At 40.7% G+C, this 51,760-nt stretch overlaps 3 protein-coding genes across 3 annotated transcripts; 2 read left to right on the forward strand and 1 right to left on the reverse strand.

Annotated features, from left to right (window-relative positions):
- Positions 1-2,126: 2,126 nt before the first annotated feature.
- On the reverse strand, positions 2,127-24,385 carry LOC141606160 (MLO-like protein 1). The gene is made up of 14 exons (XM_074425186.1): positions 24,180-24,385; positions 24,013-24,070; positions 23,698-23,921; positions 10,930-11,046; positions 10,769-10,838; positions 10,459-10,547; positions 10,005-10,079; positions 9,210-9,298; positions 8,810-8,859; positions 8,633-8,673; positions 8,317-8,529; positions 2,691-2,758; positions 2,545-2,605; positions 2,127-2,455 (listed from the first exon to the last, which is right to left on the reverse strand). Exons 1-14 carry the CDS (start codon positions 24,303-24,305, stop codon positions 2,159-2,161), a joined length of 1,578 nt encoding a protein of 525 aa, XP_074281287.1. The 5' UTR covers positions 24,306-24,385; the 3' UTR covers positions 2,127-2,158.
- Positions 24,386-27,922: 3,537 nt separating this feature from the next.
- LOC141606161 (tRNA (cytidine(32)/guanosine(34)-2'-O)-methyltransferase) lies at positions 27,923-35,552 on the forward strand. The gene is made up of 11 exons (XM_074425187.1): positions 27,923-28,193; positions 28,286-28,379; positions 28,489-28,538; positions 28,902-28,951; positions 30,570-30,678; positions 31,929-31,989; positions 32,160-32,212; positions 32,543-32,635; positions 33,618-33,681; positions 33,771-33,878; positions 35,084-35,552. Exons 1-11 carry the CDS (start codon positions 28,167-28,169, stop codon positions 35,323-35,325), a joined length of 951 nt encoding a protein of 316 aa, XP_074281288.1. The 5' UTR covers positions 27,923-28,166; the 3' UTR covers positions 35,326-35,552.
- A 4,610-nt stretch (positions 35,553-40,162) lies between these two features.
- On the forward strand, positions 40,163-44,665 carry LOC141606162 (argininosuccinate synthase, chloroplastic). Its single transcript, XM_074425188.1, has 8 exons — positions 40,163-40,495; positions 40,608-40,741; positions 40,824-40,868; positions 42,435-42,617; positions 42,897-42,971; positions 43,079-43,264; positions 43,355-43,443; positions 43,879-44,665. The coding sequence occupies exons 1-8, from the start codon at positions 40,327-40,329 to the stop codon at positions 44,456-44,458; spliced, it is 1,461 nt and encodes a 486-aa protein (XP_074281289.1). The 5' UTR covers positions 40,163-40,326; the 3' UTR covers positions 44,459-44,665.
- The last annotated feature ends 7,095 nt before the right edge of the window (positions 44,666-51,760 follow it).

Genomic DNA, 51,760 nt, shown 5'->3' on the forward strand with positions numbered 1-51,760 from the left:
CTCGAAGGTGTTTCAAAGGCCGCCGTGCGAACTCACTCTGAGTCTGTTCAAATAAAGGAAGGTATGGCTAGTTTGGTTAAATTTGGTGATGATCTTTTGCAATCTGGGAAGGAGATGAGGTCTGAGATGCAAACTATTTATGAAGCAGTTAAAGCAATGACTTTGAGGATTGGTAACTTCGATACTCGATTAACCGCTCAAGCTGCACTTCTCGACCATTGTCATGCGCGACTCGAGGACTTGGAGTACCGTACCCGTCCTAGGTCGAACCCACCGAGCCCTCGCTACCCTTGATCAATTTGCCCTAATCCATTCACCTTAGCCTTATCTTTTAAATCCTTGCTCACAATAAAAATCCATTCTTATGGATATTAGCTTTTTCAATTCCGCATTATTCCTTGTGTGATTTCAGTTTATATTATTATTATGCTAATTAAGAACTAGATTGCGTTTAATATAATATGATTTTCATGATTATTTCTTGTTTCATAATATATTATTCTGGTCGTTTTATGTTTGTTCTTATCTTTTCAATGATGCCAAGAGGGGGAATTGTTTTTATGATTTGCGACCGTCTCAAGGTAATTCTCTCATGGCGTTCTATAGTTATAACTTTGAAGAGATCATTAGTTTCTACGCTCAACTGTTCTATAATTTGGGAAGTATTATGTTGAGGGGGAACTAGACTTAGACACAAATCATAGGAGACTTGTCATCATCAAAAAGGGGGAATTTGTTGGACCTTTAGTCCTAATTAATTGTTTTGATAATGACAGTAATGATTTGTATGTGAACTTAATATATAAACATATGCGTGTAATTGTGTGCTTAAGTTTTAATTTAGAAAGGAACAATTACAAGACGCAAGCTTGAAGTTTGGACCAAGGAGGTACAACTTCAAATACACTTGATCGATGTATTCAAGCAAGATCAAGACCAAACAACAACCACGAGACTCAAGATGAGAGACTTGTGAAGAGACGATTCGTGTCTTGAAGATCTACCAAGATTAGATAGTATAGGTCGTCATTCGGTAATGGTTTTACTTTGTTTGATTTAAAGGTTAGTGAAGTTATGACCTAATAGACATAACTTCATTGCTAGACAAAAATGATGCGTTAATTTTTGGAAAATATATTTTTAATGGTTTTTAAAAATAAGAGAGTATTTATTTGGTTGGAATTAATTAATTAGAATTTAAGTTAAATAAACTATTGGTTTGTAACACGATATTTATATCGTCATGCAACCTAGGGCTTTAACTAAATTCTATCTCGATTTGTTGCGGGCTAAAGAAGCAAGTATTGGACCGATGGAGGCCTAGAGGCCGGCCAAACCCTAGAGGCCGAAACCCTAGGTGGGCCGAACCCCTAGGAGGCCGAAACCCTAGGGTGGCCGAATCCCTAGGGAGGCCAAACTCCTTCCTCTTGTTTCTTTCTTGTTCTTCAAGTCATTTGTTTCCAGAACATTCCTATGCCCTAATTCCAGAACATTCCAAACCCTAATCCTCTCTACTATAAATACTCTCATTCATTCAACATTAATTGTTGACACACACATCTACAAATTTCAAAGAGAGAAAAATATTTTTAAGCAAAAATCATTTGAGCTTTAATTCTTATTTTCATATTTGCTTATACAAAAATCACGCATCAAATTTGTCAATCACTCGAAGAAAAATCGTTATTGGATATTAAATACACAAGGATAGTATACTCACTCGCATAACGTGAGATTAGTATTTATCGTTGTATTTTTCTTATTAACGTAAGAGCAACCTAGAGTATTTAGCGATACTCAATCTGAGTTATAATCATATAGTTGATTATACGAGTGGATTGGTAATTTTTGTAATCCGGAGAAAGGTACTAAAAATTATTAATCGAGAATAGTGGACGTAGGTTTCGACTTGTGAAACTGAACCACTTCAAAATCCTGTGTGTCTCTCTTTCTCTCTCTCTTTATTATTGTTATTTCGATTTTGCATTTATTGTTAATAATTTAATTAGTTGATTTTAATTAATAAAATCAAGTAATTAATTTATATCATATATTTCGAAAAAGCGGTTATCGTTTTTAATACTCAATTCACCCCCCCTCTTTCGTATTCGATCAATAGACTCCACAACTAAAAAACAAGAGGCACGATCTATGGTGGTTATACTGGCTCGTGTTCAATTTCTCGTGTAATCGAGCTGTGATGACGATGTTCAATGTTTGCCATCTGATTCTCGAGTGGAAGACCTGACCCTTGGTTCGGAACTCCTGGTGGGGTCAACGATCCTTGACTCGACCCATTATCTTTCGATCTCAGAATAGGCATAGACCTTATTCTCTTAGCGAGGACTCTAACAGCGGGTGCAGTGGAAGTAGTTTTCTTTGCTTTATGAGCCCAGTCAATGAGCCCCTCTTGAATGTGGTCGTCAAAGATCGCTTTGTTGAAGCAACTTCCCATCTATCCATGCCGATGCCAATAATCGAACAAGTATTAGTATTAATCCTCGTATAACCCGGTACAATTGATTTTGTGATTCAAGGGTTTACCTGTGTAATAATTGCATACAGTGGCAATGTGCTATAACTGCATAAAAATTGAACAAATACCCTGTATATGCATATACACAATGGATTAATCACACATTCCATGATTAGTGAAGGCAAGAAAGAAATTCGGTCGAATTGATCTTTACGCTATAACGAGCCGTGGAATAGTGTAGCCAATTGAACCCATGATGCAAGAGTCGAAACCGTATTGTACCTAGAATAATCAACAATTTACAGATTTAGTATGAAAAAACATTATCAATTTATCGTGTCGAGTTAGTTTAATTATTTCTTTATTTTGACAATTTATTTTTGATACGGAGTAATTTTATTCGGTCAGTCAATGATAATAGGGCTGAGCAAAAAAATCCGATTATCTAAACTGATCCGATATCCGATTCGAATCTGATCCGAATTTTTGGATATCCGATCCGAAAGTTAAGTTTGGTTTGTGATGGGGCATATTCTGCACCCGCTGACCGAGTCAACATATTGAGCAAGGTCAAAGACAAAAGACAGCAAGTCAACGTATTAGACAGCTAACCGACCGGCCTTCCGGCCTGTCACTTGGGTCTCGGTCTCGGCAACTAGCCGGCTGAGAGACATAACCGCGTACTCATATCCAAGTCCCCTCGGCATGGAGTCAACCAGGCCCGCCGGCCTGCCATGGGTCCCTCGGCCGAGGGTAAGACAGTCTTTCCACCTGCTACGCCACATGGCCACCTGGCCAGCACGTGACAAAAGGTGAAAACCCATACATACTCCACTGAGATCAGTGGCCACTTTCCACCCACTATGCCACATGGCCACTTGGCCACTACGTGATAAAAGGTGAAAGTTTATAAATACTCATCAACCCTCATTGAGAAAAGGATCCACAATTCATCCTAAAACTCACTATTAATCTGGTATAAACTCCATTGTCTCTCTACAATATACTTTGCCAAGTAACACACAACTTAATCTCTTTAAGTTTACTGACTTGAGCGTCGGAGTGAGTACGCTCGGTACCAAGCCGAGCCCTCAGTTTGTTCATTGTTTCAGGAGAGGCCGAAAGGAAGAGTCAAGCAGAGACGTCATTCTACAAGCTTACGTGGTCACAAACTTGCTCTGGAAATTACACCCGGAACAGTTTGGATATCTGATCCGAAATCTTTGGTTTTGGTTTGGATATGGATATCAGAATTAAAATATTTGGATATCCGATCCGATCCGAAACTATATTTTTCTAGTATAATAACGTAAGAAGACAACTGAATGAAGGATTGTGATCAAAGCCCCGGCCAATCCGAGGGCAAATAAACAAACTTTATTAAACATGTTTACAGGTGATACAAAACGAAGTCGACGGCCGTCCCAATAAGGATAGCCTAAACTCAACCTACCAGAGTTTTACAAAAAAAAGAAGGAACAAAAAAAATTATCACATTGAGACAATGAAGCGCCAAAAGGATGGCAGGGAGAGAAGGCTCAAAAGTTGGCCCCCGAACAGCTGAAGCTATCCGAAGGGCCAGGTGAGTCTGGTGACGACCGCCCGTCTCCCTATGCTTGTTGCTGCTCGCCACCGGCAGCAGCAGCATCATCTTTGGTGGCCGGCCCAGAAGAAGGCTTGGCAGCTTCACGTGCCATTGCCCTCTCAGCCTCCTCTTTGGCCTCCTTCACCTTGGCATCCCGGGCCGCCCTCTCCGCAGCCTCCTCAGCGGCCTTCGCCGCTGAGGCCTTCTCCGCAGCCTCTGCCTCCGCAGCAACGGCCTTCTCATCCATAAGCCGGTCAAACTCTTGCCACGGGAAGTTGCCTTCCGGAAGGAGCTTTTTGATCACATCCCTGGTAGCATCTTCGGCCTGGTCCCGGTACTGGGCACACATGTTAGGGATAACGACGGTTTTAAGCGTCTCAATGTCCTTCTCCCTCTGGGCAAGGATAGCCTTTGTGTTCTTGTGCTCCTTCGCCTCAGCCGAATGAAGAGTCTTCCACCTCTCCTTTTGCCCAACCACGGCGTTATAACCGCCCTCCAGTTTGTTCAGCTCCTCCCGCAGCTTAGTGGCATCAGCCAATGCAGCCTCAACCTTGGCCCTCTCGGCTAGGACCGCCTTCTCAGCGTCCTCCCTAAGCTTTCGCTCAGCGAGGAAGTCATTTTTGGCGGCCTGGAAGTCTCCTTTCGACCTCTCGGCCTCTTGCTTAGAAGCAGCAAGCTCAAGCTTAAGCCGTTCGAGCGCAGGAGCTGCCTCAGCCATGAGCTTCTCTTGCTCCATAATGTGAGCGCCGGCTATGTCAGTCCACTTCGCCAGCATCTTGGACAACCTTTTGCCTTCCGCCGTAAGCTGAGCGGGGGAAGGCTTCAGGGATGAGGAGTCAGCGGTGACATTTTTATTGCCCGTCTGCACAGGCCGTTTCTCCAATTGCCGTTCAGTGGGACCGGCAGCCGGCGGCGGTTGATCTACAAAAAATTCAGACAAAGCATCCATGTCAACATTCATTGACATATCAGAGAGCCTGTCATCAGGAATGCCTAAAGAGCCCGCTAAATCCGAGCCCTGGGTTAGATCCGTACCGGTCCTGGCCTTCTTAGATAGAGGGCCGACTGGCCCCTTTTCTTTCCGGGCCTCGGTAACAGCAGTGGCGGCAGACGTTGCCTCTTTCCTCTTATTTGAAGGAAGAGCCTCCACAACGGTGACCTCCTCTTCAACATCGACGACGACCACCTGCTCCTTTTGGATTACGGGGATTGAAGATTGAGCTGGGGTTGACGCCGTTGCCGCCGTAGACGTTGACTTTGGTCTCCGGCGCGGCACGTTACCAGCAATCTGTGCCTGAGCCGCCGCCACATCCAGTGCCTTCAACTGCTGCTCCATAAGTTCGTGAGGGGCCGGTCTGCGATCACATGGTGCGGCCTTAGGATGCAGCTCAACAACTGACCCGTTCTCGTCAAGTCCCAACCTCTTAAGGACGGAGACAGGCAGTTCCGGGCCAAATCGGTCTGCAAAAGAAACGAAGCAGGAGTTAAGCAAAAGAAATAAACTAAGGTTCAAATACAGAAACATAAAAAGCAAAGATGGGCCTCACACCGACCCCACTCACCCTGGCTGAGGGCCGGTATGAGTCCAACGCGGCAGAGCAGCTCATCCTGAAGAATGATCTGCATCGGGGGCATCCATCCCTTCGGCGTGCCATCCTTCTCAGCCTCAAACAGCCTCATTGCCCGCTTTTCGTCCTCATTAAGGTAGACCTTCAAGGCGTCCATCTTAAGTTTACTACGGGAGACATATCGTTCACGCTCCCCCGACTCTCACACCGCAAATTAACGCGGCTCTGGAAGGACCGAGGGAGCAGATAGTCCTCCGGAACCTCGACGTATACCCACCGTCCCTTCCACTCTTTGCAAGATGTGAGCTTGGAAGCGGTGACATAACCCGCCTCTGTCTGTATCCTATACCATCCCGAACCGCCAATGGTAGCCTGACGAAGATGATGAAGCCGGCGGAACAGGTTAACCATTGGGGCCTCCCCCTTATAAAGACATAGCCACACGAAGCCAATAATCGTCCTGATGGCCAACGGATGCAGCTGTGCCACAGCGACGTTCATGGCTTTAATTATGGCAGCAACGTGTGCATTCAGAGGAAACCGGAGCCCATACTCCAGGTGTCTGATGTACACGCCGATACAGCCCTCGGGAGGGCAACAGACCGCCTGACCATCCTCAGGGATAACAATTTTATACTCCCTGCCGAAGGAGTAATGGTTTTCAAAAAGATCAGGACCGGAACAACTAGCGAACTTATTCGTCCAGGCACGATCAGGACTGATCGAACAGGCGTCGCCGTGATCCAAGAGATGCGGCCTCTCCTCATTAAAATCATCAATACCCTCCAAAAATTGATCATCAATTTCAGGAGAAGGCGACTTGGGACCCCCAAACCCTACCGGGGTGACAACCAGTGGCTCCTCTTCAACAGGATGCGACGGTTCGCCCCCCGGCGCAGAGGTACTGGGTCCAGCATCAGCAGAAGACATGACAACAAATACTTAACAATTAAAAGTTGGAAAAATTTGTTTGTTTACCTTGGAAATAAGTGTTACGCCGAGTAACGCTTCGGAAGTTAGAGAGAAATTTCATCGAAAAAACTAAGAGAGAAGAAATTTTTTGAGAAAATGAAGTTTGATGGCAAAAAACGGGGCACACTGCTCTATTTATAGAGAAAAGCCCACTCAGTGGACCAATCAGAGCAAAGCCGATGAAGCGTCCACCAATCAGCACCGAGCCACGTGTCAAGCATGCAGCCACGGGATGTCAATCGACATACAGTTACTAATCTTCTTCGACACGCTCCTTGGTATCTACTTGCTAACGGCCAGCTGATCAACCAAGCTTGGCAGCACCGGCCGGGGGCAATCAAAAGCACACGGCACTCTCAACCTTGGTCTCGGCCAGCGCCATTTTCTTTTCCACATCGGATGTCCATTACACATCCATGTGGAGGGGGGATATGGTACGGCTTGAACAGAACCAAGCCGAGGAAGAAGAAGCCGGGAAAGAAGTTCAACTTGCACAGAATACGCTCAACACTCATCGAAGGTCCATACCACGGCATAGACTACGCTGGGGGCAAATTGATTGGGCATATTCTGCACCCGCTGACCGAGTCAACATATTGAGCAAGGTCAAAGACAAAAGACAGCAAGTCAACGTATTAGACAGCTAACCGACCGGCCTTCCGGCCTGTCACTTGGGTCTCGGTCTCGGCAACTAGCCGGCCGAGAGACATAACCGCGTACTCATATCCAAGTCCCCTCGGCATGGAGTCAACCAGGCCCGCCGGCCTGCCATGGGTCCCTCGGCCGAGGGTAAGACAGTCTTTCCACCTGCTACGCCACATGGCCACCTGGCCACCACGTGACAAAAGGTGAAAACCCATACATACTCCACTGAGATCAGTGGCCACTTTCCACCCACTATGCCACATGGCCACTTGGCCACTACGTGACAAAATGTGAAAGTCTATAAATACTCCTCAACCCTCATTGAGAAAAGGATCCACAATTCATCCTAAAACTCACTATTAATCTGGTATAAACTCCCTTATCTCTCTACAATATACTTTGCCAAGTAACACACAACTTAATCTCTTTAAGTTTACTGACTTGAGCGTCGGAGTGAGTACGCTCGGTACCAAGCCGAGCCCTCAGTTTGTTCATTGTTTCAGGAGAGGCCGAAAGGAAGAGTCAAGGTAGACGTCATTCTACAAGCTTACGTGGTCACAAACTTGCTCTGGAAATTACACCCGGAACAGTTTGGATATCTGATTCGAAATCTTTGGTTTTGGTTTGGATATGGATATCAGAATTAAAATATTTGGATATCCGATCCGATCCGAAACTATATTTTTCTAGTATAATTTCGAGAAAATAAAATTTTATTTGATACAACAACTTAATTAATGTTTAAAATATTAGAGAAATAATTAAGTGATACTTAAATGTTATTTCGAGAACATTAGAGTAAGAATACTAAAGAAAATCATCATGTAAGACTATGAATATAATCGTGTTTCAAACTTAATTTTAAAGTAAATTCAAAAGTATGGATATCCGATGGATATCCGCATCCGATCCGATTATTTTGGATACCCGGACATTGGATATCCGAAACATTTGGTTTGGATATTGGATATCTAATTTCAGGATTTTTAATATGGATATCCGATTCGAACTAGCACTTTGAATCGGATACCTGATCCGTACTTTGCCCTAAATGATAATATATAACTTACCCAAATCCAAAAGAAAAAAGCGAGCTCAAACGAGTTTTGGAAGAGGATGATATGAATGAGCAAGAGTAGAATACGAGGTTTGTGGAACCAAAAATGATCATCCGATGGCTGAATTTCAATATTATTTCCAATAATCGCGGTATGTTTTTGGGCCATTTGCCTAGCGAGTTGGATTATGACGTGCTCTAGCTTCGTACCCACGCCTAGCAACAGCTGCATGCACCAAACCAAAATTGTGACACAATTGTACAAGTTTGAAACAAATGAGGTACGTACGTACTTTTGTCAATTGAAGAGAATTATTGGTAACACTTACTATTAAGGGTATGAAAGCGATCCAAAAATAAGCGTGATATCCTGCATTTCCAATTAAAACGAATAACTATGTAATGAAAATTCAGAAAATGTATGTTTGCGACAGACAAATAACCTTCACAAATAAACGATTGAGACGGGAGAGTATATAACAAGGGTAAAGTATGATGTAGCTTACCGTTGACGTTGAGAAACAAGAAGACCACCACAAATAACCAGAGAAACCAACTACAAAAGACAATTAATTTAACGTTTAGGAACAAGAACACAACAAATAATCATGGAAACAAATGCACGAGCCGTCAACCAAACAAATGCTCGTAGTTTCAAGGTTTAAGTGACCTAAGCGTCCTCGATGTATGAATCCTAAAATTCAGTTAGATCGTCTTGAACTTAGTTAAACCGGGTTTTAGCGCAGTTAAAGCACGAGCCAGGCTTAGCTTAGCCGAGCTTGTACCAAATTAAGCTGAGAAAATTAGTATATAAATGAAGAAAAGTGGAGTTAAAGTGACGTTTTGAAGACTGCAAAAAGTCAAATGAGAAGATTATTTTGGGATGGAGAGGATGAGGGGGGTAACCTTATCCCAACAACTTTCTTGAAATCTGATTCAAAAGCACGAACCATGTATTTGTGGAAGTTAAAATTGGGATTCGTCCTACAATGCGTCTGCAAAAAGTAAACCAATGCAACATAAGTTTACATTTTACTTCGTAACTTATTAATAATGGAAACTTTTTTCCAAAACGGGCATTTTTTACAAATTAATTATCAAAATGGGTCGATTTTCAAATTTTTGTTACCCAAAATGGGTCCACGTTATCGCTGAAGCTAGGTTCGGATCCAAGTCGCCAAGTCGGTCAGCGACTATACCCAAAGCTTTGCAAAATTCCATCCAAAACTCAAAACGCCATGTGAGTTGGCGATTTCAACATTTTTTTTTTAAAGTGGGAAAGGGGAAGGTGATTTCTGGATTATACAACGAAACAAGTCGCCAAGCGGGCTGACGATTTGCCTCCTCAGCCTAGGTTCGATAAATACGATCCTACGTGGACCCTTTTTCGGTAATAAATTTGAAAGTCGACTCATTTTGATAATTAATTTGTGGAAAATGTCTATTTTGGAAAAAAATTCTATTAATGGTCTGTATAGTCCTCAAAAACGGAAAATGTAAGCACAAATTATAAAATACGATGGTCTTATTAGTTAACCTTAACACGCTATGATCGGGCATCTTTAATTTTAAGTCATTAGGAGTACTAAAATAATACTCCCTCCGATCTGTCTCACTCATTTGTCTACCTTAGATTAAAATAACTCTTAAAATGATATAAAAATGAAAACAAATGACGGAGATGAAATAGATTTTACTTACCATGATGAAGCCCTTTCGCATTGTCAAATAATCAGATTCTGTTACCGAGCCATAAAATTGCTTGAAAAATGCTTGCTGTATGTACAAGATAATAATGAAGATATATCACAACCAATTCAAGTTATTATGAATTATTTATATATGATCAGCATTATTAAATGATTCACATACGGGAAATTAATGTTTATCAAAGTAATTTCAAAAATAAAATACTACGGAGTAATTGTTTTGTGCGACTAGATTAAATTTATCATCCAAAACATAAAATCATACATTACGTAACTGGAAAAGTCATGAGATGCGTTTTAAATGGAGAATTTAAACTAAGAAATAAAATACTCCGGTTTAATTTTCGAACTTTAATTATAGTAAGAAAGACGTACTAATTCTTGTCAATTATATTATATATGAAAAATAGTGAAATCAAGAGATATTATGATGGTTAATTACTCACCAACCAGCCTAAGGAAGTATGATGAATGGCTCCAGAACGATTCTTAACGAACTCATGAAGCTCGATCATTGTCACTTTAGTTTTGTCATCTGCGTCCAAAATGGTAACTAAAACATTAAAATTAAACTAGAGGTCCTACTAAATTACACCTACTGCTAAGAAAGACGTGAAAATATTTTGTAAATGATTTTACAATGTTTTATTATTAAAATTAATGGTTTTATAAGAGACATACTCTTCTTAAATATAGAATTTATAAACTCAACAATAATATATGATGGCATATATATGTGAAAAGTTAGTTAATTACCAGTTTGGAGATCACGCAAGTTTCCAATGTTTCCATTGATGGACTCTTCCCAACTTCGCCATTGCCTTATCTACACACATACATGATTCATGATCAATATATAGAATGAGATTTTTTTTGGATGACGAGGAAACCTGTAGGCGTGATCTTTAGTGACGTACCTTTAGGCCGCCAAAAAGAATAGTAAGGGCGCAGGTAGTAACGTGCACAGCGGCTAACACAAAGATGAAGATATGTAGATGATGCAAAGCTGTGATTGATAGCACTGGAACTTTACCCTGTCAATTTATTATTATAAGTGCAAAACAAAAATAAATATGTATGTCAATGTATGAGATCAAGCAATAATTAAGCACAATTGGTATTCCTTAAGATGGTCAGTCTTAACTTACGACCTCTCATAACCTTCGGTTATTTCCACCGTCTAGATTTGTTTGAAAGTTAAGATAAAGACTTTAATTAAGACAATGGCTTTTTGGATTTAAACTTTTCGAACGCAAATGAATTGAATTTATAAAACTGAATGAATTAGATTGAACTGAACTAAAATTTAATTCAAAAGAACTACACAACTTGCTCTTATTCAAAGTGATGGGGCATATTCTGCACCGCTGACCAAGTCAACACACTGAGCAAGGTCAAAGATATCCACAGCAAGTCAACGACTTAGATAGCCTAGCCGATGCATCCCATCGGCTCGCCACTGGTCTCGGCGTGACAACTCGCCAAAGGGGCACACATCCGCGTACTCATATCCAAGACCCCTCGGCGGCGAGTCAACATTGTCCGCCGGCCTGCCATAGGTCCCTCGGCCGAGGGGTAGATCAGTCTTTCCACCTGCTAGCCACTTGGCCACTTGGCCACTACGTGACAAAAGGTGAAAGTCTATAAATACTCCTCAACCTTCATTGAGGAAAGGATCTCACAATTATAACCTAAATACACTATTCATCTGGTAATATCTCCCTTATCTCTCTACAATACGCATCTAGCCAAGTAACACAGCTTAATCCTTTAAGTTTACTGACTTGAGCGTCGGAGTGAGTACGCTTGGCACACAGCCAAGCCCTCAGTTCGTTCATTGTTGCAGGAGAGGCCGCGAGGGACGATAGAAGCAAGAAGGATTCAACTCAAGACATCATACTACAAGCCACGGGTGGTAACTAATCACTGCTCTGGAATTATACCCGGAACAATTGGCGCCGTCTGTGGGAAAAGACACTAGAAGCTAGTCACATTCATTCCCAAAACAAAAAAAAAAAAACACAAAAACCCACCCAAAAAGCTAAGAAAATGTCGAAACAAAGAAGAGGTGTTCGTAATCAAGACGAGCCCCTCCACCCGGATGATACCTTCAACAATTCGGGAGCCGAGCGACCCTCCACCGGCGGAGTAATCCAACCGGAGTTCGGGATGCCGATAATACCAGATACGCCGCTGCCGACCAACCAGTCACCATCATGGGACATGTGGTTGACATAGCAAAACTGAAAATGGTCCTGGACCTAATTAGCAATGCGTCTGCTCACACTGTCACACCGACAAGAGCGGCGGAAACCGTCCAGGATAACAGGGCCCAAAACGTGACTCCGAGAAATCTGAACGGAGCACTAGGAGAAGTTGACCCAGTCAAGACGCCGGGGGAGCCCAAAGTGGGCGCGGTAGACCTAAGTCCTTCCCGCACTCGCGGAAGGACAGCGTCCCCGCCACACGAACGAGGCACACCCCAAAGGAGCCAGAGGAGTCCGACTCAGCAGAGTTGGAGAAGGAGTCATAGTCGAAGAAGGAGCCCCTCCCGCTGCGAGGGGAGAAGCCAAGATAGGGATGCGAGGAGCCGATCGCCACGTGTCATTCAACACGTGGTCAGGCAACCCCTCAACGCCTACGTCCTAGAAGTCCCGGTGCCACCCAAGCTCAAGTTGCCACCGATTTCATACAAAGGAGATAGTGATCCTTCCGACCACGCTGAGGCTTTCGAGTCTTACATGTCGGTATGGGAGCAGCCCGATGAGGTCTGGTGCCGAGTCTTCCCAACAACTTTGCATGGGATGGCTCAGAGCTGGTACAAAGGGCTTCCCGACGGCTCGGTGTACTACTTCGCCGACCTAAGGAACGCCTTTCTAGCCCAGTACTCTTGCAATAAGAGAAGGGTCGTGGAGACGTCGGACCTCCTAACTATCAAACAGGAGGGAGACGAGTCTCTGCGGAACTATGTGAAAAGGTTCGACGGAAAGGTCCAGCAAATTCGAGAAATCAATCCCGAACTGGCGGCCTTCGCACTAATGAAAGGCCTCCCGAAGGGAGATTTAAAAAATGAGCTCATCAAGTGCGGAGGCCTAGGTTTGGACGCCGCCAGAAAATTGGCCGACCAAGCCATCAAGGTAGAAGACTACCACAAGACCTGGGTAGGCCCCAACGAGGCTGAGCAATCAGAAAGGAAGAACCGCCGGGAGGTTAACCCGAATGAAAAACGCCGTGACAACAACGGGTCACGGTCTGACGAAAGACGCCGTGAGAGTAACAGGCCACGGCCAGAAAAGTCTGCCAGAAAACAAAGCTCGGCGGATGCCGGGAGGAGCTGGGGGACGTACTACAAAAAACGGTACGATTATCACACCCCCTAGTCGTGTCGGCACCGAGGTCTTCGCTTTGAGCAAGAACGAGGGCCAGAAATGGGAAAGACCCCCTAGGCCGAGGAGTGACGGTGACACGAGCCAGTACTGTAAGTACCACGGCCACACCGGACACTTAACCAACGATTGCCGACACCTGAAGGATGCCATTGAAGAGCTAATCCGGACGGGAAGCCTCGGCAAGTATGTTGCCAGGGGCCAAAAATCAGACGCCGGCGGATCGAATAGCAAGTCCGCCTCTGAGCGGATAGGAGTAGTCAATGTCGTCATCGGGGACAACGAGAGCGGCGGATCCGCTAATGAGCACAAACGGCCCCAGGATGAACCTTATCCGGCCATCAACTTTGTGCCCAACACAGCGACCCCCGCTCCCAGCATCCCAGACATGACCATCGGACAAGGGGACTACGAGGGAGTCGCCGCCCTTCATAGCGACCCCCTTACAGTCCGCCTAGACATAGCCAACCACCTGGTGAAGGGGTGCCTAATTGACACAGGCGCCTACACGAATGTTATGAACAGAGAATGCTTTCTCGGCCTCGGTCTGAGGATTGAAAATTTGAGCCCCTGCACCAACCCGTTATACAGCTTTTCTGGGGCCGGCCTGGTACCCCTGGGGTCAATCAGTTTGCCGGTGAGGTTCGGCAAGGGAGGTGCAGCCAAGAACGTTATGTCTAAATTCGTAGTCATCGACGGTACACCTGCCTACGACGTACTCATAGGCCGGATCACTTTGAGCGAGATCGACGCTGTAATATACATCCGGGCCCTGACATTGATGTATGTCTCGGACCGGGGGGAGGCACATAAGCTCATCTCGGAAAAAGAGGAAGATCCCGGTTTGTGGGAGATTCACGCTAACGGCCTCTCCGCGACAAATGGCTCGAGGGCCGACATCGTCATCATCAGCCCAAACGGGGACGTATCCGAGCACGCCTTGAAGCTTACCTCAGTGACCCCCAGGGAATCCAAGTACGAGGCGGTGATAACCGGAATTGAGCTAGCCAAAGCCGCCGGGGCAGAGCGCATCATGATAAGGACTGATTCGCTCCTCGTGACCAACCAGGTTAGAGGAGAGTGCAAAGCCCAGGACTACAAGACAATAAGGTATCTAGTAAGGGTGAGAGCTGTCGCTTCAGAACTAGAATCGTTCCGAATACAGTACACCCCCAGATCCGGGAACGACCGGACCATCGGCATGGTCGAAGGAGCAGAAACCGAGGAGGTAGAGATCGATCCGGGCCGCACCGTAACCATCGGTGTCAACCTGGAACCAGAATTCAGAGCCAACCTCCTGGGCCTGCTGAGAAAGAACAAAGACGTTTTCGCATACTCAGCGGCCGAGATGCCAGGCGTGAATCGAGAGGTGATTGTTCACAAGCTGAACGTGCTCCCCACCGCTCGCCCCGTCAAGCAGAGAATGAGGAACTCCTCGGTCGAGAAGGACGAGGCCATCAAAGCCGAAGTAGATAAATTACTAGCGGCAGGTTTCATCATGCCTTGTACTTACCCTGAGTGGCTAGCCAATGTTGTAATGGTGAAGAAGTCATCAGGGGCATGGAGAATGTGTGTAGACTTTACCAACCTTAATAAAGCATGCCCCAAAGATTGTTATCCCTTGCCTCGGATAGATAGTTTAATCGACGCCACGGCAGGCTACACCATGCTGAGCCTGCTGGACGCCTTCTCAGGGTATCACCAAGTGTTTATGGCCGAGGAAGACATGCCTAAATGCGCATTTATCACCGCCAACGGCACATACATGTACAAAATGATGCCGTTTGGTTTGAAGAACGCCGGAGCAACGTACACGAGGCTGGTAGACAAAGTGTTTCAAAACCAAAAAGGGCGAAACATTGAGGCATACGTCGACGATGCTATTGTAAAAAGCAAGTCCGACAGCGAGCATCTGGCCGATTTACACGAAACATTTTGTTCACTAAGGAAATACAAGATGAAGCTCAACCCAATGAAATGCAACTTCGGTGTTCGGGCAGGAAAATTCCTAGGAGTACTTGTCAGCGCCAGAGGCATAGATGCCAATCCAGACAAAATCCAAGCAATCCTAGACCTGCCGGAACCAAGGAATCGGAAAGAGGTTATGATACTGACCGGGAGAATGGCGGCTCTCGCCCGTTTCATCTCCCTCAGTCACCGACAAGAGCACCCCATTCTTCAAAGTGCTTTGAAAGGGAATAAAGACTTCACTGGGAGGAACAGAGCACGGCTTTCGAGCAACTGAAAGCTCATCTTCAGACTCTCCCAACACTATCCAGGCCGATACTGGGGGAGACGCTATACCTATACATAGCCGTAACCTCGGCCACGGTCAGTGCTGTGATCATCAGGGAAGAAGACAAACAGCAACACCCAATCTACTTTGTCAGCCACACACTGCTGCCCGCCGAAAGGAATTATCCGCTAATCGAAAAAGCAGCCTTCGCCGTCGTCGTCGCCACAAGGAAGTTAAAACCCTACTTCGACGCACACCCCGTGACGGTCCTAACCGATCAGCCGTTGGAGAAAGCTTTGGAAAAATTCGAGCAATCCGGCGGGCTCAATCAAATGGGCGATGGAACTCTCCGGTTTCGGCATTCAAGACAAACCAAGGCCTTCGATAAAGGGGCAAGCACTTGCGACTTCCCGCCGAATGCACGTATCGGGAAGAGCCAAACCCAGGCATATGGGAGGTCTACACCGACGGCTCCTCCACGGCGAATAGCTCGGGAGCCGCATCCTTATCATCAGCCCAAACGGGGATGAGTTTGAGTACGCCTTGAAATTCACCTTCTCGGCCTCGAACAATGAGTCCGAATACGAGGCGGTGATAACCGGAGTCGAGCTAGCCAGGGCTGCCGGAGCAGAACACATTGTGTTAAAAACTGACTCGCTATTGGTCACCAACCAAATCAGAGGAGAGTATGAGGCTCGGGACGACGGAATGGTAAGGTACCTAGAGAGGGTAAAAGCCGACGTAGCAAAATTAAAATCTTTCCGGATCCGGTCGTCCCCGGATCCGAGAACAACCGGGCCGACGCGCTCTCCAAACCGCCACTCAACTATCAAGAATGTCAGCCGAACCGTGCTGGTAGACATCAGGAACGCGAAAAGCATCACTGAGACCGTCGGCATGGTGGGTAACATAGAGACCGAGACAACGTGGATGACTCCGATAATGAGATACAAACTTACAGGTGAGTTGCCGGAGGGCCGCAATCCCTCGGCCAAAATAAAAAGGATCGCCGCCAGGTACCTGTTGTTCGAAGGAGAACTGTACAGAAGATCCGTAATAAGACCACTCTTGAAGTGTGTCGGTCCGGCCGACGCAGAGCTGATACTGACAGAAATCCACGAAGGCATCTGTGGACATCACATGGGGGCAAGAACACTAGCCCACAAAGCTCTCCGAGCTGGCTACTTCAGCCCACCATGCTTCAAGATTCCGGAACGAAGACCAAGAAGTGCACGAATCGTCAAATGCACGCCCCGGTGATACACGCTCCCTCCGGGGACTGCAACCGGTGCTTAGTCCCCTTCCCTTCGCACAATGGGGGATGGACATGCTAGGGCCATTCCCAACGGCCTCCGGGGGAAGGAAGTTCTTAATCGTCGCCGTTGACTACTTCACCAAATGGGTTGAGGCCGTAGCAGTACCAGCGAAGACCACAGCCGCCGTCAGAAAGGTAATCTGGGAAAACGTTATAACCCGCTTCGGATTACCCCAAGTTATGGTATTCGACCACGGCCGCGAGTTTTGGAGCGACCTGATAATGAACTGGTTAGAGGAGCTTGGCATCAAGTTTGCGTATTCCTCCGTCTGCCACCCGCAGAGTAACGGGCAGGCGGAGGCAGCCAATAAAACCATCCTCAACGGTTTGAAAAAGACGGTTGAAGATCTTAAGGGAAGGTGGGCCGATGAGCTACCCGGCGTCCTGTGGTCCCTTCGAACCACAGAGAAAGAAGCAACAGGATACACCCCCTTCCATCTAGTCTACGGCTCCGGCGGTCTTACCGATCGAAGCGGCACAGTGCCGACCTTCCGAACGGCCACTTTTGACCCAGCTGAAAACGAGGAAGGCCTTAGAGCTTCCCTTGACCTGGTCGAAGAAAGCCGAGACACGGCACGCCTCAACTTGGCCGTATATCAGAGCCGGATGAAGAGAGCCTACAACCGAAGAGTCCACAAAAGGGACTTAAAAGTAGGAGACCTAGTCCTAAGGAAGTCGGCCGCCACCAACAAAGGAAATATTCATGGCAAACTGACGGCCAACTGGGAAGGTCCCTACAAAGTGATCGAAGAAATAAGGCCGGGTACATACCGGCTGACAGACATGGGAGGTGTGCCTCTGATGAGCCATTGGAACACCGATAACTTGAGAAAATACTTTGTATAGCGGCGGAGGTGTCCGAACACATTGTGGACACCCCAACGCACGATCATGACAAGCAAATGAATCACCAAAGTTCTCCATCAAAGTGTCTGTCCCCTCAACGATTTGCCATTAGACGGAAGCTCGAAGGGAAGAAACGCTATCGATGCCGCAACCCCGATTACCTCGGCCAAAACCGAGAGCGACGGGGAACACGTCGGCCGATACGCTAAAAAGAAACGTATACTCAGTGCAATTGAGACGCCAATCTAGCGGTCAATATGCCTACACGATTCGATTGCTATCGAAGCCGCAACCCCGATTACCTCGGCCAAAACCGAGAGCGACGGGGAACACGTCGGCCGATACGCTGAAAAGAAACGTATACTCGGTGCAATTGAGACGCCAATCTAGCGGTCAATATGCCTACACGATTCTGCGATTGCTATCGAAGCCGCAACCCCGATTACCTCGGCCAAAACCGAGAGCGACGGGGAACACGTCGGCCGATACGCTAAAAAGAAACGTATACTCAGTGCAATTGAGACGCCAATCTAGCGGTCAATATGCCTACACAGTTGCGATTGCTATCGAAGCCGCAACCCCGATTACCTCGGCCAAAACCGAGAGCGACGGGGAACACGTCGGCCGATACGCTAAAAAGAAACGTATACACAGTGCAATTGAGACGCCAATCTAGCGGTCAACATGTCTACACGGTTAAGACATACATTCAAATCGCCTCAGTCAATGACACAAGAAGGCAAATAAAGGATCGTAATCAGAGTCCCGGCCAAGCCGAGGACCAAAAAGATAAAACCTTGTTAAAATGACTGCAAGAAGAGTACAAACGACGGCCGTCCCCATAAGGATTGCCTAAACTCTACCTACCAGAGCTTTACAAAAAGCAAGGAAACAGAAAAACAAAAGGTACAGACTTGGAAATTGAAGCGCCAAAAGGATGGCGGGGAGAGAGGCTCAATAATTGGCCCCGAACAGCTAAAGCTATCCGAGATGCCGGGTGAGTCCGGTGACGACCGCCCGTCTCCCTATGCTCGATGCTCCCCTGCGTCGGTAGCCCACAAGCATCATCGGTGGCGGCTTTGTTGAAGGTGAGCACCTTCAAGCGACTTGACCTCTCATCCTCCTTCACTTTCGCATCATAAGCGCCTTGGCCTCGGCTATCCGAGCCGCCTTCGCCGCCTCAGCCTTCTCCGTAGCCGCGGTCTCCTCAGCCTCAGCCATTTCATCCAAAAGAGTATCAAATTTATCCCATGGAAAGGAGCCCTCGGGGACGAGTCTTCTTATCGCCTCCCTGGTCGCCTCCTCGGCCCGGTCCCGAATCGGACGCACATTTTAGGAAGGACCTCATCCTGAAGCATCTCAATATCCTTCTCTTTCTGAGCAAGGATAGCCTGCGTGTCCCTGAGCACCTCCGCCTGCTTCTGGAACCGATCCTCCCACTCGTCCCTCTTGGCAACCACAGCGTCGTAGGCACCTTTATACCTATTTCGCTCCTCCATCATCTTGGCCGTGGCGCCATCAGCCTCCTCAACTTTGGCCCTTTCGGCCCTCAGCAGCTTCTCAGCTTCCTCTGCACGCCCCCTTGCAAAGAAGAAGATCCAACTTAGCCTTCCCGGCTTCCCCCCTCGCGGCAGAGAGATCAAGCTTGAGCCTTGTAATCAACGGCCCAGATTCGGCCGTCGCCTTTTCTTGCTCCACGATGAGGGAGGCGGCTTGACGGCTCCATCTCCCCAACCTCCTATATATTTCCTCACCCTCCGCCACGAGTTCGGTGGGGGTAACCTTCCGGGGTGAGGAGTCCACGATGACATTTCGGTCACCCACCTTCTCAGTCGCCTTCTCAGGCTGCTTCCCTGCTTGCCGTTCAGTGAGGACGGCGGCCTCCGACGATGGAACTGCAAAAAAATCACAGAGGGCATCCATGTCACCGTGCATTGCCACGTCAGAAAGCCTATCGTCAGGAACACCCAACGAGCCGGCTAAATCCGAACCACAAGTTAAATCCGTACCAGTTCGAACCCTCTTAGCTGAAGGGCTGGTGGAAGCAGGCCCTTCCACGGCAACGGCGGAAGCAGACGGTGGATCTTTCCTCTTCTTCGGAGAAGGGGCCTTAGCAACGGTCACCTCTCCCTCAGAAATGTTGATCACCTCCACACGGTCCTTCGCGACCACGGGGGTCGGAGAGGGAGTTGCCACTGATGCAGCCGCCGACTTGGACGCCGCCTTCTTTGATCTTCTCAGCACGTTGCCAAGAACCCGTGCTTGAGCCGTCTCCGGATCCAATGCCTTTGTCTGTCTTTCCATGACTTCGTTAGGAGACAGTCGGCGATCACGTGCTTCAGCCGTAGGATGGCGGATGAGAACCTTTCCGTCCTTATCAAGCCCAAGCCTCTCCAAGTCCTTCTCTGACAGGTCCTGACCAAATCGATCTGCAAAGAACCAAACAAGAGTTATATGAAAGAAGTAATAAAGCTCCAAACAGGAGCATAACAAGTAAAGGCGGGCCTCACACCGACCCTACTCACCACGGCTGAGGGCCGGTATGAGGCCGACGCGGCAGAGCATCTCGTCCTGAAGAATAATCTGAGTCGGGGGCAGCCATCCCTCCTCAGCATCAAACAGCTGCATTGCCCGCTTCTCATCCGCCGTAAGGGGGACAAAAGAAGCGTCCATCTTAACCTTGCTACCCCGGGAGACGTGTTTCTCATACTCTTCCCGGGTCTCACACCGCAAATGAACGGGGCCCTGGAAAGACCTCGGCAACGGGTAGTCCTCCGGCACCTGGACGTACACCCATCGCCCCAGCCAATCTTTGCAGGAAGTAAGTTTGTTTACGGAGACATATCCAGGCTCCGTCCGACGCCGTACCACCCCACCTTTCGGGAGATCGACGGCCGAAGACTATGAAGTCGGCGGAATAGGTTGACCGTAGGGACCTCCCCTTTAAAAAGGCAGAGCCACACAAAGCCGATTATCGTCCTCATGGCCAACGGATGTAGTTGGGCCACGGCAAGGTTCATAGCTTTGATGATGGCCACAACATGCTCGTTTAAAGGAAACCGGAGCCCGTACTCCAAATGCTTAAGGTACACGCCGATATGGCCCGGGGGAGGGCAACAGACCACTCGACCCTCCTCCGGGATAACAATTTTATATCCCTCACCGAAGAAGAAATGATCTCCGAACAGGGTCCCTCCGGAACTACTAGCGAATTTATTCGTCCAAACACGGTCGAGGCCAGTCGTGCAGGCCTCGCCATGACTCGGAACAGTCATCCTCCCACCATCGACGGGAGCCCCATCACCGTGATCAACATCAACATCATCCTCATCCTCCAACTCCCCCAGGAGGGGCAGGTCATCTACGGGAGAAGGAGGCCTAGGACCCCCTAACCTTAGCGGGATGGCCTCTAAAATCTCCTCCTCGTCAAGGCGCGACGGGGAACCCCCCGGCGCGGAAATGCTAGCCCCGGCATCAGTGGCAGACATGTTCACAACAAATTACTAGCAAAGAAAAGAAAAATTCGTTTGTTTACCTTCAAAGGAAAAAGTGCTAGCCGGATCAAAAACTCAAGATTGGAAGAAAAAAAAAGCCCTTCGATTTAGCAAGACGAAAATTTTGAAGAAAATTTGAGAAAATGAAATTAGTGACCAAAATCACGGAAAAACTGCCCTATTTATAGGAAAAAAGCCCACAATAAAGGGCCAATCAGAGCACAGCCCATGAAGCAACAGCCAATCAACGAGCAAACACGTGTCAAGCATGCAACCACGGAATGTCAATCGTCGCAACAGTTAAACGTCAATCAATGCAACAGTGACCAAGCGTCTTCAACACGCCCGTTCACATCCCTTCAACTATTCGTTTTCCTCAACAAATTCCTAGGTATCTGGTCTCCGCCGGCCACCCGATCAACCAAGCTAGGAAGCACGGCCGGGGCAATCAAAATCAACCTAAGCACTCTCGGCCTTGGTCACGGCCCGCGTCATATTCTTTTCCACATCGAGTGCCCTTTACGCATCCATGTGGAGGGGGGATATGGTATACGGCACGGCCTAGGATATGGTATACGGCACGGCCTAGCAAGAGCCGCGCCGATGCACAAGAAGAAGCCGATCTGAAAAATTTCTAAAAATTACTTGTGCAGAATACATGCTCAACGTACATCGGAGCCCATACCACGGCATAGACTACGCTGGGGCAAATTGATGGGGCATATTCTCGCACACCGACCAAGTCAACACACCGAGCAAGGTCAAAGATATCCACAAAGAAGTCAACGACTTAGATAGCCTAGCCGATGCATCCCATCGGCTCGCCACACGGGTCTCGGCGTGACAACCTCGCCCCGGGGCACACATCCGCGTACTCATATCCAAGACCCCTCGGCGGCGAGTCAACAGGGCCCGCCGGCCCGCCATAGGTCCCTCGGCCGAGGGGTAGATCGATCTTTCCACCGCTAGCCACTTGGCCACTTGGCCACTACGTGACAAAAGGTGAAAGTCTATAAATACTCCTCAACCTTCATTGAGGAAAGGATCTCACAATTATAACCTAAATACACTATTCATCCAGGTAATATCTCCCTTATCTCTCTACAATACGCATCTAGCCAAGTAACACAAACAATCCTTTAAGTTTACCGACTTGAGCGTCGGAGTGAGTACGCTGGCACACACCAAGCCCTCGCCTTCGTTCATTGTTGCAGGAGAGGCCGCGAGGGACGATAGAAGCAAGAAGGATTCAACTCAAGACATCATACTACAAGCCACGGGTGGTAACTAATCACTGCTCTGGAATTATACCCGGAACACAAAGAAAACTCTATAAATATCGTGAAAACTAACAGTTTATTACAGTAGTTGACGAGTTGAGATCCTCTTTATTGTCCATTTCCTTCACACAAAAATACTACCTACGTATATTGTTCTTCTCATTCCTTTTACTATTTTCCATTATTTTTCACGATAAAAATTAATATTAGATCGCCGTAAAATAAAATTTAGACGGTTCCTAAATCCTACTCCGTAATTGGCGTAGTCAGACGCACGTCTAACACTCGAAGGTATCTAATCCTTCATTACGCTTTGCTAACAAAAGCAAAAGATGGTTCATGTTTCTCCAATTTTTTGATCGAATAACTAACTTTATGATTATAAAATTCACAATTTTATCCCCCTTTGTTATTTAAAGACGTATTATTCTGTGTTTCCAATCACTTTTAAAAGGAGCATGCAATTACGTAAAAATCTACTCAAGCGCACAAGTTTCAGTGATTTTTATAATTTATCAGCTTAAGGTTTTGGTTGGAATGGTTAATCAATCATTTATCTTATCTTATAAGACCATTGTGAGACGTATTACGAGTTTAGCGACCTTATAATAAATTTTATATCGGACTACCTTGTTTAATTTAATTTAACTTACGAGTCGAAAAAGGAAAATGAAAAAAGGTTATAAAGTAGATGGACATACAAATTATTAACAACTAAATTTGATCATTGATGTTTCTTAATTAGTAAGCTATCCTACTCAAATTAAATAGTAGTCCTATCCATCATTGGAATTTAATTAATTCACAATGACCTGATCCGATAATAGGAAAGTCGATATGAAATAAAAGGTATGATCCAAACGACTCAAAATAATTGCTTCGAGACAAATATAAGTTTAGATTTACGATATAAACATGCATACTCATAATTGCTTAATTAAACTACCGACCCAATTTAAAAATGACTCAGACAAATTTGCAAGAGCGAGTTATGAATCATGGCCAGTAATTTAAAATATTTGAGTTTTTACCATTCACATCAATCAAACTTGGTTTTGACAAAAGTAAAAACGTAAAGAACCTATTGAATGAGATGAAGTAATGATCACGGAGTACTTGTTACAGTACCTTCTTATGGCAAAAAGTGGAGTCCGTACCCCCGGAAAGAAGGCGATGCCAAGTCTTGTGAACCCAATGAATTGTTGAATAGTAATTAGTATGATGGGAAGCAACACTATCTTGCTTTTGACAAGGAAGCCATTTGCTGGCTAACTCCTCGGAAATGCACAATCTCCCTATTTTGCCTTGAAATACCGTCAACAACAGTGATATAAACCCTACCAACATCAACTCTGTACAATTGTTTCCGCATCGTGTAAGACGGTTGTATACTTGTATGCATATAAATAACTCGAATTGAGAATTGAGAGAGTATGTTTTTACCTTCTTTGATCTTTTGCAATGCTTGGTACAACGGCTTCTTGTTTGTCCTCTTCAGATACTGAAAACACGAGATTATTTAAATTATTTTCTGGTTCCGCCACCAATTACACATCGAGAATGTCTTAAAACATGAATTAACATAGAGAAGAGTTTAATTTGGTCTATACCTTGCCAATGAAATGAATGAGCCTTTCCGCGGCCAAAGAAATGAGAACAATAAGAGTGCATACTATCGACACCACCCACGTTGGTGTCGACTCCAAGTTTGCTTCCTCTGCTCCACCCCCAGACATTGATGTAATAGCAAACAAACTTAAGACAAGAGAGTAGTGAAAGTGGTCATTTGCTGCTCATTTATATGTACAAGAATATATACGGAGTATATTATATGCATAATGTGCAATCTATGCATCATAATATAAACAATATACATAATGTTTTGAGCAAAAAGCATGCACTTGGAAAATGAAGCTCTGACTTGCTTTTGCAACATCTTTTTATTATAAAATTGTCGCATTTATCTCGTAGTAACTTAGAAACGTTACAGATGAAAATTTGTGTTGGAATCCCATTTGCACAAGTGAAATTAGACCATTTTGTATATTCCCTCCATCATGTACTCACGGTTATTTGTTTACTTAATTTCTTTTAGGGAGTTTCACTTACTCCATACTAGTTTACAGAGGCGAGGCCAGGATTTCGATTCGGTATAGCAAAATATATACTCAAGGTAAAGTGTATAGATAATTAGCGTGAAAACAATAAATATTAGGATAGCAAATCACGAAATTCTAACCGAATTTTTCGCTTATGTTGTAGCGACGGCTACACCAAAACCTATAGTCGCCTCGCCTCTGCTAGTTTACCTTTGTATTTTAAGAATGTACAGTTAATATCTAGCTCAATGAGAGAACTAGAACGACATATATATAATAAAATGCAAATTTTTGTTTAAGACAGTAATATCCATTTTAATGATAAACGGGTCTAAATAGGTAATAGCAAAAAAATTGTCTTATTGTCATTAAGGTGGTAATAATTGTCATTTGAATCTGTTTTATCATTAAAACAGATACCGTTTTAAGCGAGACTAGCTAACAATGAAAATAATAAACATTCAAAAAGAATATATGTTGCTAAAGCTAAAGTACAAAGGGTCTCCTTCATATCTATGTATAATACTTCTATATACTATATCAATCAATGATCAGTGACTGATAAAGATCTACATTTTTTTTCTCCGGAGCTTTTACTTTATATTTGATTCCAAAGTTTGACAGCAAATGCTAAAATAATCACAGAAAAAAGAGGTTAAAAAGGCCGGAGTGATGGGTTGTTGACATTTTCGATTATTTTATTCTAGGTGTCTAGGTTGGACACGAAATGGAGAAGATCTAAATTGTGGAAAAACCTATTTGGTGGTCGACTGGTCATGCTGGTGGTCTCCCACGACGGGGTTGTAGTGCGCCGGTACAGATGGAAGTGGACATGTAGGTCATTGGACCAGTATATTTCCCATTTTGACATGACACGGAATTAACATGAAACGGTATAAACTGTGTGCCACGCAAAGAGCAATCAATACTATATATTAAATCCAAAAATCAAGGGACTTCAAAGTAATTAAAGAAAGTTATACAAATTAATTATACTATATAGTTTTAAATCACTAGCACCGTGTAATGGACCTGATTAAGGGATCTCAATGCAAATATTATATAGTTTGGGTTAAAACTAAATTATGAAGCTTGGTAATTTTCCTAAACATTTGTAAGAGACTAAAACATGGTCAATTTTCTTAAAATAAAATAATTAATTAAGATGGTTAATTTTCTTAAAATAAAATAATTAATTAAGATGGTCAATTTCAAGGAGACCAAAAGAAAGAAGATGCTTGGTTATTTTCCTAAATATTTATAAAAGACTAGAAGAAGGTCAATTTTCTTAAAATAAAATAATTACTTAGTATAAACATGCACACTTATCTTATTAATTATTATCATCATAAAACTATATTAAATTTAAAATCTATGCAATTTTATTAAACTTTATAGTTTATTAGATGTATAGAGATGTTAATTATTTATCAAACAAAAATATAATATAAGTAGGTTATAAATAATTCAAGTTAGATTTCATAATATAAAATATTGACAATTCTTTCGATTTGATTTAATGCATATATGTAATATATTTATATAAATATATAATCCTCTTAAAATCGCATGCCTAAATTGTAAAAGTAATTTCATCAGTAAAGAAAAGAATTGTAGTAACATTGGATATAGGTATATGATAGTAATCAGTCATTTGAATAGTAAAAGTAACAATATTATCAGCGAGATTAGTGAAAGTGGTAGAAACAACAACGGGAGTAGTGAATTAATCAATATTAATGCGGCAATAGTGAAAGTAACAATAATTACGGCGGGAGTAGTGAAATTATCAATATTAATGCGACAGTAGTGACAGTAACAATAATTACGGCGGGAGTAGTGAAAGTAACAATGATTACGAGCATGTAGTGAAATGTTATTACTATTATTTCATTAATAAGAGTAAAATATTAATAGCGGGAGTAGTAAATTTGTCTCAAAATTTATTTCATTTTAATTTTAGAATATGTCATAGAAAAATATATTAATGATAAATTTATAGGTTATGCAACTTTAAGTAATTTTATTTAATGAAAAAAAATTAATGGTAAGTAGAGGTAACCCGGGCGAAACCGGGCACCAATACTAGTGTTTATATAAAAAGTATGTGCCTAGGCCCGACACGGCATGACTGTTATGTGTCCGGCCCATGGGTTGGCACAGTGGGCTTCCCCACTGGCACTCTCCTATAACATGTAAAAAAGATAGTAGTGTTTGCTTGGTGGGCAAGCGCGCCCCATAGTCCTACTCTCAACCTGCTAAGTGTTGGGTTGGCACGTCCCAAATATGCTTACCCACGCCCACACACTTTCCATTCTCTAATATTTTACATTACTGATAGCATGTCATAACTCACAAAGAAAAATAAAAATAAAAATTTAGGACACACTCGACTGACATTTAATGGCTCAAGCACGTCACAACACAACTCAACGTGCTTGGGTCGTGCCAAGGCTAACTCTTAGAATTCGACGGCATGACACATTTTCCATCTACACGTGCCCATGCCGTGCGATTTTGAGGTTGTGACACGGTGGGCCGGCACGAAGCATGATCCACTTCCATTTCTCTCAATTATGTGTGGATGGGGTGAACCATTGTAGTGTTTGGATGGTGGTGGGGTTGCGGTTGGGGTTGGGAAAGAGGTTGGAGGGAAGAGTTCGAGGCGAAATGAGAGGGCCACAACGATCAAAGTATACTGCGATGAGAGAAATGCACACCATTTTAATTCTTCTCTCAAAAATCCATCTTTGCTTTCCGCTTATATCTAAAAAATCCCTCTCCAAACCTACACTAGTTTGTTTTACAAAAACAAGAGTAACCTGTAGTCTAGGGACGTAACCAGGTCGATTTTAACTTTGTTGGGCTAGAGATCGTCTTAGAATTTTGAGCTCGAGCTCAGATTCAGCTCGGAGCTCGTCGAGCCCAAAAATTGAAGCTTGAGCGAGGTCAACTGAAGCTCGAATCGAGCCCCATTTGTCATCACTTTCCATTTTTCTACCTAATCTAACTAAAAATATATAAAATTAGATAATATACGGATTACAAAATATTGATTATCGTATAAATATAGATACCAAAATAGCATATAATCTAAAAACAAGTAGTGTGATAAAATTATAATTAAAAAATGAACTTAATTAAGCTTTCAATTCGAGCGTAGAATCATTTAATTAAGCTATAATTGGGTTAGGTTCGAATTTGGTCAAACTCAGCGTAGAATCGCTTTAACCGAGCTGAGTCCGAGGCTCAACAAACTGTCTCTCATCGTTTCCACCCCGCACAGACCAGTGTCTCTGCGTTGCGAGTTCTCAAACACCTCCTAAAATCCCAAATCATTTTCCCCAATTGAAAAGGGTTTAACTAGGGTTTTGGCAAAACTTCAAAACTTTCAAATTCCCAAAGAACCCAATTACTAATTCCTTGCCATTACTTCAATTGTTTAACTAATTTCAGTTTCCCAACATTTGATCCTTCTCTAATCAACAATAAACCCAGATGGGTAAAGCTTCAAGGGACAAAAGGGTTCGTTCCTTAATCCCAACAGTTGCTAAAGATTTAAGCTTTTTTGTTCAAGTTTTGATCTTTATTTAATTTGGGTGTTCTTTATTTTGCAGGATATCTACTACAGGAAAGCTAAGGAAGAAGGATGGCGGGCTCGAAGCGCCTTCAAACTCCTTCAAATTGATGAGGAGTTCAATATTTTTCAAGGTATAATAATCAATAAGTTGCCTCTTTAATGAAAATTAGGGTTCATAAACGTAAGCTATTGGTTTGATTATTCATTAGGGAAATTGGGTGTTGTTGGTGTAATTTGCAGGGGTTAGAAAGGTGGTGGATCTTTGTGCAGCACCTGGTAGTTGGAGTCAGGTAGTATTCTATATGCTCAACTTTGTATTAGTTATTTTCGCGTAATCTATTTATCGATTGCACTGGAAAATGCACCTCTCTAGGTAATAATTAGGGATCGCTTGGGATGGGAGCAATTATCGGGGAGTAACAGAGCTTAAAATGCGCAGAAAGAGGAGGAAATTAGTGGTTAGTGGTGGTAGTCTAGGGTGGAAAGAGGAGGCCGGGGGGGAGCAATTATCACCAATTGGGAAAGTGTTCTTTTCGTAAGCTATATCGATGTGCTGATGTGCAAACCTGGAGCTATATTGATCAGTACTTATGTACAACAAGACTATTATATCTTTGTGCTAAAAGTATTGTGAATTGGATCTTATTTTGCAGGTTTTGAGCCGACAGTTATATCTCCCAGCAAAGCTTTCACCTGATTCTAGGTTCGTTTTATGATTTAGGTTTGGTTGTGATATAGAGGCGTGTTTCCGTGTGTTTGTATGACGTGTTAATTCTTACACTCAAGGCTATGGGGAGATTACCTAAGCATCAGTTTATTCACATGTTTGGTTATCACATAATGTGTATATGTTGATCGGTGAACAATCGAAAAGATCTTCGTAATGTTGAGTCAAGGAATGCTAGGTTTTTATAGAAAGAGTTTATGTTAAGACTACAGTCTTTTCATTGCTAGATAATTAAAAATATCATCTATCTATCTAGACAATGTTGAAAGCTTTTCCTATTTCAGGCCCACTCGCCAAAAATATTCCTTTAGTCTGATGAGTTTTTTAACCTCTTACTTTTAAATAAATAAAAGTAATGATTTTTTTAATAGAACAGTTGAATGAGGTCGTTTCACTATAAGACTTGTGAAATTATGATGATGGTAGACTTGTGTCACTAACTCACTACAACAAATGGCAAGCTCCACTTCACTAGAAGAAATGCTCAATAGAAAGTATTATGCATTAAACATCGTAGGGTAATCTAAGTGTTCCTCTTTCAGCTTAATGCTCAATTCCAAATAGGCTCATACTGAAGTTGTGCGAATTATTCTAAGCTCGTTCAAAATGTATTGCGACAGACCTTTTTACCAAAAGAGTGCTAGCCTGCTAGGATAATAGTTCAAGTATTGCGTGGGACCGTGAGATGGATCTCATAAAACCTTCCGTTCGAGGTCAGCATTTGAGCTTCATAAACTTTGGTTTGTGCTGTTCATTGCCTGTGGCAATTTCAGATAAGAGAACTGTTTCTCTAGGCATGTAACAAGATTTTTAAAACCTTTTCACATCTTGATTCAGTGAACGCAATATGACACGTTCCCTACCTTTCAGATGTCCTAATATGATTAAGTTTCACTCCCTATTATCCAAGTTACCTCTCTTTTTACCCCTGGTTTTAAAAAGCGTGGCTGGAATGAGCCTAAGGCACGCCTTGGATGAGGCACTAGGCAAAATGCCTGAGTGCATTTTTGGTTCGCCTTCTAGATAAGTTCAGCTAACGAGCTCATTACTGCGTACTTGCCATATAGTTTAATTCTAGATCTTCAATTATGCCTTGTTTTCATGTTTTGTCCCCAGTATTCCTAACCTGTACTCCTTTACATTTGGGCCAACTTTAAAATCTTTAAAGAGGGTATAGTTGCCCAAATTTGTACTTGAAAAATACAAATTAATTGCCAAAAATGGTGTGCCTCGCATCTAAAAGGCACATGCCATCGTCTTGCGCCTCGTTGCTTCGGCCCTGTAGCCCCTTGGTTCGACTTGGGCCGCTTCAGACTAAGTTTTTATCTCCAAATCTCCAATGCGTGCCTTTGATCGTGACTTTGTTTAACCTGTTAGTACACCACATTCGTGATATAGTATCACCTTTTAAGAAATTACAATAATTTAAATAATATATTATAAATGTTACTATATTGTAGTCTAACTATATATTTAGGAATAATTTGCAGTCGAAGGCTGATACAAAAAATAAAAAGCAACAAGTAGTCAGCAGAGGCAGTGACTATGTCCTTCTATGCCACAGCTTATGATTTGTATGTGTACTGCTCTGCAGGGATTCTGAACCACCTCTTATAGTGGCTGTTGATTTGCAGCCGATGGCTCCAATTGAAGGAGTGATTCAAGTGCAAGGTGACATAACAAACGCACGAACTGCGGAAGTGGTAGGTTGAACTTTGCTCCAGCTTATAGTTTTTTCTAAGTACAATCCTTAGATATATGATTTACATATTGTTTTAAGTAATAGAGGACAGAGTTGTGACCTTACTGGGGAGGCTTTGCAACATCGTGCCAAGGGGTAGTTCCTTTCTCGACTTTCTGACAATCATTAAGTTTCTCATGTAATGATGAAGCTGTCATATTATGTTGTACCTCAGTGGTGCTTTTTTCTTGCAGTTTTTATCCAGTTTAATTATTTTTGGTAGAGAGATCATAAGCATCTCCATTTCCAATGGAGGCAATAACTCATCGTTCTTTGGTTCTAGATTATGACAAAATAAAGCAAAATAAGCCACTGCAGCTGTTGCGCTTTCTTTAATTGTTAAATGACAGTTATTTTATGCAATTTTTGGTGCATTTTGTCTTCGGATCATATAGAGACAACCTCTATGTGTTGCTATCACGTGGATAAGGCTGCGTGCATCCGACGTTTCCTTACCGCAAGTCGTGAGAGCCTTAAGGCTTTAGGCTAATGTTGTAACTTAGGGCAAGCCAAAAATGCTTTTTGTAGGGTTTGAACTCCAGTCGTTTGCTAGGAATATGAGGTTAGAAGTTAGAACCAACTCCTCCACTTTATTATGTTGATAATTTAGTTATAAAATGTTATTAAGTTGGGATCTTAAGGCCCCATTATTATACGTAAAGTGGCATAGTGGCTATGCCCTATGCCACTGAAACCCAGACTAAGTTTTTTGTTAGATTATTTTATTATAAATTAAATGTAAAGTAAGCTCGTTTAAAGAAAATTGTAAAAAAGCAAATTATAGTAATAAAGAAATATCGAGCTTTTCGCGAGCTTTTCGAGTCGAGCTTGGCCTTGCTTAGCTTGATTCATAAAGGACCCGAGCCGAGCTTGGTTGCCCGAGCCAAGCTTTGACGGAGCTGGTCTCGCGTTGCTTGCGAGTTGTTTTTACTCTTGTCTCAATATCACCCCTACTTATAACGGTAGAGAAGGTAAGTCACATATAGACAGGTGTCAAACAAGTTGAGGTAAGTTCAAAATACAATAACCTTGCCCCAATACCTTATAGAGGCTTCCGCAAATTATGGGGCATGTCAAATCGGATGTACACAGCCTTAACCCTGGTACACAACATAAAGAGGTTGTTTGTGGATGACCCAATATTGGAAGTAGATGTTTCTTTTTGTGCTTTATCATAATCTGCGTTTTTATTTAATTTTGCGCTATCTTCAGGTCATTAGACATTTTGATGGATGTAAAGCAGACTTGGTTGTATGTGATGGTGCACCTGATGGTTAGATTGCAATCTCATTTCAGCTGAAATAATTTGTTGCAGTACTTCCACACTAATACCCAATATTATGCTATTACTGTAATTTGAAACCCCTTGGCCCTTACTATTAAGTCTGAAACCACCACTTTGTTGAACATTTATGCCTATTCTTTTATCTCCTTGATGGACAGTTACTGGACTCCATGACATGGATGAGTTTGTTCAATCTCAGCTCATACTGGCGGTGAGTTTCAACGGCTGGAAATTTGTCTTGACAATGTCTGATTTTTCTATGCCGTATTTACCTGAGCCATCTTTGAATAAGTGTTTCTTCATGAATTTACGATTAATGGGGACAATCTTTCAGAAATAATTCTACTTTTATGGCCTATGTGAATTGTTGGCCTGTTGTAATATCTTCAGTTTAATTTCATTTTTGATGTTTGAGGCTCTCGGATCATGTATGGACAGATGGTATATGTTTATTATGCTTTTGAAATTTGATGGTTATGTTTTAATTTGGTTTTAATATACGTCTCTATGACAGTCACTTCCTGCAAAACATGTTTTCTAGGGATTGACGATTGTGACTCATGTCTTGAGGAAGGGAGGAAAATTTATAGCAAAGATATTCCGGGGCAAAGATACAAGTCTCCTCTACTGTCAGGTGGATACTAAAAACAATTGAAGATTTAATATTTTGTATTACACGTGGTGGTCCATGCAAGCTGCAGTTCTTTTACATATGTTCTTGATTCCTTGAGTTTTGTTACATTTGTACATTTGCATATTTTCATTTTTGATTAATTTGCAAAATTATGGGTTGTCGCAAACTCATTTTCTTACTTGTTTCCCACCCCTTTTGAACTTAGTTTTAGTCTTTGCCAGCTAAAGTATTTCACTAAATGTGGATGCGTCGTTCAAACAATTGTATTGACTTGCTATTTTTATCTGCCCGATGGTTCCTGATCTATTGCTAGCTCTTTGTTTGCTACCATAAGGCGTAAATAGCCGTTTTTTTTTGAAGTTTTGTGACTAAGTTGTCACTCACAAATACTTGAACCTGAGCTTCTGGGTTTTTATGAACTAGAGACTTTGTCATTTGCACCATGCTTTTCTGTTAACAATTTCATGTTGAGCTTCTGGGTTTTATCTTTTTTTAATCGATCATGCTTAAGAGCCAACTGTGGCCTGTTTGTTTACTGTGAAATTTCGTAAACATAATAGAAGCGTTATTTTTTTAGCTGCCAAAAGTAACATTGGTTTTAGAGTTCCATCTTCAAGATTACTCTCTTCCTTTCCTTCTCGACCCTTTGTTTGGATGGAGGGATTTGTAGGTGGGAATAAATTAAGCTATGAATTCCTTTGTTTGGTTAAAGTTGTAGGGGAGGGAAATGGTGGGATTCTTTTTCGCCCCTCCAAGACAAATTAAAAAATTCTCGACTTTTGAAATATTTGAAGGCAAACAGCTTATCTCCGTTCCCCCACCCTTTCCTTTTATCTACCTTCCCTTCTGCCTCCTAATTTTGTGTCTAAACAAGGCGTTAATGTCACTATTTCGATGTTATGCTTACTGTAATGTTTCTTGTTGAATTATTTTGTAATCAGTCTGACATGGGATTTCCCTTCTATTTTTCTTCTTGCTGCAGCTGAAACTATTTTTCCCCAAGGTGACATTTGCAAAACCTAAAAGTAGTCGTAATTCTAGTATTGGTAAGGAACATATGCAATTCCTAATATTTAATTATTCGGTTTAACTTTGTTTAAGACATGCTTCATTTTCTTCAAATGGTTGTTTTCAGAGGCATTTGCAGTTTGTGAGGATTACTCTCCTCCTGAAGGGTTCAGTGAGAAAGATTTGTATCGCCTCCTGAAGGAGGTCGGGAGCCCCTCTGGAGCTGATGATTTGGGTGAGCATGTTCTGTTTCAAATTTTTCGAAGCCATTCATATGCCTTCGTCCAAATTTTTTTAACATTAGCGTGTAGCCTACACGTATAAACCCTTCCCAGTTCCCACACGCACTCTGTTTCAATGTATGGCACATGAACCCAGAAATACACAATGTGGGATCATAACATGAGAATCCATTGAATCCTAAATAATGGAGTAGCTAATGCATTCGGGTACATGTTAGTTGATATGCATGAACTTGGGTGGTACATGCATGAATCGTATGATGTATATTGGAGATGATTAATGACATACATGTATAGAGAGAATATACTAGATGTTGCACCTCGAGAATATTCTAGAGTAAGTTAATTGTCGTGGTATATTAGTAAGTTCAATGTGATAACCAACTAATTAACCATGCATTATTTGAGAGGTCCCTGCCTAAAATCGATTGAATGAGAAGTCGGTTCTGCTCTAGGTTAATCCTGCTTATTGAATGAGATCTATCAAGTTCGCCCAAAACTTCAACTCTTTTGACTATCTATGTAGTCAAGTTGTGTCATGATGTCGGATAACCATTCCAAATTGTTGTTTTGCATTTTCACTCTTTCTATGGCTACTAGTGACTAAATACTTGTTTTTGTTGTCCTATCATTTTGTCGCAAAATTAGATTGATTGGCTGTGTGCTAAGAGACAAATATTTCGTTTAACTTGGGAAGATCTGTGATAGTATCACATCCAAGTGGAAAATATTTTGAGTCGCATTTAAAGAAATTTATCATTTATGACTTGGGTGATTCGTTTCCTTGTCTATGCAATTTTATGCTTCTTTGACATAGCATTGAACGGAATCTTGTGCATATACATTGAGACAATAATCTTGTACAATTTTATGTCCATGTATATATTGCCATATGTTATCATTTATTTGTATAAGTTAGTCGCGACCATACAATATTGCCAAATGTTCATTATTAGTGATGAATCTGGGAAATGATTTCCCATCAGGGTTTCTCTTACAAAGGCCGTGTTGAGAAGCAACTTCTGCTATTTTGTCGGGAAGTGGAATTTAGGGGAATTTCGTCACTCGTATTACATCATGATTTTAGCAAACGAATCATTGTACCCTCTTAGCTATTCATCGGTATTATTAATTCCTATTATTGGAGTATCCTTGTTTACATTAAATGTTGCTCATGCTTTGCTCCATTCATGTATAGATTGTCGCAGTGGCTGGTTAGAGGGTCCGAACAAGGTATACATTCCATTTTTGGCTTGTGGAGATCTTAACGGATATGACTCAGATCGGTCATATCCATTACCTCAAGTTTCCGGAGGGACTTATGCAAGCTTGGACCCTGTACAACCTCCTATCGCCCCTCCTTACAAAAGGGCTCTTGAACTCAAGAAGGCTTCAAATCAAGGCATTCAACAACTCGAGAATCTCTCAATCGATCCCTAATTCCCAAGAGTATCGTCTTCATGTCTATTTTTGTTCTTTTTCTATCGTGAAAACGACACATTAATTCTGTTAGTTATCCGTGATTTACGCTGAAAAATCACTGACTGTATTGTTCAATTCACATCAGTTAGTTATGTAGCAATTCATGTACCATTCGCGGCGTCCGTTTACTTGTTTGGGTAGCTATTGAAGTAAAGGGGAGATGTTACTCATGTTAGAGTTTAGACGTATGCGACTCCAAGAGCAAATTTTAGACGTACTAATCAGGTTACATGTCACATGTGACATGTTATACGTGACCTTTTGCCGTATTTTGTACAAACATTTAACTAAATCGGGTTTTATTTCCTTCGTCGACATGTATTTAGCGACACGTTTACGTTCTTGTTTCATGTTATTTAACGTAATACGTAGAATGTAGAATAGGCTACGACCAAATTTTTAGAAATTGCAAGGAGTATCTATGGGTATCTATCATTTATATTTTTTTTGGAAAGTCGGTCCATGTCATTTTCATCAATAATATTATGCACCTTATTATGGGGTTTGCTCGTAAGGTTGAGTTTAGTGATTAAAACTTGGATGAAATTCTAGAATACTTAGGTTTAAGCCTCTCCAAGAACAAAATCTTGTGGAATATTCTTGGTCTGAGTTTATGCCTTATAAACTCTGATCCTGTCACACTCGGATGGCTTACATAGTATATGAGGTTTGCAGGCTATCATATATATTCGAAAGTTTACCCGGTACACACAGAAAGTAGCGGCTACGACTTTCCTCGTCACCCAAAAGCAAAAATAAATAGGGGTCGTGTGGATTACACGTCTACTCTTTTTCTCCTTGTCTTTTTTGTCTCCATATAAAATGGGATCTGTTATATCACACCCTCTGTTTTACTTGTTACGCCCCCTATTTTTTCATTTATTCCTAATTTGCCTTGAGTATTCAATTTAAATTTAGTAAAATTTAATATCGCTTTATCGAATATGTGTTACGGAGACGATTTTTATAATAACTAATTATCGTTTTACCGTAACGAAAAAAAAGGAACTAACGAACTATTCTTGTATATATATTATGAAGGACAATTAAAAAAAAAAAGAAAATAATAATAATAATAATAATAATAATAATAATAATAATAATAATAACGATTTTAAATTTGTTATTTTTTGAAAACTTAAAACTTCAAACGACCATAAAAATTGGGAGAAAAAAACTGATGATTATAAACAGAAAAAAAAATTTAACATGACCATAACTTTGCGCTTGGGTGTCCGATTTCGATGATTTTTTTTTCTTTTTCAAATCGCATATCTACTCAACGAGACCCGATTAGAAGTGTAATTAAATTGATTATAAATAGAATGAATTTTAGACGTGAATATATTGAATTGTGTGATAAATTAGGGTTAAGGTCTAAGAAATGGTGTCATTAAATACACCAACAAGATGGAGTTCAACTTATAAAATACTTATTGATGCTATTAGATATAAAAATATTATCACACCTTTGTATAATGAACATGAGGGTAATAAAGACGATGTCAACTTAATTGATGAATCTATGTCGGCACTTGCCCAATATGTATGTGAATTGGTAAAAGCTTTTAAAGATGTTACAACTGTTTTTTCACAAGTTTATAACTTTATATATAACCCTACATTGTGTTATTTGGCAATGTTGCTCAATTGTTGATGCTATGAAACAATGTGAAATCGTACCATGCTTAATACCGGTTGTTGCAAAAAATGAAGGAAAAATGGTTAGAATATTTTATTACATTTCCCATTATTTATTATGTTGGCCTGATTCGATATTTGATCCATGTGTTAAAGCAAATGATTATACATATAATACCCAACTTTAGGTTATACATATAATACCCAAACCGATGTTAATTATGCTCTAAATATTGCATCAATTATATGCTATTTATGAAAATAGACTTGTCGGGGAATGTGGACCTAGTTCTAAGAAGTCTAAAATACCGACTAACACTATTTTTTATCACCCAGTTGCTAACAAAATCTCTAAAAAAACACAATCATCTACTTCTTCTTCTAAAACCTTCCACTGCTTATATTATAAACGAATATTTATACTTTGACCACCGTTCCGGTGGTGGGCCACAACCCGACACTCTAACATGGTGGAAAAATCACTCCGCCCAATTTTCCGTATTATCCAAAGTTACTAGTGATGTATTAGTAGTACCCGCTTCTACCATTGCGTATGAGTCTGCTTTTAGTGTAGGTAGAAGGGTTCTAGATGAAAAAAGATCAAGCTTGGATAAAAAAAAACCGTCAAAATGTGTGTGTGCAAAAAAGATTGGGATCAAGCGAAAAAATACGTTAAAGGAATAAGGATGAAAACGAGGATAGTGATACAGATGAACTATTGACATAGGATCCTACATCCTGTTGTACAATAGCATTGTACAACAGGCCCATATATTATATATATCTATTTAAGCCCAATAAAAATAAAAATAAATTCTACGCATCTCTTTTTCCCTAATCCTGATTTCTCTTCAGTCGACAAACCCTCTTCTTTTTCTTCTCTAAATTTCTCTTAAACGACAGTCGACAAATCTCTCTTCTCCATAATTTTGATTCTAAAATGGTGAAAGGAAAGCCATTTACATCATCATCAAGGAGGAAAAACGCATCTAACAATATTTCGTGAACGAGAAGCAATTTATATCATCATCAGGAAGGAAAAATGCATCTAACAATACTTTGAGGTAAATTTCTACCCCAATCATACGAACTATTATTAAAAGAATACGAACTAAAAAATACGAGCACCTAAGAATACGAGATATTAAGATAAGAATATGAGCTAATGTAGAAAGAATACGAGCTTAAAAGGATCACGAACTTAAAAAACGAGCACATAAGCATACGAGCTATTAAGATAAGAATACGAGCTAAAGTAAAAAAGAACACGAGCTTAAAAGGATCACGAGCTTAAAAATACGAGCACATAAGAATACGAGCTAATGTAAAAAGAATACGAGCTTAAAATGATCATGAGCTTTAAAATACGAGCACATAAGAATACGAGATATTCAGATAAGAATACGAGCTAATGTAAAAATAATACGAGCTTCAACTATTTTCATGCATTATAAATTTTGGATAAAAAAATTCCTTCAAGATGATGCTCAGCTCCGCATAGTCAATTAATTATAATAATTTAAGGGAGAAGGTGAATCATTAACTGGATGATGGAGGAAGATGAAGAGAAGGTAGAAAAATATGAAAATTGTCAGAGAGAAAATGAGGATTAGATTGAAAATTGAATTACGTTACCTTTTTTTTTTGCAAAAAAATTTGAAAAATGACTAAAATAACCTTGGATGTACAATGCTCATTGTACATCCAGTTGTATAGTCTTGGAACTGGACTACCAGTGCTTCTTCCGTTGCCGAAACTCTCGACGAAGGTTATTGATCACCGCCCAACACCCCCAATCCGCAATAGAGGTACGTAAGGTAAGTGAAAAACTACGTGGGTTTTGATCTTTTCGAGATACGTAGGCATCCTAATTAATGTAATTTGATAAATAATTAAAAATATTTGATCCCCCCCTAACACTAAATAATTTTACCTTAATTTAAAAAAAAAGAACTAATACCGTTAATTTACAAATAACAATAATACAAATTTACAACTAATACCGCGATAGTATACAAAAAATTGTTAGTCTATTAGAGCAAGTCCAATGGTTTGGCTTAGAGACTTACAAGAAAGTGGGTAAACCATTGGACAAGTACATCTAGAATAACTTAAACCAAGCAACACGTTTCATTAAGCTATTAGCTTAAATGACCCTTCCACAAAATACAACCAATAGAAATTATTTTGATTAATTAACATATGAGTCACGCTACTTAAAATTTAGGCTAAACCTTGAAATGAATTGATAGCTCAAAAATTAACTAGTCTAAAATATAATGTGGTAACTAGCTTACCATTTGACTTTTTTTTTTTTTTTTTTTTTTTTTTTTGATTAGGTAAGAAAACTAGGTTGATCCTCTAGGGTAGGACCAACCTATCTCATCCTTTCGAATGAGAGAGGTAAGTTGAAGCCACCGGCTATCAAACCACCTCGAAAGAGTTGGACATGAATGTCCAACTGAAGCCATGAAGTCAGCAACCTTGTTGGCTTCACGAAAGCAATGTTTAATTTTCACTTCATCGAAAAAATGAAGGTCTAATTTCACATCCTTGATAATACTAGAAATTTCCCACGGAATTTGCCAAGTACCTCGAATCGAGTTAATAACACATAAGTTATCACCCTCCACAATTAACTTTGAGATTCCTAAGTATTTAGCTGCTAAAATACCTTCTTTTAAAGCAAGTGCTTACCATTTGACTTACTCACTCTATTACAATTATTTACAAGTTCAGAAAATCGCATTTTAGCCGCACATTATCCGTCTAAAGTTGTAGACGGGTCAAATATGTCACCTTAATAAGACAAACAAGTGAGAATGTGGAGATTGTCTTATTATAAAAGTGGTGACATACTTAATCCGTCTACATTTTTAGACGGATATACCCACCTACAACGAAACTAATCGTTACTAACACTTTAAAAACAAAAAAAATTTAAAGAAAAAAAAAAAAATTGTCAGGCACGCTTTAGGGCGAGTCATCATTAGCCCGGCTCGTGTTTAGCCCGCATACTCACAGCCCGGTGTTATGGGCTTGGGCTACCCTCTCCCTAACCCTGCGTCCCTGCCGGGTTCCACCCCTGTCCGACCCGTGATGGCCCAGCCCACAGTCCAAGTCTAACGGTCGCTATTCCCATTTCCCACACTATCTTTAAAAAAAAAAAAAAAAAAAAACCCTAATTTTGGTACCCATTTACAGCAGCCGCAATACACTTGTCTATCTCCCTCCCTTTTTCCTCAAACACCTGTTGCAACTCTTCCTCTCACTCAACACATGTTAAAAATCCCATAAAAATTCAAGATCAAGGTGAATATGATGTCTCAATCATCGTTGTCGTGTCAGTATCGCGTCGTCGGAAATCAGCGTATCCACTACGTATCTGCTATCGTATCCCGTATCGGAATACGCCAGTCATCTCACGTGTCGATGTATCGTACTCCTATCGGCGTTAATCATTCCCTTCAAACTCAGAATAAACAAGGCAAGCCTCTTCCTTCCTTTCCGTCCCCGTCATTTATTTACCTATTCGACTTTCTTTTAGTCAATTATTTACCTTTGTATTTTAAGAATGGGCAATTTGATGTTGAATACAGTTACGAGGGCAATTCTTTCAAGTGAGAAAGAAGTAGAAACTAATGGGAGGGGATTACGTGGCAAACTGAATAAGGTTGTTCTAGCTTATAGCGGTGGTTTGGATACTTCTGTCATTGTACCATGGCTAAGGCATGTTTATCAACATCTATTCATAATTAATGTTTATTGTTATGTGCATTGATAATTAATTAATTAATGTTTATTGTTACAGGGAGAATTATGGCTGCGAAGTCGTTTGCTTTACTGCTGATGTTGGTCAGGTATGTCATTGCCTGTCACTACTGATTTTTGTTCATCAAACAACCGTGTAGTCCACTCGTACTGCCTTAAAAACCTCTTGCATATGCTAGGCTAAGGTAAGGGTATGGGTGGATCGTATGTACGGAATAGAGAGGTTTTTCCCCCACACAAATTCTCATTATAGACGGACACTATCCGTCTATACGTATAGACGGATACCATTTCCCCTCACAAAATACCCATTTGCCATAAAGTGGGAAGCACATGGGGGTGCCCCACCTTGTCCCCCTACCCATTTTATTAGAGGTCTTTACCCGTATGTTCGCCCACCCGTCTATACCAAGACCTATTGTTCCCCCCAATGGCTCCTAATAAAAGTTGCCTGATTAGTTTACAATCGAAGGAGCATACACAATGTAACAAATCGATGTGCTTTGTTCCGTCATTTTCAGAGCTCAAGGATAGCGAGTTTTTTACCCAATTGAATCTGAAAAACATTGAGTTCTGTTCAATGAGCTGTATTTTAAAATATAACACGTCTGGAATAGTGTAGCGACTTTAACATTTGTAGGTACTTTTACCTTGACAGTATTTAATATATCCGAGAAATTGTCATATTTTCATGTATTACTCTTAATCTGTTTTCAACCTACCGACATCAATGCAAAATCATTTTTCACCATCTTTGTTTTATTTTCGTAGCTGGTACCTACAACCCTATGTTCTCTTGCCATTCTTTCTATGTGGAAGATAAGGGCCAGTCGTGAAGCAAAACTTAAGGGAAAAAACCAGAACATTGTTGCTGACTTTTGCTATAACCATCGAAGACTAAACTAGGTGTCCTTTTTCCCGCTTAATAAATAAGCCTTTCTTACGTGATTGTAATACCACCTGATTTTCACCCTTCTTTTCTGCAGTGAATGGTTTTCCTTGTTCAGATACTACAGTAATTTTGCGACCTTAACCATACCAACGAAAATAGAAAATATTTGTCATAGTTCTTGAGTCTTGCTGCATTCTTTTCTGGTCATTATATTCTTTTTTAACTTGATAAGAGGACGTGCATACTTGAGATGGGGTAATGTTGTACTCCCTCTGTCCCGGTCATTTGTTGTCCTTTTCCATTTTTGGGTGTCTCAGTCATTTGTTGTCCTTTCTATTTTAAGAATGATCTTGATGAGTAATTTGATCATTCTCATTCACTTTGTTCCACTTGTCATTTGGTTATTGGCCTTCTCCTCTTTCCTTGGTCTTTGTGCCAAAACCAAAGGACAACAATTGACCGGGACGGAGGGAGTAGCTTGGTGTGGTATACAAGATATGCTTTCATGATTTCATGTCAAGTTCAGACCTGAGTGCCACTCTGCCATATTGCCGTCTGTGTGTATTATCAACATTATCTCATTGCGTCAATGGCTTTGCCAATGGTGGGATAAGGGGGGCTTAGAAATATGTGACCTTAACCCTGAATATCAAGGTCTTTTGTATAATTTACCTATTAAAGAATACTGTTTTAGCGGGTTTCTTTTGTTTCTCATGCAAGCTTATCTTTTGATACTTTACTATTTTTTTTTTTCCATATACAGGGGTTACAAGAGCTGGAGGGCTTGGAAGAGAAGGCAAAGGCAAGTGGTGCTTGTCAATTGGTGGTGAAGGATTTGAAGGAGGAGTTTGTAAAAGATTTCATCTATCCTTGCTTGCGTGCGGGTGCTGTCTATGAGAGGAAGTATTTGTTGGGAACGTCAATGGCTCGGCCTGTTATAGCGAAGGTTTGGTGACTAAAATCTTGGTCTATGAAAAATAAAAGTCCTTATTAGGTTGTCATCATCACTAAGAGATATCCTAATCAACAACAGTATTACCCCAATTCCTAAGACTCCTGCGAACGGCAAGATTATGGGGTCGTATGTATTCTTCCCTATACGTAAAGGCTGTACCCAATTTGCTTTACTCCATCATTGTCCATAACCAGAAAATAGCGAGTTGTTCGGTCCACTGGAAATACAAATAACATGTATCTTAATGCCTATCCTAATTTTATTGTCCAGGCCATGGTAGATGTTGCTAAAGAGGTGGGAGCTGATGCTGTATGTCATGGATGCACGGGAAAAGGAAACGACCAGGTTTGACCTCCGATCACCCTTGTCTCCTTACAACAAACAGAATATGTTTCATTCTACACATTTGAATGGTGTGATAACTTCATTTCATTCCTGTTGTATTTTTCCAGGTTCGTTTTGAACTCACATTCTTTGCACTTAATCCTGACCTCAATGTGATTGCTCCATGGAGGGAATGGGACATCACAGGAAGAGAAGATGCTATTGAGTACGCTCAAAAGCATAATGTGCCTGTTCCTGTAACAAAGAAGTCAATTTATAGTAGAGACAGGAATTTGTGGCACCTTAGCCATGAGGTATTACTCGACTTTTGTTCTTTTCGTAGGAGTTCAGCTTGGAGATTCAAAACCTACATTATTGCTGAAATTTGAACTATTGTATTGAAGGGTGACATTTTAGAAGACCCAGCTAATGAGCCAAACAAGGACATGTATATGTTGTCTGTTGACCCAGAAGATGCACCCAACACCCCCGAGTATGTTTTTTCTCTTTCCTTCTTTGGATTTCCCCCAAGTATGTTTTCAATCGATGGCATGTTTAGCAAAACCAATTCTTTCAGTAGATCTCATTTGGTTTTTTTGTGAAGTTCATATTTCCATTTGCAATTGGACCAAATACTTGTTAGGCTTTGGAATGTGATTGATACAATAAAACAAAAACGACTCATTAAAACTCTCTATGGTTCTTGAATTGTAAATTAGTCGGCGCAGTATAGGCTGCTATATCCGTCATGAGTTGATTGGATGTAGCGTACTAGCGTATGTGTATTTTCTTAACACATGGTTCAGGTTCCATGCGATTTATCAGACCCCCTTTGCGCTACCACAGGTGGGAGTGCCATTGAGGCACAACGACAATGGTGTTCTGTTGTTAATTTCATAATTCATCACCAATTTTATAATGAGTGCAGGTACATTGAAATCGGCATTGTTTCTGGACTTCCCGTATCCCTCAATGGAAAAGAACTTTCTCCTGCAACCTTGTTATCTGAGCTTAACGAAATAGGAGGAAGACACGGCATTGGGCGGATAGACATGGTTGAAAACCGTCTCGTTGGGATGAAGAGTCGTGGGGTCTACGAGACTCCTGGTGGAACAATCCTTTTTGCTGCTGCCCGTGAGCTCGAGTCTCTGACCCTTGACCGGGAGACAATCCAGTTTAAGGACGGGGTTGCCCTCAAATATGCAGAACTCGTATATGCAGGTCGTTGGTTTGATCCATTGCGAGAGTCCATGGATGCTTTTATGGAGCGTATATCAGAAACAACTACTGGATCGGTAACACTGAAGCTGTACAAGGGGTCGGTCAACGTCACCAGTCGGAAAAGTCCATACAGTTTGTATAGAGAGGATATCTCATCATTTGAGAATGGGGAGATTTATAATCAGGCCGATGCAGGTGGATTTATCAGGCTATATGGTTTACCGATCAGAGTCAGAGCAATGCTTAAAAAGTGTTTTGCCGACTTAGAAGACCGATCTCGTGATTGAACAACTCTAGATCAATTTAATCAAGTATCTTGAAATGTACGCCGTAATATTTTTTTTTCAGTGACAATTTAGATTTCCAGTTTAGCTAATGAATAATGTTTGTGGTTATACTTCCTGAGGTAAGGTGCTCAGCTCTGGGATTTGACTAACTTGCCCTTTCAATTCGACTAGTCATGTTACTTTTAATTCCATGCTGAAATTCTGTTATTATTGGTGTTGATGTGAGTTTTCTAACATTTTTGACTTCAAATCAAGGCATACATATAGGAGCCAAAATTCTCTCCATTTCCTAAAAAGAAATGGAGAGGCAAGTTCCTATTAACGGTCCGGATCGCATGTGCACAACATCTAACGGTTCTAAATTTACGCATAAAGATAAAGGAAAATGAAGGTGAAAAGGGAAATTGTTATTTTAAAGAGATTGTGAGAGGAAATGGAGAGAAAGGAAATGGAGAGGATCCATTTCCTACATATAGGGGATTGATAATGCCACAACCCTTTTTGTTAATGCCACACCAATTTATTGCACGGGGTCTTGAACTCAAGAAGGCTTCAAATCAAGGCATTCAACAACTCGAGAATCTCTCAGTCGATCCCTAATCCCCAAGAATATCGTCTCCATGTCTATTTTTGTCCTTTTCCTATCGTTTAAACGACATAAATTCTGTTATTTATCCGTGATTTACGCTGAAAAATCACGATTTATGATGTATTGTTCAATTCACATCAGTTAGTTACGTAGCCATTCTTGTACGTTGTACCATTCGCGGCGCCCATGTAACGAAGTTGCTTGTTTGGGTAGCTATTGAAGTGAAGGAGAGATGTTTTTAGAGTTTAGACGTATGTGACTCAAAGAGCAAATTTTAGACGTACTAATCAGGTTACATGTCACATGTGACATGTTATACGTGACCATTTGCCGTATTTTATACATACATTTAACTAAATCGGGTCTTATTTCCTTCGTCGGCATGGATTTAACGACACGTTTACGTTGTTATATCATGTTATTTAACTTAATACAGAGAATGTAGAATTGTAGGCTACGAACAAATTTCAGAATTGCAAGGAGTTAATCTATGGGTATCTATCATTTATATTTTTTTTGGAAAGTCGGTCCATGTCATTTTCATCAATAATATGATGCACCAAATTAGGGGGCTTCTGGATTATTATGATGATAGACGTCTACTGTTTACTTTGACCTTGAGTATACAATTCAATAATTTTGGTTTAGTCTTTGTCTCTTTGTCTTTTTGTCTATTAAAATTTAGAATGTCTCATACGTGTGACCATCAGTCCATCACAAACTTATAACGTCTCATAACCCTTCTTTCACTTGTAGCTTGTAAGAGGTCACAGGCTTGTGACAAAAAGTGCCCGTTACAAATGAAAATTCGTAATTAAAAAAACACAAAAATATTATTTATCTCAATTCTCGACGATATTGTCCAACAAATACGATAAAGAATTCCCTCAAAATATATTTACCACTTCCAAATGTTCGAATCAAATCTAAGGGTAATAGCTTCTTTAAATCGACCCAAAATCGAAAATACTTTTCGGCAAACGATAAAAGCATATTTGTAATAGCGGATAACAGCAGATGACGTTTAACAGATTTTAGTAGCAAGTTTAACTACATTATATTATATTAGCAAAATCAAGATAAGAAGTTTAGTAATTAGATTATTTCCATGTATAAATTGGACATGTTATTAGAATATGCGGCTGACATTTGGGATTTTATAAGAATAATATTTTTTTTTTACTCCCACCACCTCATTTATGTTGGCTTTGCTTGGTAAACGACATATTTTAGGCAAAATAAGGAGATATCGACCTAAATAATAGATTGACCAATCAATTCACCATTTTTATGCGTTTGATAAATGACATAGTGTGATGACATATTGTTCAGAATCTACTATTTTTCAATATGCACTTTTCCACCATTCTTATCACCACACCACCACCGGCCACTGCAACCTCAGAACGCCATCAACTTAGTTCACCAAATCATCACCTTGATTCGACCAACTCAAACCATAGGCCTACTTTTACCATTTTAAACCACCACATCAATCGTAGGCCAAATCGTCACTTATTTGATTTTTAAATCCCAATGTATTCAATTTTTAAATCCATTGCATAATGTTTTTATTTAACCAATGTAACACTAACCGGTTTTTTTGACTTAATTTTACTGAATTGAACGAAACTGGACTAAAATGAGTTGAACTTATAGAAAAATGGGTATAGGTTGAATTAAACTTTTCTTAACTCAACTGAATTTAACTTATACGAGCTAAATTAAACTTTAAATGAGTAACTTTATGTCCAAATAAGGTTATTTTTAACCATTTTAACAATTTGATCTCTTCTTGTCTCACAATTAGTCTTGCTGAAGACGGGTCGGAGCAAGTGACGGATAATGTCACTCGCAAAACGGATAGGGGGACAAGGTGGGGGCACCCCCATGTGCTTCCCTCTCTCCTCTATTTGGGTCATTTGTGAAGGAAAATGGTATCCGTCACTCCAAAGTGACGAATACGTGCCGTCACAAATTAGATTTTGTGTTTGTCCCAACATTGGACTTAAAGTGTCCCAAATCACGATTGCAAAAGGATAAAATACTTCGTATAAAGCAAAGACCAAATGCATAGGACCTCACCCAGTCACCCGGTCCGTTTTTCTTAAGACCATTGCTTTTGGTCTGAAATAAGACGAATAACATGTCATCATTTTACAATAAAATGTTACCATTATTGTTCACATCATTTTCAAGGTGAAAAATGACACCTCTAGTCATAACATTTTGTGAATTAATTGGTTACATTTTCTTAAAAAATGGCAACATTTTATCCGTCTGACAAATAAGACCAAAAGTGTCCGTCTAAAATAAGAATTTGTGGAGTCACCCATGTGATACCTTCTTAATTAGATGCGGTACCTTTGCCATTTTGAAAGCAACGCTTTTGTACGTTGTAAAAACGACTTATTTATCGACCATTGAAGTACACGAATTCGAATTCTCATTCTCATTCATTCTCATTTAAGACGGACATATTTGTCGTAAGTTTGCGACTGTTAAGTATTACCGATGTTACTATGTAAATAGATAATATAAAAGCATAATGTTTAAGGAATAACATTTTATTTTGTCTTATCTACCCATACAAGTAATACTTAATACTATGTCGCAAGTTTATAACGGATGTGCCCGTCAGAAGGGACACTTGCTGATTGATGTATGCTTATCCATTTCTCAATCTTATCCCTCCATGGCTGATGGGCGTCATGGCTCCATAAATGTCACTATCCATCAACTTTCTTCAAGCAAATTATTAAGATTCTTAATCCTTTCGTCCCGATAAATTGTTATTTATTTTATTTTATATAAAAACGAAAGAAAAAATGTGTTGAAATAGACCAACAAAAAAAAAAAAATGCTCATTAGAGCCACTGCCCACTTGATGTCCGTTTGATTTGAGTGTATTATGAATTTATGATATAACTACTCCGTATTAATGAGTTTCACAAGTCAACTATCAGCTAGTATTATGTAAATTTTTTGATTTGATTGAGATGATATTTTCACATGATGCGTAACAAATCTTACCAAATAATCAAATTGGTGAAAAAAGTGAAGGGTATTGGTCAGATTGGTAAAAAACTATGACTTGTGACGAATTGGTAAAAAAAAATGAAGAATTGTGACGAATTGGCAAAAAAAGTTACATTTTGCTTAATTTTTCATTATTCCAAATAGATTTGACAAAACTACCCTTGCGCAAGTAGTCCGATTCAAAAAAATTGATCTGAGACTCGTCCTTAGCAACTCAACTAAGATCCCAAATTTGAAATAATCCAACCTTATCCAAACTCGATCGAAATCAGATACCTCTCCATTCTCTTATCCTTATAAGTTATAAATTGACCCCAAAAATGATGAAATCCAAAATGGCCTTTATTCAATTGACGCATAGCCAAATAATTGATTATGACAAAAATGACTCGTACTTAGACCTAGTAAAAATGACTCGAAACCCGAGTTGTCCGACCCAATATAATCGACCCAAATGCTTATTGTTATAAACTGATTATTATTCATAAATAACTTGATAATAGCTTATCCGAAAATGACCCGAATTTGAATGACAAGACCCGAATTCTTGCAAACCCGAAATCGACACGGTTCGAACTGACTCGTCCTTAGTTGGGTCATTAATTTGACAAGAGTAGTTTGGATTATATCGGAACTGAGTTGTCTCAAATTGCCATATTTGCCAAGATTTCGATTAGTGTTTTTAATTGGGTCATTACTTTGGGCAAGAGTAGTTTGGTCAAATTTAGTTATAAGAACACAAATTCTTATTATAGACGGACACTATCCGTCTATAGCTATAGACGGATAGTGTCCCTCTCACAAATTAAAGTGGGTAGTGCAAGTGGGTGGAAAATGGATACCCCCACTTGCACTACCCACTTTAATTTGTGAGAGGGACATTATCCGTCTATAGCTATAGACGGATAGTGTCCGTCTATAATAAGACGGACTGTTATAAGAATAGTAAACAAAACATGGTTATAACTTTTTTGGCCAATTTGTCACAATTCCACATTGTTTTTACCAATTCGTCATAAACCATAGTCTTTTTACCCGATTTGTAAATATCGTCGACATTTTAGTAAATATCGTCGACGTTTTCATTCCAAAAGACGATAATGCCCTTTGCATAATTACACTATTTTCTCTCTCTAAACAATTTTCTCTCAAATTCTACTAAAAACCAACTACATTTCGTTCTCCCATCGCATTAAACCAATTAAAAGATGTTAGAAATTAACGCACATCGACTAGAAAATTTAAATAAATTTAAAAAATCGGCAAATAAACGTATTAAACACGATTTTAAAAAAAAAAATGAACTAGCTCATGGACTAAATGTTGAGATTCAACAATCGACCATGGACCAAACGTTGAAAACCAACGTTTGCCGTGGTCCAAACATGGGAAACCAACGTTGGCCGTGGTCCAAACATTGGAATCCCACGTTTGGACCACGGCCAACGCTGGTTTCCCATGTTTGGACCACGAAACGTTGGTTTTCAACGTTTGGTCCATGGTCAAACGTTAGATCTCAAAATTTGGTCCATGGTTCAACTTTGGGGTACAAATTTGATTCTGTTGAAAAATTGCAATGTTTGTTATTACTAAGTCAATACGTGACGTAAATCAATTATCGAATGGATTTAACGGTGCGCAAAAAAAAAAAAATTAACCAAATAATGAAGCGATTAAGTTGTTTAAGTACCGGTGATTCGAGATCCGTCGTGTTGTTAATTGTTGTTGGTTTTTTTTTTTTTTTTTTTTTTTTTTTTTTTAATTTAGTTGAAGTTGAGAGGAAATTTTTTAGAGAGAGAAAGGGCTGGATGAGTGGAAGGGTAGTTATCGTCTTTTTTATGAAAAACGTCGTCGATATTTACTAAAACGTCGTCGATATAAATCAGCCCTCTTTTTTTACCAATTCGGTGAATACCCTCCACTTTTTTACCAGTTTGGTTGTTTGGCCCAAATCTTACACCATACCATTAGTTTTTCACAAATTCTCATTGAAGACATGACATATCCGTCACAAGCTGAAAACGGATACCATTTTACCTCACAATGTACCCACTTTTTCTCTCTCTGCAACACTATTCATGTGGTCCCCTTTCTCCACTAACCCATTTTGTTACCATTTTATCTCACAAAATATCCGTCACAAATGGTAACCCGTCACAAGGGAGACCAATTGTTAGTTTTTAGTAATAATTAAAAAAGAAAATAGCAAGACTATTTTGAGAATTGAGATGAATTAAAACCAAATTCATGAAGCTAGTTTTAAGATCAAAAGAATTATTTTTCTCTCTAGATCAATAGTTATCTATTTTATTTTCAGAGTGTATTAACCAATAATTATCTAACTGGTAAACTGTTACTTGTAAATTGACTTAAATACCGTATTTTGTGAAAAATTATACTTTGTAAGACATAAGGACGGTGTCCATAACAAGTCTCCTCACACAACATACTCGATAGCAAAGCTAGTTGGTGTACAATAAGAAATATCGTTTTTTAAATAAGTGATTAGGGATTCGATTTATTTCTCTTCCAAATAAAAAAGAATTTGGGAGAAGACTTTACTGTTAGATACTCCATCAACACCAAAGAAAACAACATCCTCCTCCATCAACGAATAATTTAAGATGAACTTATTATCGTGTTGCCTAACGGTTTGATGTGGGATAGTTTTAAAATCTAACTTAAAAAGTTATAAAGTACGCCGTTTGTGTGTTTTTAACCGCCAAAAGTATTGTTGTTATTAATTTAGGTTGCACACGCGCGTTAAGGAACATGATACTCTTTAGTTCTTTAGTCTCCGTCTTAACATTAAAATGTGTTAAATCGAGTGTTCTATCTTTTGCTTTTTCTTTTGGCTATTTTACCAATTTTCTTTTACCTCTATATAAGGGCATGTTTGGTATATAGAGATGGCAATGGGTCGGGTTGGATCGGATTTTGCAAGATTCAAATCCGATCCACTTACTTATTGGATCACATATCCATATCCATATCCATACCCGATCCATATCCAAAATTTTAAAATCCATACCCGATCCATTATACTTTTTTCAAATCCATACCCGCTCCAAATCCATACCCGATCCACTACATAATCCAAAACTCAATACGAAACTTGATTTGACTACATAAAAAATTAATCTTATATAAGAAAATTCAAATTTCAAGGTTAATAAAGCCTAAATTTTCAATAATATCCACTTGGATCGGGTTCGGGTATGAATGGATTGGGTTTGGATTTGGTTCGGGTTTTTCAATAGTGGATATGGATATGGGTTTTTAAATAGTGGATCGGGAATGGATTATTAAGGAGTGGGTTTGGATCGAATTTTTTCCTTCGGTTCGATTCGGGTTCGGTTCGGTTTGGGTCATAATTGTCATCCCTATTGGTATATAACATAGACCGATAAAATCACATGAAATTAAATTCATATGAACTTGCATTTTATGTATGACTTGTGTCCAATTAATATGGAATATTCAACTTACGGAGGGGTTAGCTAAATGTTTTCCTATATTATGCAGGAAATTAAGGTTCATGAAAAGTTTTTTCCCTAAGAATATGACAACCAAGATCTTATCAATTCATAAGAACTTCCAATTCACATATGTAATTAAGCACACAAAAATGTGAAAATAACTTAATATAAAATCCGAAAAGTCAAACTATAAAA

The sequence above is a fragment of the Silene latifolia genome, chromosome 10, assembly GCF_048544455.1.
Source record: "Silene latifolia isolate original U9 population chromosome 10, ASM4854445v1, whole genome shotgun sequence".
Lineage (NCBI taxonomy): Eukaryota > Viridiplantae > Streptophyta > Magnoliopsida > Caryophyllales > Caryophyllaceae > Silene > Silene latifolia.

Bases quoted from the DNA above. Each gene is read 5' to 3' on its own strand.
- LOC141606160 (XM_074425186.1), bottom strand. From the start codon at position 24,305: ATGTCTGGGGGTGGAGCAGAGGAAGCAAACTTGGAGTCGACACCAACG. The intron at 8,860-9,209 runs GTTACCCCCCTC...TGTCTTTTGTAG, and splicing joins AAGAAAGTTGTTGGGATAAG to TTGGTTTCTCTGGTTATTTG. The intron at 8,530-8,632 runs GTAAGTGTTACC...TGGTGCATGCAG, and splicing joins TCGCTTTCATACCCTTAATA to CTGTTGCTAGGCGTGGGTAC.
- LOC141606161 (XM_074425187.1), top strand. From the start codon at position 28,167: ATGGGTAAAGCTTCAAGGGACAAAAGG. The intron at 30,679-31,928 runs GTAGGTTGAACT...CGCTATCTTCAG, and splicing joins ACGCACGAACTGCGGAAGTG to GTCATTAGACATTTTGATGG. The intron at 31,990-32,159 runs GTTAGATTGCAA...CTTGATGGACAG, and splicing joins ATGTGATGGTGCACCTGATG to TTACTGGACTCCATGACATG.
- LOC141606162 (XM_074425188.1), top strand. From the start codon at position 40,327: ATGATGTCTCAATCATCGTTGTCGTGTCAGTATCGCGTCGTCGGAAAT. The intron at 40,496-40,607 runs GCAAGCCTCTTC...TGTTGAATACAG, and splicing joins TCAAACTCAGAATAAACAAG to TTACGAGGGCAATTCTTTCA. The intron at 40,742-40,823 runs GTTTATCAACAT...TGTTACAGGGAG, and splicing joins TTGTACCATGGCTAAGGCAT to AATTATGGCTGCGAAGTCGT.